The sequence below is a fragment of the Lottia gigantea genome (assembly GCF_000327385.1).
Source record: "Lottia gigantea unplaced genomic scaffold LOTGIsca_73, whole genome shotgun sequence".
NCBI lineage: Eukaryota > Metazoa > Mollusca > Gastropoda > Lottiidae > Lottia > Lottia gigantea.
Window position 1 is genome coordinate 1,090,372 of NW_008710453.1, and position 72,089 is coordinate 1,162,460.

Here is a 72,089-nt window from a genome sequence, read left to right on the forward strand (position 1 = left end):
AACCTCTGGGCGTGGTACAAGAGCTTGTCCCGTTGCTCTTGAGCAGGCCGTAGAAATCAAAATGCGCATATAGTACAAAAGTCATCTGCCAGCCCTACTGACAAACAGGCAGAGTAATGTTGTCTTCTGGTTTTAAAATAAATGATAATCAATTGATTGTGATTTCATAAATTGAACTTGGGGGAACTTGAAATAAAGAATAAATTTCCACATCTGTTCGAATTTTAAATAATGTTTCTTACTTACTGATTTCATAAACATGTAAAAATTTCAAATCAACAGTTTTTTTTTTATCAATGTTACATAATCCTCTTCACAGGGGGTGAATAGGGGGATACAAAGTATATTCTGATTATGTCATCACTTTGATGGGGAATCAATACACGTGATTTGTCATTCAGGTCGAACAATTTTAAAATTGTAAGAACAGAACTACAAAAGCAATGTTTTAAGGTTAACATTAAAATCAATAAAGCCACTATCAGCATCCCATTGATGGATTAGGTAGGTCAAGGTCATTCTAATGAGAGTTCAGAACCGTTGATGATGACCATCAAAATGTTGACATAATCAGAACATACGAGATGTAGACTTTAAAAATTTAAAAAAAAGTTCTCAAAAGAAATGATACAAATTGAATAAAAAATGGAGATTTTTTATATCCTGTAAATTTTTTAGACCAACCCTTAAATAATTAGCAGTCGAGTCGAAATTTTGGAATAATATTTTTGGACAAAATATTTTTTTTTTTCAATTTAATACACTTTGTTACAATGATGAAAACTTAATGTAAATCGGTCCACAGATATATCTACAGACATCAAAACAATGATTTTCAGGAATACTCTACGTAGATCGAAAAGGTTTTTACCAATATTCATATTAACTTTAGTTGGAACATATATACAGAAATCCAAGTGTTGATTTAGTGTTCTATTTAAGAAAAAACATAAGTTTCCTTTTTGGTTTAAAAAGAAAAAAAATCCACACCTTTTCCGTCCTTAGAATTTGATATTTTCATTGATTAACGTTAATATGGTAGTATTCTCATGCCAACATAACTCTGTGGCACACTACCTTTATCTGAAGGCCAATACATAGATTCCCGTGAGCCCATAAAAGAACTCTCACTGCACTCTGCAGTATTAACATACCACCAACCACCTTGATGTACAGTAGAACATTGGTGTGCGGTCAGGTCCTTACCACGAGCCGAAAAGGACGATCCTTCGATGCTGACACTGCCAGTTAATGAATCTCCACATTTGTTTGACACTAACATGTACTGTCCAAAATTTATTGGATACCAATTAGCTGCCGAACCGATAGAAAAATCATCGTAATAGTTTTCGCAGTAATCGTTATTCATAAGAATAACTGATAATTTGTGTCTTGCGTGGTTGCCTAAAATTTCCTTGATTTTTCTCAGTCCTAGCCAGTGATCGCCATAAACATCGCCAAAACCGTCAACATATTCTGTTATGTTTCTGTTGAAATTTATATCTTGGCATTTCCAGTTTCGTGCCATGAATAGAGTCATACCATTATATCTCAATTCACAAACAACCTCAAAGGCACTTGAGGATGTCAATGGTTTGATATAAGCACGAACCCACGTTGTAAAAAGATTATCCAAATCATGGACATGACCTTCACTACAATCTGTAAAAAATGGATTTAAATGACTTCTAGTAAAAGAATTTGTTAATGAAGTATAAGCTGATTGCAGTGGTGGCGCCAGTTTTTGGGGATTGTGGGAATCTCTTCCTCGAAAATGTCTAATTTTGAAAAAAGGTTATTATAATTCAAATAAGTCTTCAAACCAGATTTATATTTCGAGATCTTTTTAACCCGGTTTCCCCCTGTCAGTGATGCAGGTCAAACGACTGACATGGAAAAAAGCGAGGCCTCATGTGCTACAGGCTTTGTAGGTAAAGATTCCTCGACAGCTGGAAAAAGAGCAGGCTAATTCCGCTGTCCTGGCAATTTCACTCATTGCAACCTGCATGGAGTTGCCCGTCTTCATTAGCCCACATGGTGCAGAAAAGTAAGCAATAAACTCCATTCTTTTCATTTCAAAGCAAATCAAATCTACAGGTTTAGATAGAGCTATGACTTGAGGGCTTTGTTGAACTATTACAACCTTTAATCATGGAAAATCAAAATGGCTATGAACTATGTTCGTGTGTGTTATATCAAAGTAACATCCATACGTAGTTGGGGGTTGGTGTTACAAATATCGGGTTCAATTGTTATGTAAAATATCATAGTAAAATAAGATTTTATAAATATATATCAACCTACAAATTCATCTATATATACACGGACGTCACGGTTAATTTCAATAGAAAAATTTGATTGGAAATTAGTCACTCCAAATTTCAGTTTCGAGTGATCAATTTAAACTCTTATACAGATTACATAAAATTTCGGTTTCAGCAGTTCAAAACTTTCCGGTTGTAGACTCAAGATCGATCTCGCAAATGACGTCTAATGCCGAACGAAAGAATACTATATACATATATAAAGAATAATGAAATAGTCATATTGTAAAGTTAGCTATAATGAATTCAGTTATTTCTAGGCTAAGATTTCTATTGTTCTTCAAGTTTTACGAAGACCACTGGATTTACAGATCGTTCGTGATGAACTTTAATTTTGGCTAATTGGATTGTTATGGTCATTTTTGAAAACTACGATGACGTTTAAATTGAACCATGGAGAAGATTGGAAGGAAGAAAAGATAGGGGTGCAAGGGAGAAAAGAAATTGAGACTTAGATAAGTAAATGAATTTAGAAGTAGATAGAAAGAAAAGATGATGATGTAAGGGGGCATATTAGAGAACAAGGAAAGTTTGGTAAACAGAGGAGTGGAAGGTGGGAGAGACTGGGGATGTAGGGAGTGTGGTTTAAAAAGGGGCAAATACGCCGTAGAGTGGAAGGAAAAGAAGTGAGAGAAAGGGGAAGCACAGTGAACGGGAGAAGAGATTGGGAATCAGGAGCTACTACAAAGGGATGGGAAGATATGGGAGTACTGTCACTGGATTTAAAAGGGTGAGAGTAGAGTGACAGAAGGCACTGAAAATTAAGGGACACGGCGTATAGGGGAGAGTTGATGAGTAGTTTAAACGTACATGATTAGAAGAAAGTTAGTTATTGGAGTGGGAAGCTAACGAAGAGTGACATCGTTAGAGGGCTATCAAACTGCAGGGACAGAAACAGAGGGATCCATAGCTGGGGGTATTTTCTTATATTGAGAGGTACTTATTGTATCTCCGTGCAACGCTTCGAATTACAGTACTCCGAAGACTTATTAAGGGTGGTAATTTCTCTGAAGGATTAGAAACTATCTTTCAGTACCGACGAACATTGTATATAAATAATTATCATAAGTAGTCTCAGTGGTCAAACTGAATTGCGCAGAATTCCTTCCCTTGAATAAAACGTATATAAAACATTACTATTTCATTAAAAATTGGATTCGCACTTGATAAAAAATCGACAGACCTCGGTTGTAGATTATTAGATCGATCTCTTCAATGACGTATAAATTATATAATAAAAAAAGTAATCATTAAATTAGAAATAATGGATATTTATATGCTAAACGGTCTAGATGCCTAGATTTACAATTAGATTTGACAAAAATTCTCAAGAAAAATAAATCATTTTATTTTATTCGCAGATAAGTTTTAATTTTGGAAAATCATAAGAAATATTGGATCGCAAAAGGGGATATTTTGACTCGCATATTACGTTGTAATAACGCTTAAATTGAATCCTGGGACGAAATCGAAAAAGAAATATCTTACCTCTTATAGTGTTTTCACATTGAGAGCCATAAAAACCTAAAGGGCAAAAGGTTTTTCCAGCAACTGTACCGTATGTCTAAAAGGTAAAATGAAAACATGCATGGATGAAATTTCAAACGATATAATTTTCATAAAATCTAAAACCCTAATATAAACCAAGGATTAAAATTTTAAATGGATTATGTAGGCAATAGTTTCGAAAAGAAACGTCTCGAATAATTTTCTATCTTATAAGTGAATCCTATGGACTGTATAGAGATTTTATTCCCCTTCATAATGAAAAACTTACTCATTTATTATTGATATCCTTACTCATGTGAAAAGTTTAATAGCTGCTTCTAATGTTTCGCAAATATGTGGTATTGAATTCGGAATGCTGTATCACTTACCTTCGACATACAGGTGCAGTTTTCAGGTTGTTGACTAACGCAGTTTTCTCCCTCATAATATAGGTGGCATTGTACTACGTTCGTATCCACATTGCACGCCCGAACTCTTCTACAATTTTCATTCCCAGAACATTCTACGGTACATGAAATTAATGTTTTGAAAATGAAAGATGCAATTGGGTCAGTAAACTCACAATTGTCATCATCATAGAACACTTTAGTGGCTCTGTATCTAAAGTTGCCGAAAGATTTAATTCCAAATGCAATGAATCCGAGCAAAATAACAATTTCTGTACCCATGTACATTTTGACGTTCTGAGACAAAATCGAATTCGTTTATCTTGGTTTTTAGCATAATGATTGTATTGCTAGAGTCTATAACTATAAAAAAAAAGACTGTTGACAAGAAAATGGTCCCTCGAGATTTAAGAAAATTAAAGAAGGATTCTCCTAAACTTCAATGAAGTCTTCTACAATCTTATACAAAGATTCAAAAGAGATTTTCTATTTTCATCTGCGTTGGTGACAGTCCCTCTTTGACTAATCCGATTTCCCGACAAATTAGAAATTCTAATTAGATTGAATGGCATTTGCGACAGTCATATTATAATGTGCTCCATTTTATTTCTGGGAATTCTGGGAAGTTCAGGCATCGTGATGATGAAGCAAATAAACGTTTCAAGTGTCCCAACATCTACAAATGTTAGGAAGTCTCTTAAAATATCATACGGTATAATAACCATTGTGGTTGAAATACGTTTCAGTTCCGAAATGATATTAGCAATAAGGGTAACCATCTTTAAAGCTACCTGTAGTGCTTTTAGTTTTCATATAATAAAACAAAAAAGAAAAGTACTTATATCCGCCAAGTCTAAGTGTGTATTCATCAACATATCAATTAAACCTACTATTGATTCTCCAGCACAAAGGGAAACAGTCCGGTTGTTAACAGCAATTTTGTGTCTGATTCAAACGACTACCGGTACTCATATACTTTGAACAAATCAAAAGTGGTCACATTATTAAATTCAATGACATAAAGTTTCTCCAAGAAAAGCCTGTTGAAGCTTGTCTTCCGAATTCATGAATTCATGGTCGACCATTTTTGCTGGCATGACTGATATAAATGTATCTTTTAGATGAAAGTGAATGAATCTGGGTTTCTGAGGTCGTAATGGTGACTGATTTCAGACAGCTCTGCTTTAATGCAATTCATTGCTTATCGCGGAGCTTTTCTGAAACCTTAAGTTTGTGATACGAGGTTATACGTTCTGATACACGGCGTTGCGCTCGTATGCGATCTGTTCACGATTTGAAAATTCAAGGTGTTAAAAACTAAAAAGTAGTTCTGATACAACCATAGACGTTCTAATAGGATGGTTTCGATTGAGTTCAAGATATGGTCTCAATTTAACACGATCGGGTTACCCGATGATATGATATGATAAATGCACAGTTGTGATCTAGTCCCTAGATTCAGGGGTGATTGAGCTACAACTGTGCCCTAACGGAAACTAGAGCCACCTCTACCCATCAACAGCATAAACTAAAATAGATTTTGACAAAAAGTGACTTAGGACAGGATTTGAGTCTTTCTCTGAATATGTCTTATTTTGAACAATTTCGGATGGTTTCGACCTCAATCACCACGATTTGAAAGCTTGATTAAATGCAATCAGTCGCGCTTTGTTACGATGTAATACGATCTGATATGATGATCACATTTGGTCGTGTTGATAATAGACAATTTGTGAGCCGTTCAGATTTGTTTCTACGATTAAAATAATTGCTATTACTGACTTCATGATCTGATAATCGGATCAACCGGTGATCATGATCGTGAAAGACATCGCTTAGACAATCGTATCATATCGTAACGGAGCTCAATGGTTATTGGTGAACGCGTATCCGTACGTACAAGATAGTCCCTATTCGGGGAACCCGATCGTAGTGTCCGTGGCAGATCGAGATCCAATCTAGGAATCAAACGAAACATCCCTATCCAAACCGAAAATCAAAGCGTGACACTAATAATTGAAAATAATTTGAAAAGACCGTTTCAAAAAGCTTGAATTTCTCTATGGTCAATCGTGGCGTGACCTCACGATAGGGTGAACCTCACATTAATTGATATATTCATGTGTTTCATGTTGTGTTATGGATGGAATACAATGCATTTCCAAAGTTTGTATTATATTAATATCTCTAGACAATACTCATTTGATATTTGCAGAATTCATACATAACACCCATTATACATGGATAACCTTGATACAATTTATTGTTTAAAAAATTTTATTATCGTTCTGTGGAATGTAACTGTTTAGGTCTTGAATCATGTATATATAATGTAGTCTAAAAGAAGAGTTAGAACTGAATGTAATGGTGGGTATTTTTTTGGTAAATTGGAAAAATCAGTCACCGAACTTTGTCACAAACTTTCAATTTCAACATAGTCATCTCTTTGTTATAATTTTACCATGTTTTCTGAAATTTAACATTCTGCAATTATGTGGCTACGTGCATGGAATCGAGCGGTTCGTTGTCCATTATAAGCCGAGCTTCATAGTAATATTACAAACCATACTACTAATATTGTAGGATCGCTTCAGGAATAATTCTGATACCTATGCATTTCATGCTTTATTGTGTCTATTCAAATAAATCATTAAAACAAAGGGGAGATAACTCTTTTCTATGTTTTAAAATTACTCACCAATCCTTACCCCAAGGGAAAATAAACATAACTTTAATTCAACCCTTATTTGTATGTACAGTACAAGAACAATCTAAAAACACAACAATGGGTTTGATAATTAATTGAATAATGAATAGTGTCTAACGTTGAACATATCAAGTAACGGTTCCTCAACACAATATATATGACTCCATTATGTTTGAATCACCAAAGTTGATGTAACCTTTTACCAATGGGTACGAGTTAAAAAACAAAAACACCTAGAAAAAGTTTGATATCATTACCACCAGCTTACTATTACTAGAAATAACAATTACTAGTTATCTGGGTTTTTTTTTAATTCTTCATGGCTATCGTAGACCGTTGTTCAGTTTTTGGGTCACAAATATTTAAGCGTCATTTCGTAAAGGGATATTGCCTTTGATTCATTATGAATATCAGAAGTGTATTTCAAAGACGTTTCATATTTAACTATCGCCCCTAAACTTACCATACCATAATTTTTTCCAACAAATAAACCAAGTATTAACGGTCCAAACAGCAAAACGAAACCCTAAATCCAAAACAACATTTTGACGAAACATTGGTATAACAATCATAAGTGAGTAAGTATTTCGTAATAAAAAGTGGTACCAGGTGTCTAAGCATGAGTAAGTACACCATCCCTGGCGCCACACCTGCTATGAGGTGAACTACAGGAATATGAGTGATCATAACTTTTTACATCAAATTTTTTGTATTCTCAAAGAGACGCGATAGTGCTTTATGTTACCACGATCTAAAGGCCAATACATTGCATTTCGAGAACCCATCAAGTCACTTTCACTACATCTCGAATCATTGGCATACCACCAACCACCTTGACGAGTATCAGCACAGTTGAAGGAGGTTTGGTCAGAACCAGGAGCTGAGAAGGGAGATCCTTCAATATCCACGTCCCCTGTTAGCGAGTCGCCACATTCATGTAGTGCTGATGTCTGGTACCATCCGAGTCTTACTGGGTAGCCACTCGATGCTGCTCCGATGACAAAATCGTCATAATAATTTTCGCAATAAGTATCATGATTAAGAACAACTGATAACCTGCTTCGAAGATGGTTGTCTAAAATCTCCTTAATTCTTGTAAGTCCTAACCAATAATCCCCATAAGCGTTTCCAAAACCATCAATATATTCTGTCATGTTTCTATTGAAGGTAAAATCGTTGCACATAGTATCACGTAACATGAAATGAGTAAAACCTTCAAAACTAAACTGACATACTACCTCGAATGCACTAACCGATGTTGATGGTTTGATGTAAGAACGTACCCATGTGCTAAAAATATCCCATCCTCGATCACGACCTTCACAGCAATCTACAAATAACAAACAATTAAGTAAAATGAAACTATAAAATAAAATATAAATCTGCGGTTTGAAGAGAGTGATACAAATTATTTAGTTTAGCAGACAGTATGATACCACATTCGGAATTTTTGGAGTGTGTCCAGTCGTTCGGATAAGACAAAAATACGTAGGAACCAAGTGATCGGATGTGCACTCTACGGTCTTAAAAAAAATAATAATAAGTCCTGCTGATCTGTCAAAATTACCACACATTGCATTGTTTGGCCGTTTCACTATTTCAAGTAAATGAATAAATTTTGTTTTATTGTCAGTCGTGCTAGTACAACTTATACTGCAAAGGGAACAAGTTCACAATGTCATGCTATTACTAACTTGATGCAGTAGCATCCTTTGTTGTATCACGGAATGGATTGTATGCCAGTGAATACAGCCAATCAAAGCCCTCGACGGAAAGACTGGCAACATTATGGCGTATGTCTGGGACTGCATTCGCTTACGTACAAACTAACAAAATCGTTTATCATTAACAGACCTCTGTAATACAAGAAATATGGTTATTGTAGTCAAGGTATAGGACGAGGTTTGTAATAGCTGAACATTGTGATGATGCAGTAACAATATCTTACCTATAATGGTATTTTGACAGTTGTCACCATATAAACCTATGGGACAAATCGCTGTATTATTCACCTTACTGTATATCTATAGAAAAGAAAATAACATTCCAGCAACTCTACAAACTATACTATGTTTTATTGTTGTTATCAGTTCATGAATTTGTTATGCTGTTATTAATTTTAGGATCCGAAGAGTTATTATAGTTAAAGGGGCAGTATGCTATGTGTTATCTACATCTATGTATCTACTTGCGCAAACTAAATTGTTTTAAAATGTTAATTAAAAACGGAGCGTATTAATTGTTAATCAAGCAGTTTGATCTAATTGTTGTGTTTGGAATTTTAAAAGCTCGGTATTTTGAGTTGAATACTTCAGAAGGAGACATATATTGGGTAAAAATAGGTTTGGGAATTGGGAATATAAAAAGTTTACGAAAACTTAAAAAATTAACGGCTGGATTGTTTTTTAGTTAAAACTTTCAGATACGTCAGGGGACACATTTCTCTAGATGCCTCTAGATAATTTTTATAAATTTGAGAGAAAAAAGATGTTATGCTAGATTTGCACACGACGATGATCTCCGGTTCCGAACCTTGAAAACTCATTTCCCTGACTTTATACTCATATTCCTTGCCCATCAAAAGATTCAGGGTTCAGAAAAGCTTTATGATAAATAAGACTTAATGGTTTAGGATCATGAAATCTACCAAAATCAAGTTTGCATATTCGACAACAAAGCTTCAATATCCTATTACTTATTACAAAGCAATACAAATTCTCTAAGAAGCTGCACAGGTAATCCTGGAATTGCTCGCGGATTCCTACGGATTTCGTGGAACCCAAGGTTGAAATCCAAGTGCATAGTTGAGGTACCATAGACGCAAACACTATTCCAGTCCACAAACTGGGACTTTTCAGCAATTGCAAGTCGGTTACCCCTTTATCCATGGAAGCTATGTCAGATTTTATTTATTTCAATACATGTATCTTGTTTCGAATATTTGTATTAATATCGTTTACCTTCATAAAGCAGGAACATCCAGTAGGGTGTAGAGTCGCACAATTTTCTCCTTCATAATAGAAAGAACATTCAACTCCGTTTGGAAGAGTGCAAGTCATCATTCTTCTACAATTAGCGTTCAATGAACATTTCAGAGCACATAAAATAGGACTTTTATATATTAACACTGATATAACATTTGTACGAGCACACCTGTCTTCGAAAACTTTGGTGGCTCTAAATTCGGAAAAATCCACCAGACAGATCACGAATACCAAAAAATCTAATAAAATAACAACTGTAGATTCGAATTGCATCTTGGAATTCTTTGTCGAAAATAAAATTCGTCGGTTGAATTAGATCATGTATATATGCACGAGAACAAGTCATCAATGTGAAATAGGTAAAATGCTTTTAAGGTTTAAAAAGTTAAACGTGGATTTCCCCTAAGTTGAAAATATTAAAACTTGATGAAATATTCGCCTCTACCGTAGAATATTAATTACCCAGTGATCTTATAATACGTTGCTGAACCACGCGTTTAAATCCGGTCCATTATATACATCAATTGAAACGTCTTACAAAAGATTCTTTAAAATGAAATATGGAATCCATCTTTATGATCATCCGAAGCTCTTTAAGCCTAATGAAGTTTCCCCATAAAGGGATAAAGGCCTTTTAGTCGTTCATTAACACATCAATTAAAAACGCAACAGTCTTTAAATTTATAACAATGCTACGTCCTTGTACAATTTGTTGATTACAAATTTTTTTTTTTTAATGAGTTCAAAGTATAGTTTCCAAGATAGTAAATAGATACTCAACAGACAACCGATCCGTAGCTTTATTACATTATGTTCTTTGTAATAAACAGAGTTGGGCCTAATGTTAAAAGCACTTCTTCAAAGGCTGTGTAGATATACTGAAAGATGGGTTTCACTTATTTTCATTCATAAAAATGAAAATACTAATACTTAAATGAATAGAAAGTAGAGGTCACCTAATGACCTGGAAAAATACCAGTCTGTCTCACATGTCCATAATTAATTCATAATTAGCTAAATTCGAAGAGAATTAATAGCAGAATTTCAATGAGTGACCGATCAAGAAAGGTCAAAAAGTATTTTTTTGTTTATCCAGACTGTACATACATGGACATTTATGATTGGTTAAAACTCTTAATTATATACAACCACAACATAATGATATGATTAAGAATACATGATAATTCATTAGAAACACCAATTAGTTGGCTTAATTTGACACTAAAAAATAAGGAACCCCATCTTTAAACTTGTATTTGTGTTGAAAAGTCTGTTTTGAATAACAAGATTATCAGACTAAGTAAGTGCTTAATAGAACAAGTTGGCTGATCGAGTAAGAGACCTTTTCACAATCCAGGGACCGGGCCTTAGGTCACAATGATGCCTTCAGGATTTTAAGCTTACTGTTTTTTTTCCTTACTTATAACGATTCGATCAAAAAGAATAAGATTAAAACAAGGGGTGCAACTCATGACTATAAGTCTCAGTCAATTCGGCGACCAGTGTGTTAGACTTCTATATGTCTGTGTTGGGTACTCAGTTGATTTTATAGATTTATTGAGCGAAAAGGGCGCGACAGTTTAAAACGTTATTTTAATAAATGCCTACGTTATTATATTGGTAATATCCTTGACTAACCACCGAAGGATTGACTTCCGATGTGGAAAAATATCTTTGTTAGACTACAATAGATAATGTTTTACGCATGAAAAAAAATACATTAAAATCCAGATATTTGATGATCTTAGATACAATAGTGCTTACTTTATTTATTAAAGGTTCAACAGAATGCAAGCACCAGAAACAATTTCCATGCTTCCGATTTGTAAAATATTGAAATGAAATGAATGGAGTTTAACGTCCTGCTTTTCTGTAACCTAAAATATTTGTCAAATATTTAAGCGTTCCAATGTTCATAACCAACCAAAAACATCTGCCTCTATTCCAGTCTCTGATGGGTATTTTGACAGATGTCAGCTGGAGTAGTCAGAAATAAAATACCCTATCAAATTGGGATTTGATGCGCTTTATCTAACATGATATTGAGTTACATTTCAGATGATTGTAAATTAGTCTTTGGCATAGCCATAACTTTCGTTTGTATCACGTAACTCTGTAACCTTTGAACATTTGGCTGCGCACAGTTTTAAATTGCCGATGCTAGATGGTACGACTGAACTACAAAAATATTCATTTTTCCAAATATTCCATGTTTTTTGCAGATTCGAGGTATCTAAATAGGTTTAAAATCCCACACCTGTGGAGATGCGGAATGTCTCTACACCAGCTAACATCTGTCCATATAGCTACCATAGGCTACCATTCGGTATACAAAATTCCCATCGTCGGAAACAATCGATTTTTAAACTCCTTGATCAGTAATTGCGTTCGATTACTTGTCTCGCCATTTAGAATAAGTTGTACCCGTGAGGCTTTAATTCAGACTTATTTGTCATGTTTTATGAGATTGTATCACAGGTTGCAAAACAAATCATTGTATAGGATTAAAGTACGACCTTTGAATAAAAATATGATAAAGCACTACTGAACAGGAAAGTAGAACGTTTGTATAAAAGGAAATGATACCCTTCTTTCAAAGAAAAGGGACAGAATGATGAATTAGTTTAAAGATACAGTTCCACCATTTTGGGGTGTTGATTTTAGTCTTGAATATATGTAAATAGTCTAGAAATGTACAAAATTGCATACTCTCTTTAAAATATCTCAAACTATTTCTTATCCCATTTCTATAGATTTTTTTTATGGTTCTGTCTCCAGAAAAGACGACTCGTCTTTTTAACTTTCAAACGCGGATAATTCTGGGCACACAAATTCCCTTTTCGGATACTAAGGTACGATTGGTCAAAAAATGGCACACCTGACCCTTTAAGGAAAATATGACCATTGTATCTTTAAGGAAAGATCTTTTTAGCAACAGCGTGCGCTATAAGTATTTATTATTTCCATTTGTCTGGCAGAAATGAAAGAATAATCCATTATTGATATTTGGTAACGACATTTGGTATCATATTTTACTATTATATCTGAATAAAAAACACAAAGTGAAAGCAAAAGAAACTTTTTACACTTGAATAAAATTAGGAAACGATGAAAGTTTGAATAATAGAGTTGACAGTCTAATACCAATTTTGACTAACTGTCAGAAATCCATTACATTAATTCAGTATGATGACAGGATCGATAGTATAGAATATACTACTAATTCAAAGACTGACTTTATCAGAAATTATTTGTCAGTATAAATACATGATCCCATTCCTATAAGATTTGAACGACATATAGAAGCGAGGAGCACATATAACAAAAACACAAGACAATATTATGGAATATAACACACTTCTTTAATAAGGTTGGGCACCTAACGTTTCAACACAATATACACGTGTCGTCATCAGGTGTAATTATACTGACATTCCTATTTTCAAACCCAAAAATCCTTCTCAATTATTTGTACGATATTTAAAATATGATTTTTTTTTCAAAAAAAGTTTCCACCCACTTGTTCCTGTTTCTTCAAGCGGACTCAGAATCCTCGAAATATTAATTTGTTATCCTTACAAAAATGGATGTAACCTGCTTATTTAATCAGATTTTGTCCTTATTATCGTTGGCACTTAGTCATTACTAAGTGATAAATGACATTAGCAGGTCTCAATATGATTGCTTGAATCTTATTAAGAATATTGCTTGACCATCTAATGAGCAGAATTAAGAATCAGCCTTTATCAATTATAGATACTATAGTGAACTGTTTATCCACCGACATCATATTTTATTGTCATCATAATTGCTTTACGATGAGGCTGGAATATCAAAGATTACCGTCTCAGACTTAACGGTATTGGTTAAGGTCGGTTTCAACACTCAGATTCCCATACTGAGATACTAGTTTTATAATGGTTTTTCAGTGGTCGTGTAATACTGAAAGAGTATTTTTTGTTCAATTAATGAGCAAGTAAATGTTAAATAACAAATAAATAAATGGTAAAACTGAGGTTTTGAACAAAATGTTCGCATGACCGACATTTCATGCAAATGATAGTATTTTTGGTTTGGAATCAAAATTTGATATCTGAATTTGCATTTTCTTACAGATTTTGTGAAATGATGAGATATGCACGTGTGGAAGGATATTTCGACAAATATTCGTTTTGTGTGCAGTGACAGTCAAGCGGATGTTGTGATTTGGTCTATTTTCAGTTTGGCTAGCTCAAAATTTTCATGAGGCATAATAAACTGAATTTTTGTCTAGAAACTCAGTATTGACCAGGCTTTCATGTGACAAGATTTCTGAAAAAAGTTAGAAGGTTGAATTTCGAGATTTAACATGGAAACAGATGACAAATGAATTACCGGAATCGGTCAGTATTCATCTAGCAAATTGTGAACTCTGCTCGATATAATGGCAGTTTCCTATGGTCAAAATTGGACCGCACATTGCCTTCATTTTTATAATAATCATATCATACAGGTTATTGAAATATGGACAAATTATTTTTATACTACTAAGTTAAAGTTCAAACACTGACACTAATTGATCTAATTACCATTTGTTAGCACGTTTCCTAAATAATACATATTCCTTGGCCAAGAACTAGATAGTAGGCCTTCAGACGGTATCTTCGAGAAACTAATCTGTTATCCTAGTAAAATAGGATTTTCCTTGTTACCTTTCCCTTGTAGAAAGTAATTGTTCCGAAATAGTTCCTATCTCATATCATTCTCACAATGTCAAGCTATTACGAACTCCGTCTTATGCCTAGACTGCTAGAGCCATTTCCTTGTATTATGGAATGAAGTGATATGACTGGATTGCACATCAGCAAATACAGCTAATCAGAACCCTCGAAAAAGGCCTCTGATTGGTTGTATTCGCTAGCGTACAATTAAATAGCTACATTTACAACTTTCTGTGACACAAGAAAGGTAGCTATTGATGTCAAGGTATAAGACGAAATTCGTAATAGCTTATCATTGTGAAGATGGTCTCATATCGAACAATCTTTTTAAGACGGCCTTTAACAATGTTGAAATAGATCTAACCAAAATCTAACAGTATTTGATATATTGTTAATTGTATACTCAAAAAGGAATGGCGACCTTAACATTACTTCATTCAAGATTTGGTTTCGTTTACAGTTGGTTAAAGCGCCGTAACACTATTTTGAGTGTTACAATTGACTAATTATATGGTTATCTTTAATTGACCCGTTTAATTAAACACTTTAAATAGTTACAACGAGACTTGAGTAATACGAAAAAACTCCCCCTATAACTTCTTCATGGATTTAAAACAAGTGACGATTTTTCTTCTGGATTTAATGGCCATAGGTAAGTTTGTTTCAATTAATTTGGTATATCGAAAGATGTTTTCTAGCCCTTGTAAGTTATCAGAGACAAACAGGAGATTGTAAAAATTATGTGTATCGCGGACACTGGTAGAATCAATTTTCACCTTTCCAATTTTCAATCAGACATATGTCGTTCCTGCATTTTCTCTGAACTGTAAAAACGGTCTGTGATATATACATAGACTAGAAAATCAATTTTAAATTGCTATTATTCCACAAAAACTCATTGTGCTTTGGGAGTTTTGGAAGATTAATTTTGTATCCGCAACTCCCAAAGTGATTAGTGAGCCAATTGTATTTCTCTTTGTATTTACCGTCAAATGTCAAATTGCTATCTCGTTGTGTAGGAATTTTATCGTCAACAATTCCCATGGCTTCCAATTTTTATAGAAATTTACTTATCGATTTCTTTAAAAAAGAAAAAGCGAATCATTATATCCATTGTATATTTTTTAAAATATTTTCTAGAGATAACAGTAATAAATAGTTACTAAATAAATAACTTGGGACTAAAGTAGAATTATAGATCGGAAATAAACCCGTTTCACCCCTAGTCTTTGTAATCAGTTCAAGAGCATTATTTCCGAGTTTTTATCTGACCTAGGATGTCGATGAACGAGAGTGTTTGAAGTGATTTATATTCGCACTTATTATTTCAAAGTCCTATCTTGTACATATACAACTCTTTGTCATCAATCATCTCATCGGTTTTTAGGTTATACGAATTTTGTGCTATTCTAATCACATTTCGGAATTTAAATCCAATGTCAGGATCTTCTACACAACAGTCAGTCCAGCTTTGTCTCGTTGGGAAACAGTCGTAACTCAAACGGATAAATCTCAATCATGAACATGATAATTATCGCACCACAATCGTATCATAACGTAACGGAGCTCATCGGTTATTGAACGTACCAGAGTCACTCTTCAGCGGACCCAATCATAGGGATCTTATCAGATTCACGAAAAAACAATCCCAAGTTTGTATGGCACGGGGTTCACTCATTAGGAAACTCCCTTAATTTAGAGATTATAAATGGATGCTTTAAACAATTTTTCTTTTTCGCTTAGTTCAACTGTGAGAATGTGACCTTTATAATTTCAGCTAGTGCCATTAATTCAGACATCCAGGCTAGCAGACTTAGACTTTTTCGAGACTTATTTCTATCTTATGAGGCCAGTTTGATTCCAGCTGAACAAATCAATGTAACATTGGGATTGGAACTCATCAATATTGTGGAATTGGTAAATACCATTTCTTTTAAGTGTCTGTACCACGTCATCAATCGCAAAGATATAGAAGATATAAGAATTTGGACTAATTGTTGGTATACTGTAAGGCTCGTCAAGCAATGGTGTCGCCAGTAGGGGTATAGCCTACAGTGGGGTTGTGCACCCAACTGTAACCCCACTTTATTTTCAACAAATCTAAAAGACGTCCACCACAGTAAAATCATGGTGATCCAAAATTCAGTAAAGGTTTTGGACTTTGACTAAATCTAAAAGATTTTTAGGTTTACGGATCATTTCATTTTTATTTTCTAGAACGAAGTGAAGGAATACCTGGACATTCATTGCTTTCTTTACACGCAGTGGACAGATAAACGATTGCAATGGAACAGTACAGAATATGGTGTACCAGACCTGCGGGTTTTAATTGGTACCGTTTGGCAACCAGACATTTCTTTATATGACGGGTAATTTTTTTTACCTCGAGTGAGCTTCCGGTCTATCTTTCCCCTGGCAATATGGGGATTAGAAGTTTTGGAACTAAGAAAATCGCATTTGCCACCAATTGTTATCAGTTATTCATGACCCACTTTAAAGCAACTAATGAATATGTTAATCTGAGGGGTTAGAAACGTGCAAGCATTCCGTTGATCGCTGTTGCTTTATTTGTCTGGTATTTCATCGATTAAGTGTTCTGCTCATGTCGACAGCAACGGATATGATATGATGCATATAATAGATAATTGACCGGAGTACGGATGCCGTCTGAGTTCGGTGTTCGATAATGTAAATTTCAAGTTTTTCTTGAATAAACCTTTATTATCCACCCTGAGATAGATGGTTCTATAGTTGGTTTGCTCACCTTGATTTGTACTCTTTTAGGGTAGAGGAGCCGCAGATGTTTAATGATGGGCGAGGTTTTGTTTTGTCCAATGGTTTAGTCATGTGGATTCCAGCAGTGCGAATTAAAGCCAAATGTAATGTGGACGTCAAAAACTTCCCTTTCGACACCCAGACCTGTACGATGAAATTTGGATCGTGGATTCACAGTGGTAACTCATTAGATGTTCAAACACGGGAAAGCGAATCCCAATCAGCTTTCCAAAGTAATTTACCCGAATCAAGAAAAGGATGGCAACTGGTTAATTCATCCGTCAGACGCGATGTTACATATTATAAGTGTTGTCCCGAACCCTACCCATCTATAACTTTTACCTTAACTTTAAAGAGAAGTCCAGTATATTATGTTCATGTGTATATTCTTCCCGCCGTTTTATTATCATTATTGGTGCCTATTCAACTATTTTTACCTCCAAAGTCTAAAGAACGCATAACAATTGGTAAGCAAAGTGTTATTTCTTTGTTTTGTATTATTACACCAACCGTCCGTTTCCAAAACTGTTATTCAATCTTTTTGTTTCGGCGTTGGTAACTTTGAGACAAGCAACTCGCCTAATTAACATGATTTGGCTCAACTTCGAATAAATTCTCAATAAATTCAATGTTCAAATTCTTAAATATAGAAAATTACAGTTAGTTATGTACATCCGGGAACGACCAAAGCAGAACCCGTACTGTTTACTTTATTAGTTCGTATAGTTTTAGTGTCGGTAGCGTATCCAATCAACACTGCGTCACTTTTATGATCTCAAAGATCATAATTTTTTGACTGTACAATGCTCTAAATATTCATATTCATAATGATGACAACATATCTTATTTTGTATTTTATTATATTTTTGTAGGAACTGGACTCATTATTGCTAATATACTAATGGTATTAAGACTACAAGATGTTCTTCCTGATCAGCATCTAGAAATTCCTCGACTAGGTGAGCTTCATACACGGACAGCACGAATTCTCTGCTCACTTCATACAATCTGAAGAAATACGATAAAATGAAATGAAATGAATGGAGATTTACGTCCTACTTTTTCTGCACCATGTGGGCAAATAAAGACGGGCAACGACACGCAGGGTGCAATGAGGAAAATTTTGCCAGGACAGCGGCATTAGCCTGCTCTTTTTCGATTTCCAACTGTCGAGGGATCTTTAACGTGCACATCCTGTAGAAGAAATACGATAGGACATTAAACTGAAGGCCGGTGTTACAGGCTGTGCACATTAAAAATCGCTTGACAGTTGGAAAAAAATAACCTCTGCCCTTGCAAAATTTCCCTCATTGCACAACTCATGGCGTTGTTCTCTTTATTAGCTCAAAAGTTGCAGAAAAGTATTCATTTATTTCATTTTTTGATAAATGCTTTGATATTTCTTTGATTCGCTGATGACAATATTTTTCAGGAATGTTTTACAGTTTGAATTTAACATGGTCGGTTTTGTCAGTTCTGACGACGATATTGGTTTTAAACATTCATAATCGTGGTTCTAGACAAGGGCGAGTACCCGAATCTCTACGATCGGTAAGGTCGCAATATATCTATATTGTTAACGATACAGATGAATACTTCTTTCAATTACCAGGCAGCAGCATAACAAGAATTGTTTTACAATTCTTTTCCTTGGTTCCACCTCGGCATATAGGTCGAACATATATTTTGGTATTTGAATTGTAGGTATTTTTAAGAAGTTTAAAAAGTATTGTATGTTTGGGAGATGACAGTTACTACCCATTTACTTCTTCTGAAAGCGTGTCGATGAAAGGATTGGAAAATCCCTGTGTACCTGATAGTCCAGGTGGTAATAACCCATCCTTCAAAGGATCTGGAGCAAAAACAGGTTTGAACTGATCTGCACAAATTATTATTATTACTCGTGGCGGCGTCAGCCTCCTGGAACTGGAGAAGCGAATAGAGGGATTAAGTTGCACTGTGGAAGAATCTTCTTTCAATCCTCCCTCCCCTCCACCAAAAATAATATTGCAGAAATAGAATTAATTCGGTGCACTTTGACAATATTTGGGGGAGGGGGGATGGGTGCGGGTTTCTAGACCTCTTATATTCTATAACTATCAATAGTTGTAACTTTAGACTCATTCAATCTGATGTCCACTACAGTTGGACCATGAGACAGAGCATTGGCCGGGTGTTTGTGGGTTTAAATTCCAGAATTCCAAGTGTCGTCTGCTAGAATGTAGTCCAAAGAATGAAGTCACGTGATCAACTAGCGGATTCCGTGTCAGCAGAAAATCTCTATGGAACTCAAAGTGGACCATATTCTTATGTTGTTTCAGTGACTTTTAGCAATAAATCACGCTACGTATCTTATTTTGTCAGTCACTATTTTATTTTTAAATCGTGGTTCTTTGAAGGAATTGTCACTAGTTATAATGAATTGATATTAAAGATAAATACTAAGAGAAGTTAATTATACCATCCGGTATCTATAGAACGTGTTTTTCTAGACTTATTTATAGATCAAACATTGTATACGAAAATAGGTGACGCATTCTGCCGCCGTTGCCGAGTTGGTTGCTCATGAAATATGGGTCAAAGTGAAGGATTCATAAAGAAACTCGAAATAAACCAATTTTAATTATTTTGTAGAATATTTGAGGAAACATCTAAGACAAAAAAAAAAATTTCGTTTTTTTAACTTTGACGAAATTCAGGTGTTGAATCATATCCACGAAAATAGGTTACACCACTGTAATAATTGTCAAAGTATTTATACCGCAAGGGTGTAACCATGGAACAAAATGGTCATTTAAAAACACGTATTTCCATTAAGGGTTTAGCAAAATTTTGGAATCGACCCCTCTCTGACCCATCGCCTTTCCAAGCCACGCTTCGCCCGTAATTATGGTAAATACATATCTAAGATGGATTGATTTTTTATTGACTTACAACTTTTTCCATTGTGTTATTGTTTTCCAGAATCTTCTATGGTGAAAGAAGTCGAGTATATTGGTAAACAAGTCAATTTACTGACGTGTAGATCTAATCTTCAGGAAGGCCGAGATGATATACAGAATGAGTGGATGCAGTTAGCCTTAGTTTTAGACCGTGTTTTCTTTTTCTTTTTCTTTCTCTCTTATTTGATATATACAGTCGTCATCATGGCATAATACTTAAAGACCTGTCAATAAATCGTTTTCGATTTTCGATTTACTTCCATGTAGTTCCGGTTATATAAAATGACAAGTATGATTTATATCTTTTTTCTGTTCTACGAAGATCAAATATAATAATATATAAGATTTATACCTTTGCTGTTCTACGAAGAGCAATTTTAAGATTTATACCTTTACTATTCTACTAAGATCAAATATTATAATATTTATATTTTTTTCTGCTGCGAAGAGCAAAATTTATATATTTATTTCTGTTCTACGATGAGCAAGTGTAAGATTTGTGTAATTTTTCTGTTCTACGATGAGCAAGTGTAAGATTTATATATTTTTTCTGTTCTACGAAGAGCAAGTGTAAGATTTATGTAATTTTTCTGTTCTACGAAGAGCAAGTATAAGATTTATATATCTTTTCTGTTCTACGAAGAGCAAGTATAAGATTTATATATCTTTTCTGATCTACAAAGAGCAAGTATAAGATTTATATATCTTTTCTGTTCTACGAAGAGGAAGTATAAGTATGATATCTTTTTTTTTCTGTTCTTAGAAGAGCAAGTATGATAATATTTATATCTGTTTATAATCATTTATATCATTTATTATTTTTAATGATAATATTTATATTTTGTTACTGTTCTGAGAAGAGCAGGTATGATAAGATTGATATGTTATACTTTTCTACGGAGAGCATATATCATAAGATCTATATCTAAGATTTATGTCTTTTTACGGTTCTACGGAGAGAAAGTATGGTATTTATTTCTTGTTACTGTTATACTAAGCGCAAGTATGTCGGGATATATATTTTTTCAATTGTTAATCGTAGATGGCAAATTTGAATGCTTATTAATGATGAGCGTTTCTGAGATCAAGGTTGATATACTCCTGGAAATCCCACACCTGCCCATTTAACTGCGGTTTCTTCAGATGATTTATTTAACGCGTTGGCTACCATCATACAAATCTCTTCAGCTTGTGGCGAAAGGGAGATAATTGGCATTTTGTGTAGTCTATAGCCACAGTGAAGTTGTAGAAAGATAAAAGGAAGACGAACTCTCTGCAATCAATTGACCAAAATGTTATTCGATAAAACCTTTGGCGTCGTCCACTAATGCCTACATCCACTAATGCCTACAGTTACTAATGACTACAATAAAATAAAGCAGTGTGGAATAATACCTACATAGTGAAAACAACATACCCATGCTAGGAATAAACTCTTCCAATATTAGATTTCATTTCTTAACCTAGATATTATTAATTGGAGTCTAATAGAACTGAATAATGTCAATTTATTGTCAATCATTCCTTGTTGTGATATTAGCACAAGTTAATATTCGATTTCTTTTTTCAATACATGTATAATCAATTAACTGGATAATGTCATTTTATTGTTGAATATAAATATCACCACACCAACGTTGGTCCGCGAAGCAACAATCACCTTGAAGGATGGCATGCGCACCTTAATAAGACTGTTCAGCGAGCCCACCCCAACATCTACAGCCTCGTGAGAGTCCTACAGAAGCTTGAAAAGCAGAACGTAATAAGATTGCGCAGCTAATACACGGTGCACGTCCTCCACCCCGCAAGCGAGTATATGTTGAAATAGACCAGAGAATCCAACGCCTTAAAGATGACTTGTTCATACACAGAAAGACGCCTCTTCAGTTTTTGGATGCTGCAGGACATTTGTTAAAACTCTCGTGAAAAAAATTTTACGAACTGATATATAAAAAAGAGTGCTAATAGATAATGAAAAGAGTGCTAATATGACCCTTTTTCTACTTGTAGTGTTATTATGTCAATTATGTTATTATTATTATACTGATATATAAAAAAAAAGTGCTGAAATTCACTAGTGCATGTCTTTCTTTAATTTACACTGTAGGCATTAGTGGATGTAGGCATTAGTGGCCGGAGCCAAACCTTTACCAGTGGGTTCGGGGCAATAAAAAACATACTTACGGTTTCATTCTCACAAAAATAGCCATATGTACTACCAGAGCATTACCAAAAGCTTTACCTAATTGCTTATTATATGAAGCACAACTGTCTTTAATTACAGCAAGCTAGATCTAACGGTCATGTACAAGAAAACTGGAATACCAGTTCATCAAATGAACAAAATGAATTAACAGAATATATGGCGTGATCGACAAAATGACCAATTTCTGGAGTGTATGTCATATCAAGGTTATATGATTTTTTTTAGTTTCACCATCTAACCATCCTTTTTTCGAGGACAATCGACGATTTAATGGCATTAACGGCCATAAAATAGTTAAGGTCCATAAATTTTCTATAAGCCCCAAGCAATTTTTTTTTATTAATTTTCATCAAAATAAAGAAAATAAGCTTTTAAATAGTCTTTGTTTAGCAGGTTAAAAACACATTTTTATGAAAGCCATTAGTGGCTGTGGTACTTTCCCTGTGGTATCCTATAAAAAGCTAGCTTTGTGGTGGAGGCTAAGATGATGCGCACAAAGTTCAGAGAAAACAGGTCCGTCGTGAATTATTTTACCACATTACCCGTCAGTTTTTGTAAAGCTGAATCTGTCTCGAGAATAAATGGTAGATTTTGTTTTGTCTTCTTGGGAGAGACAAATATCATACTTTCGTAATATTACAATATTTATCAAGTGATAGTAATATTGCGACCTGAATATAGTCCCTAACTTTGAGCATTTAAGGATTTACTTATGCATTAAATGCTTTATTGTGACTATAGGTCTACAAATGAAACATTTTGGATCCATATCTTGCGAAGGTTTTGTTTTTATTTGCTTTGTTTATAAACGCTTATAGTTCTTTTTGACCAGTCTCTGAAGTTTAAACAACTGTAGAATCCATAGAAATATCACGTAATTACAGTGTCATTCAATACCGTGATATGTTGCAGATTCCTTCCAGAATTTTAACGGTAGGCCGTCGTACATTCACAAAAAGTACCTCAATGTATTATGTATGTATTTTGTATTATGGAAGCTCATCAATACCCATTTACCCATAATACCCATAATCATTATCAAATTTAGGCACCCACTACTACTAAAAGAATTTGCACGTGAAATCTGATAGTTAGACAGAACCAATGCCGATTTGGAGTAATTTTTAATTTCCCCCACAAAAATAGTATATTATTATCATTATTACTACTATTATTATTATTATTATTATTATTATTATTATTACTATTATTATTATCATCATTACTACTATTATTATTATTATTATTATTATCATTAGTCGAAAAATTAATTTTTGTATACATGTACCTTCAATAAAAAAAACTAATTCCATGTTGATTTTGTTTCTTTTACGATTTTTCAAGGTTTTTTCTTAACTGTAGATGTTTCATCCAATATACGCTCCACAACGGACCATATTTTTAAAAAACATAATATAAGTAGTCGAAGTCTATTAAGAAATAACGCCTTGTTAGACATGGAGCACATTCTACTCTTCCTCGTAGTTTTATTGTGTTTTTCATGGCAGTGTCAATGCCTTAGACAAGCAGAGTTTTTAAAAACCAAAGTTATCTCTGACACGTTTGAATCAACGAAAATGGGCGAGTTACAAACCACAAATTATAAAATGTGTCTCTTCCAATGTGTAGAAAGATCGGAGTGTAGAAGGGCACTATATTGTCAGAACATAAACCCGTCTAACTGTTTTCTTTATGACGAGGGTGAAAACTGTCTTACCTCATCTGGAAATGAGATCAACTGTAAATGTTACAACAAGGTACGTACATTATAATGTTTCCTTACAATAGAAAAGTGTAGCACAGCGTAAAATGCCAGTCTAATTAAAATTAGACTAAACTTTCGTTCCGTTTTTTTTATAAGCTTTTATTTTTTAATACAGCCACTTAACGACAGCCCTCTTGAACGTTCGTCAAATTAACCTTTTCGACCTAACTCGATGAGGCCTGCTTTAACCAATCAAATTTCTACCCTTTCCAGCGCTTTCATTTTGTGACGTGGTGTTTATCAGGTGAGGTCAAAAGATTTATTTGACAATCGTTCAAGAGAGCTGTCGTTGGACCCTAACAGACGTGGCTTTATTAAAATTAAGAGCTAATAACAAAAACGGAACGAAAGTTTGGTCGGATTTTTAAGATTTTAATCATGCTATATTCTCCTGCATGAAAAAGATTGCCACTGAATTTGGTATGATCTAAATGAGATGTGAATGTCCTAATATTTCAGGTATATAATTGTAATGAGACAGGATGTAGTTGTCCAAAAGGGTATTATGGTGACAAATGCAAATCAGTTGTTAAAGGTAAACATCATAGTTTAATGAGTCGATGCTTCTTTGTATTTTGTATACTTAAAGGGGTTGTAAATTTTTTTTTATTCTAAATTATCCCTGTGTATAGGGAACACTGATAGCATCAATTTGCACCATTCCAATATATTTAATCAGACGACTGTGATTCTTGCAATTCACTAAAACATAGTATTTGCTGACGCCACTAATCGCGAAGGGTCTTGTGTGAAACATGTCTATTTTGCAATTAGTGACGTCATTAAAGGCTTAGTTATAGAGGAATTGCAGGAACCACGGAGGTTTTCTGAAATTCGGAACTGTACAAATGGATGTTATCAGTGTCCCCGATACACATGCAAAATTTAGAAAAAGACTTTACAATCCTTTTAAATCACCAACTGTTATAGTTTATCCTAATTCGTCCTTGATGCTTTTACGCTTTGGTGCTTTGATTTTGATTATATTGTGTAAACTTTTACATTATTGTGTGTGCCGGAAATATTTGCACCATTGATCTGAGAGACTGAGACTGTCAGATCTGATATACCATTCGACTTAATCAACAGTAAAGATTAACGTTTCGCAGTCGATATTCATCATATAAAGTGGTAATCTAAAGATACAAATCGGGACACAGTTCAATTAGGATAAGCAATTCATCACAACAAATTTTAAGTAAAACAAGTTTCATAAAACGTCGATAGCAATATAAAATGTTTCAGTTGTAAACTCCAGATTTATCTTGTCAATGACGTGTGTTCCTTAATTATAAAGATCACCGCGAGTTGAAGTATATTTCTAGATTTGACACAAAATCCCTACGGAAATACAATTTTAACAGATCGTCGAGTTACTTTTGGCTAATCATAGAAAATATTGGATCGTAAAAGGATCATTATGATTCGTAAACTGTGGTGCATTGTCTCGCAAAGACGGTCAGTGCCTCAACAGCAAAATCCAATAAAGGCACACACGTTAGCCAATTCTGTTGCACGTTTTCTGATATTTTAAATGTGTTATGTGTCCATGAATATTATTGACACTTTAGATATGATCATATTATTTTGTATGAAAAATTTTCCAGATTGTATTGAAGCAAGCGACAAAGGATTTGACACTGGTAAATATAAATTGGTCTTTATTCAACCAACGACTTCAATTCTTCCTTTTGAAGTTCAATGTCGCAGTGGAGGTGCCAGAATATTATCACGTCAAATTTATTCTGGTTTGCCAGTTAACTTCAACCGCACATTGAATGAGTATGAAGAGGGCTTTGGGAACAGAGAAACAGAATATTGGATCGGACTAAAAAAAATTCGAGAGATACTAAGAATCGGCGAATATGACAAACTGAAAATTGGCTTTTTTAACGGAAGCTATTCTAATTCAAAACAGGCGCATTACAAACATGTTTCTTTTGGAAACAAAACCACGGGGTATGCTTTCAGTTCCAGTGCGTATATTGGAGACAGAAGCACTGCACCAGATATAATGCTTGGTAGTGTAAATGCTTTGGATCAACCTTTCTCTACCTTTGATAATGACTCGACTGGACATGCATGTGCTGCTAATTTTGGAGGCGGTTGGTGGTTTGATAATGATCCTTATTGCTCTTTAGCTAACATAAATGGCCCCCGCTTTGCCTTATCGTATGGTCCATATGGTAAAATCATTGACCTTCAAATAGAGATATATAAGTAATGCCAATTTCATTCATATATAAATAGAAGGGTAAGATTTTATCCAAAATGTATATTCTTCAGCTACCGGTATCACTTTTTGAAAGGAAATCCATCCGACGTACGGTTTCAGTGCAATTTATAACAGTTGCTAAAAAGGCCACACACAGCAGAACATTTCATGGTAACTTTAAACCTTTAAACTATGAAAGCTTTTGAATATTTTATACAATGTTGTTAAACACTTTTAAGTAAAAAAAAAAATAAACGTTTATACATTAATGGTCATGCATGGTTCGACATTTTTGGAGGTTGATTTGGGTCTTGAATATATGTAAATAATCTTCAGAAGTACAAGAAACGTACGAAAATCTAACGAGTCCTTCAAAAATACCTCAAGCTATGAATTTAACTGTCTATTTCTATATAATATGGCAAATGTGCAAAAAAGCCGAGTCGTCTTTTTAACTTTGAAAAGCAGATAATTTTGGACTTGTAAAAACACCAGTTTGGCTCACATGTCCATAATTAATTCAAAATTAGCTAAATAAGAAGAGCAAAATTCAGCAAAATTTCAATGAGTGATTATCAAAAAAGGTCAAAAAGTTTTTTTTTTGTTTATCCAGACTGTACATACACGAACATTTATAAAAATAAAATTATATGCAATAACATCATAATGATATAATTAAGAATATTATGAATAATTCTTTAAAACACCAATTTATCAAATAGCTTAATTTGACACTAAAAAATATGGAAAATCATCTTTAACTCCCCCAGTAATTTTTTTTTTAATTATTATTATTTATTTTCATCAGAATAGAAAAATAAGCTTTTAAATAGTCTTTGTTTCATTGTAATTTCATCCCTACGTGTGTAATTGATTTAGCTTCAGACACTATAACCAGGTTAATACAAATTTTTTATGAAACCCATTAGTAGTTGTGGCACATTCCCTTTGGCAAAATTTGAATAGCCAGGTTTGCGTTGAAGGCCAAGATACAGCGCATAGAAACAGAATGGAGCTCATAGAAACAAGGGCCGTATTGAATTATCAAAATACGTGTCGAAAACCATGTCAAACGGGTCGGCCAGTAGTTTGCCGACATCAGGAAGAAGACATCATAACCCAGGTAAAAAATTGCTTCCTGCAAATTTTTCAATTAATCTTGGAGATGTTTCTGCCATCCATGAGCAACCTACACCGTCCTATGAACGATTAATGTGGTGTTGTGTTAATCAGATCGTTAGTTTCTAAAGATTGCTCACTGGAGATTCGAGGGAGGCAGAAATGTCGCTAGTTTAGTTATATAGAGTCCGGATTTCTGGCTTGAAGGCGACCATTAGGAGTTTTGAGAAAGGAGGAAGAAGATTTTTAAAAATAGTCTGGACTACATTCGTATACATAAAATGTTTTAGTTGAGTGAGTCCTGATGTTACATGATACGTTACTCTTTTAAGAGTGATTTCCCTTTACAAACTGCCCCATACATTAAAATAAGACCGAAACTTCTTCCTTTATTCCAGCCTCTGTTAGCTATTTTTTTTTTAGTTGTAGAAAAGTACTTCAGGCGATAACGGTACAAATAGCTGCAAGGGATGGAATAGGGAGAGATGTTTCGGATTAACATAAAATGTTCATCCCGTTATAAATAGAGCGGTTAAGAGGGATACACAGGGCCAAGACGATCAGGCTTCGTTGTCTGTTACTCAAGGTTTTTTTTATACAAATTATCGATTTTTACGACATAATTCTCACATTCACAAAGAGTGCCTCAAGGTTTGTCTAAATGTTTTCATTATGTCTGTTGTTGAGCTAAGACTACCTAAATATTGCATTACACTATTACATAATTATGCTATATTATAGAAGCTCATCATTATCCATAAAACCCAAATATTGGTACTTACTGCACCCATTTGCAGTTAAAGGGTATTAATAAGATGTATGGGCCGTTACTTAGGTGTAATGGTCATAATAGACCCTAACTCAAGTTGTTTCATCCAATATACGCTCCACAACGGACCATATTTTTTAAAAACATAAACGCTTAAATAATTCTTTTTCATAAGTAGTCGAAGTCTATTAAGACATAACACCTTGTTAGACATGGAGCACATTATACCCTTCCTCGTAGGTTTGTTGTGTTTTCCATGGCAGTGTCAATGCCTTAGACAAGCAGAGTTTTTGAAAACCAAAGTTATCCCTGACACGTTTGAATCAAAGAAAATGGGCGAGTTACAAACCCCAAATTATAAAACTTGTCTCTTTCAATGTGTAGAAAGATCGGAGTGTAGAAGGGCACTATATTGTCAGAACATAAACCCGTCTAACTGTTTTCTTTATGACGAGGGTGAAAACTGTCTTACCTCATCTGGAATCAACTGTAAATGCTACAACAAGGTACGTACATTATAATATTTCCTCACTAACATTTCCTCACAATAAAGTTTAGCACAGTAGGAAATGCATACGTTTATGTATATTTTTTTCTGATATTTTTCTAACCTTTCTTGTAATCTGACAAGTTTTCTACTGCAGTCCTGTTCTAATGGCGTTTCTCGGTTCAGACAAATCAAAGCATGTTATGTAGCATGATACCAATGTCGAATACGGGGCAGTGCAAACTAAAGTAGACAACCTCTTTGGCTTTAGCTTTAGTTATAAAGAAATGGCTCCCACCTACGTGACAAGAACAGATATAACGTCGTTAAATCCATACTGCGATAGAAAACTTAAAAAAAATGAAATTTAATTTAATGGGATTGATATTCGTTATAAACTAAATGAGATCAGTTTCTTGATCTTTTCAGGTATATAACTGTAATGAGACAGGATGTAGTTGTCCAAAAGGGTATTACGGTGACAAATGCAAATCAGTTGTTAAAGGTAGGCTTAACCTCAAGAATTGTTCATTCGATTTTTATACACAATACACCACTACGGTTTACCATTCTTCCTTGTTAATTCGTAGACCACGTTAATCATATGAAATGGAAATCTAAAGATATAATTCAGATTCCATATATAATATTCCCGTAAGCTTTTAAAGACATGCCCCAACCTGTACTGTCTAAACTTACCAAAACATACCTAAAATATGGTAGTTCTTCGAATGACAATTCTCAAATATTTTGAGTTGTATCATTTTCATATTTTACAGAAGTTTTGCGGGATTTTTTTCTGTTAAAACCTACCGATACGTTAAAGGACACTTTTCCCTAGATTTTGGTGTATAGTTTTCACAACTTTGAGTAAAAAAAATTTCCGATCTACAAAGAAAGCGGAATGTCCCTTTAAATTTGTCAATTAGTACCAAGAATATATTGAATTTTGTTGTATTTATCCAGATTGTATTGAAGCAAGCGACAAAGGATTTGACACTGGTAAATATAAATTGGTCTTTATTCAACCAACGACTTCAATTCCTCCTTTTGAAGTTCAATGTCGCAGTGGAGATGCAAGAATATTATCACGTATATTTAATGGTGGTTTGCCAGTTAACTTTAACCGCACATTGCATGAGTATGAAGAGGGCTTTGGAAACAGAGAAACAGAATATTGGATTGGACTGAAAAAAATGCGAAAGATACTAAGAATCGGCGAATATGATACGATGAAAATTGCCTTTTATAACAATGATTATTCTAATCGGAAACAAGCTTATTACAAACATGTTTCTATTGGAAACAAAACCACTGGGTATGCTTTCAGTTCCAGTGCGTATATTGGAGACAGAAGCACTGCACCAGATATAATGCTTGGTAGTGTAAATGCTTTGGATCAACCTTTCTCTACCTTTGATAATGACTCGACTGGACATGCATGTGCTGCTAATTTTGGAGGCGGTTGGTGGTTTGATAATGATCCTAATTGCTCTTTAGCTAACATAAATGGTCTCCGTAATGCCCTATCGTATGGTCAGTATGCAAACATCCTTGAGATTCAAATACAAATATCCAATGACAATATATAACTTATATAGTAAGATAACACATTAAATGTTACATGTACTGTTTCGCCAAAACGTATATTAACTTCAGCTACCGGTATCACTTTTTAAAATGTAATCCGACATTCGGTTCGAGTTGACAAAAAGACCATTCACAACAGAAAGTTTCGTGATAGCTTTAACTTTTACTATTATTTAATAACAAATATGTATGTATTGGTATGGACATTTAATACTAATCGTGAGATTTCATCAATGTACATAAGAATGGCAAGTTTCTAGTCTATATCATGCCAACTCGATTACTGTCAACAATTGGCAAACAAACAACACGTGTTCTGTGGTTAGTGACGTCACAAAACACGTCTTTTTGTGGAATTGCAAGAATCACAGACAGAAAATTCCAATGGTGCAAGTGATGCTATCAGTATCAGATACACATAAAAAAAATTGAGAAAACCTCTTTATTACAATTCCTCTAAGACTATGACCACGATGATAATAACGCGTTTTATGCCATAAACATCAATTTCTTTATGGAAGCCCTTGATAAAGAAATAGCAAAGGGTGGGGGTTAGTCTTGTTAATAGGAAGTTCAAGTATGGAAAAATATTTGAATATTATGAATATTTTTGAATAAATCTTTTTAATAGTAATTTATAACAGACTTACAAAGTGGTGTGGGTATAATATCATAAGCTCAATTGGGATTCAGAAGCACTATTGACGCATTATGTTTTATAAATGGAATGATTTGACACATTAAACAACCGTTATAACAGATGCCTTTGTCAATTTAAGCAAGGCTTTTGATTATGTGAATATTCTTTTGGCTAAAATCAACTCCCATTCGGTAAGCAGAAAAATAATAAATATAAACAAATCAGTCCATCAACAAGTGTGATTATGTTTTTGCCAGAGAAGTTTTTCGGCAGTAAATCAGGGTGAACCACTTTCACCTCAACTCTTTCTTCATTATATAAATTGCTATGAAGATGTTTTGCCAGTATTGTCCGTGATTTATTTCACCTTTCTGGCTTTATTTGTTGGCTTTTATCTATGTATCTTTGTTATGATTTGTTATACTATTCAAATATATACAGAAGGGGATGGGATATGAAGAAAAATATATAATAAATGGGATGGTAGAAGGGTTGGGGATTGTCAATTGTCATGTCAATTTCAATTCCACCACCCTGGGTATCGTTATCTACGTATCCTATGATGAGGCAGAAACTTAGATAAATCAATTATAGTATTAGGCTTTTAAGCACTGCACACGTCAGACAAACGGTACTAACACTATCTGTATGTATATATGAGTTTTGTGTATATTATAATCATGTTAATCCAGTAGTTATTATTAAACAATGCTTTGTGAAAACCCTTTAATGTTATTCTATTGTACTAAGAAGTATTAGTATCCCAGGCTGACAATCAGCGCTGAGGATTAAGTTTTCCATATATAAAATACATATATACACCAAGTCATTATTTTAATAGCCATGTTATTCAAGTCGATATTTACACTTATGTACACATTTACTCAGCATTTTCTTTTGTTGATATTTTTATTATCTTTATTCGTCAAATGCATTCAATTTATAATGTCTCCATCCGCTCACATTTCCTCTCAAAGGCTCTAGAATATAGTTTATAATTGATTTTGGTGAAATCAATGATTAAAAGTAGAGTTATCGCATTTTGCACTGAATAATGAAACAGCTATTATAATCACCGATCGTTTCTTTGGAAACTTTGTATGAATACTTCTAAATCAAGAACTAAAATCGTGGTTAAATTTTGATAGTTTTGCAACAATAATGGAAAAGTATTGAAATTATATTTAAAGTTATTTCTTGATCTTTAATACCAGCTCTTTAAGAGGCCCTCTAGGCCAGTGGTTCCCAACCCTGCTCAGCCTTCACACCACTGGAGCAATCACCTAGACCTTTCACACCGCCAAAAATTTGTTTAATCCACATTTCCAGCATATGATGATGTGAGGTGCTCTCTCAATTCCAAATAGATTCTTCTACTACAGTAGTTGGCTACATCCCTGACACCCTAGTCCCACACTTCTAGGGGGTGAAAACACCCCAGGTTGGGAACCGGGTCTCTAGGCATAGTATAGTGATCATAAGTTGAGTATGGTTGCGAATAAGAACAACAGTCGTTTTGAACTCTAATGCAAAAACCGAGATGACCACTTTCATTATTCACAACCATACGCAAATGGTAATCACTTTGGTGTGAAGACACCTTAAAGCTATTATGCACTAACTATAGGCTAAAATTAATTACTAAAAAAATATTAAGACTGCCTGTCCGCCATATTTAATACTATCAGTCGCCATATTTGTTTAAGAAATATGGCAGCCACACACACACAGTATAAAAGTTATGTAAGACACGCCAATCAATTAACCAAACCAAATCAACGACTATACCATTCGACTACCAATCAACAAGAAATAACATGATCAGAACGTGTTTGGAAGAATGAAGGAGATCGAGTAACTCACGCCATACTATCCAGGGCCGAGTTTCACCGGCATGTCATTCGACCCGACCGGATCTAACGAAAATATCAACAACCATAACGGTAATAAAGGTAAAAGCTAATTTCGCGATAGTAAACAAAATGATGTTTTAATGAAAAAATTCTTATGGATTACAATTACTGACTTCATTTGAGCGACGTTTCGACCAGTGTTCTCTGGTCTTTCAAAGATCAAAATGAGTGTTATTCTTGCTAGATTGGGCATTTTTATAAATCATATTCTTGTTCATGAAAATTTACCAATTGTCTTTCATGATACATTGCGACCATAGACTTTACACAAGGTCACGCATACGTTTCTTTTCTTTATTTGGAAAAATGTTAAAAAATAATCATTTCTACTTCTCTCTCCTTGAACATACTGATCAGAATATAATCCAATTTCATACACATCATAAAAATATTTCAAACGAAGAATTTTGCTTGAGTAATAAAAAGAGTGTAAAACAGTTCAAATTTCTACTAGAATAACTTTGTGAAAAATAGTCATTTCCCTTATATACCATACAGACTACAAAGAGAGTAAGTAATTGTTCAAAATATTTAGCAATTTGCATCCAATAATTTCCAATATGAAGGCCTAATTATGGCAATAGTTCTAAAATATTGGAAACACTTTATCATGTGAATAATGAGAATGTGTATCTTGTAAGGAAAAGGCGAACGTGGACACATTTCATACCATTTTCCAAGTTGTCATTCGATGCCATTGGTATAATAACACTGAAGGAAAATTAAGATAAGAATTTTTTTTTGTTATTGCAAGAAGTAGATATCTGCAGATGCAGTTATAAAATAATGTTCGGAGATATTGCTTAGTTAGAAGGAGTAATATATGTGTTTTCTGATATAGCGCATCCAGTTTGATCCGGTTTTTAAGATGTCAGGTATATGTCTTTTCGGATATGACGCATTTCACTTCTGCGCAGCTTTTTCAATGCGTCATATCCGAAAAGACACAACTGTTAAAATGTATTATAACAGAATTCCCCAAACTGTTAAAAAATGTATTAAAACAGACTTCCCAAACTGTTAAAAAAATATATCATAACAGATTCCTCCAAACTGTATTATAAATTACCCAAAACCACAGACAAGAATCACTAATAATAATACAGTATAAAATAACCGCATTAAAAATGTCTTTAATTTTAAAACACGAAAAATAAAAATTCGAAGGAGACGGTTTCTTCTCTGCGCTAACATCTCTCATCCCCAAAGTGGCCAATTTTGTCTCAAACAACGAATTTCCTCCTTGTATTAAATCTTTCGTATTAAAAATATATGGTGTTTATTGAACAAATATGTCTTTAATAAATGTCCATCCTCCTAAAACGTATTTCGGTGCGGGAGACATTCAAAAGTCATTGGGTTCTCTTCCTCGATTCCCATGGGCAAAATATCCCGGAGAAAAACATCTCCCAGGGCACAATTATACAGGTCCAGGCACGAGATTAGATCTGCGTTTAGACGAAAATGATAATCCCAAACCAGGGGAAGAACCCGTTAATAGAGTTGACGCAGCAGCGCTCAAACACGACATACTGTACAGAAACAAAGACATAACATTCAGACACCAAGCAGACAAACAAATGATAGACGAACTCGAAAATATTCCCTATCCCACTTTCAAAGAGAAATTACAAAGGGCTCTTATCATAAAACTCTTGAAGGCAAAATTGAAATTGGGTATGGGCATAGCAGACGAGATTCACAAAGAATTTCGAAAAAAACAAACATTACCTCAAAGTCAAAGTTTTTGATAAAGATGAAATTTGGTCAGCCGATTTAATCAACATGCCAGTCGAGAGACAAGTATTGTTTGACGGTGATCGACATATACACGAGATACGCTTGGGTCTTTCCCTTGAAAAACAAATCGGGTCTGACTGTCAAACAAGCATTCGAAACCATAATGAAACAATCCGACAGACGACCCCTAAAGTTGTGGGTTGATAAAGGAAGCGAATTCTACAACAGAAATGTGAAATCTCTGGGGTTTGAAATTTACAGCACGCATAAGGCCGTAGTGATAGAAAGATTCAACAGGACTCTTAAAAGCAAATTATTTAAGAAATTCACGGAATTGAAATCTCAAAAATGGCTTAAAATATTACCAGTTGTTGTCGACGAATACAATAACAAAATACATTCGTCTATAGGTGTGACGCCATCGCAAGCCTCTAATAACCCGAATATCATAAAGTCCGTCAACACTCGAAACAACTTTGAAAACGAGATTAGCAATTTGAATATTAAACCCAAATTCAAAGTTGGAGATCGAGTTCGTATTTTTAAATATAAATCATTGTTTCAGAAAGGTTACGTCGGCTATTGACTAACGAGATATTCATCGTTGATAAGGTAAACAACACATCACCTCCCACGTATGAATTGATCGATCAAGACAAAGAACAAATCATAGGAAGGTTTTATCAAAATGAACTTCAAAAAACTGACTTTTAAAAATGAATCTCGAAAATGAAGATTTAGATGAAAGGTTAAGAAATTTAGATGTCGACAAGCATTTACGCTCTCTTAAATTAAGATTTTTTAAATTTAAATGTAAATTTATCTTCAAAATATTATTGAATGTGTTTTATCAGAATGTTATACAAGTTTTTTCAAACACAAACTACGTATATATTTCGTCAATTGGGTCTTCAGCAATACTTACCGCCTACTTCGAAAAACACCTAAAAAAAATCAACTTAAAAAATGAATGCGTTTCTCGATAAATACGGAAAAGACACGACCACAAACTTTCAACTTGTGAAATGGGCCAAGGAGTTGAACGTCTCGCCGTTTTATTATTGCATGCGAGATGAAATTGATGAACTGAAATACAAGAAAGGTAAATTTTACGCCATCACAAACATTCACACGTCGGATCAAAAAGGAGTTCACCACTCTGCTCTACACAAAGATTCTTCGAATAACTTTTATTTCTTTGATTCTTTCGGTCTAGAACCGACAGAAGAGATTACGAAATTGACTAGAACAAAATGTTCTACGTTTCAAATTCAAATGCCAGGACAAAAGCTGTGTGGACAGCTGTAGCTTTGGGTTTTATATCGGTTGAGTTTGGGAGAAAAGTTTGAAGAAATTATTATAAATTTAACTCAATAAAAATGGCAAACATGTTTGGATTAGGGTCTTTACCTCTAGAATCTAAAAATCCCATGACGACGTTTATAAACAAAGCGAAACCTTTTTTCGTGGATCAAATCGGAGACACCTTACAAGGGGATATCGATATGAACAATTTCAAAATAACTAATTCAAAGTTTCCAGGAAACGATAACGATGCCGTGAACAAGAAATATTTACTGGATCAAATAAACGCAATTCAAATAAACGCAATTCAAATAGATAAGGACCATGTTGAAAATAGAATAAATGACGTGAAAAAATACTTCAGACGAAATATTAAAAATCTTGTGAACGAACCCAAACTACAACAAGAGTTAACGAGTTTGAAACGTCTTATTCAAGTGGATAAAACAAGTCAGTTGCAAAATTTAATATCTAAATTAGACGATAAGATTACGAAGGTGAAAATAGACGTCCAACGTTTAATAGATAACCCAAATGTAAACGAGGATAGATTGAAACGAAAACTAACCGCTTTGGAAAGAAAACTTGGCGAATTGCTAGCAGAACTAGACAAGGCCGCGGACAAAACCGAGTTACAAAATTCGATATCCAATTTGAACGAAAAGATCGCGAAGCAAAAATCAGATGTTCAAGATATAATTAACACACTTCCCATTGACAAAGATACGTTGAAACAACAATTGATTGCTTTGGATACTAAAATCACGGACGAATTAGAAAAAGAAGTGGGTGTGATTAAAAACTTTCTTCAAAATAAATTTCGAGATGATATGAAAAATTATATTAAAGAACAGGTCAATCTTTTGGTATCTAGAATTCATGACGATTTTTTGAGACAAGAGAAAAAGTTGAGCAAATTAGAAGCTATTGTCACGGACAAATCGTATTATTTCAATCTTCCATTCAAAAGTGACACTGTCTTCGATAGAAAAGACCGAAGTTATAAATCAAACAAATACGGATTCAAAGCAGAAATAAAAGTGGGTGCTCTCATAGACAGAGAACCTAAAAACGTACTCGATATCGGCGAAACGCAATGGTTTACTTTTCGAGGTAATTGTCTGATTCAAATAGAGTTTCCCATGAAGGTTGAAGTCAATAAAGTAGTCTTCAAACAAACCGGTAATGCCGTCAAACATATTTCATTATTCAATGATGGTAATTTGGAAGAGAATATACGTTTGATTGATAAAAGGGATCAGGAAATTGAAACGAAAAATGGTACATATGTAGACCTTTAAAATGGAAGTAGAAAATTTTAAGGATATCATTGGAATCAAAGATTTGGATATGATATTGGAGACGGAAAATCCACCATCAAGCAACATTGTCAAAATTCCACTTTTTATTAGAATAAACAAACACCCACCAATAGAATCGAGCAGTCACGAGTTTTTACGAACAACAGACTTTGAATACGTAAAACTGTTTTTTGTTTTACGTATTGGTGAAAAATACACCTCGATCGATGTTCATAAAAGTCAACAAGAACAAGAGTTTATAGTACATTTAACGTTTGTCGAAGGTACCGACTACATCCTTCGTGGTGGTGGTTATATTTGTAGAACCAGATTAACATCAAAAAAGAAAAAAGAAAATATTCCTATCATCTTAAAGAGGACCATACGAAAAAAGAAATGTCGTTAGTATGCGTAAATGTTTTTACTTTAAATACCCGCGAATATAATAATGATAAGCCAACCAAGGCCCTTCCATACGATATTCCGTGGTTCTATTTATCGGAAATTCACTTAATTTAACGACTTAAAAAATGGAACTCGAAAGCAGACAACAATACATGATAGACAATCAAGAAGAGTTGAAAATAAAGTTGAGACAGTGTTTTAGACGAAGACTACACGAGAGAATTTCAAGAATACATCAACGGATTTTCAAAAGCAAATAGAAAATGAGTGATGACTTGTGCTAGAATGAAGGAATTCAACAAGAAATTCAACACTTCGTTTCAAATTTATAATCCCAAAAACAGACATTTTCACCCCAGAGACATTCACGATGAATTAGATTGGGTTTTTTACTTACGCAACTCGCATTTCTGTCTGATTAGAAGAAGCCAAAAAAGTTTGGGAATTCAAGAAATAGAAGACAATTACGAACAGGTGTGGAAAACGTGTAGAGACGATAACGCAGTAACACAGGTTTCACCCCTTAAACTAAACGTGCTTTCGAGTATGAGTGATGATGCGTTATTCGCTTGGGATTGCGAAACGTATTCAGAAAGAGACACGCGAAGAGCAATTCCTTATGCCTGCACTTTAATTAATTTAGAAAAACTAAGAAAAAAGTTAGAAACGATAAAAAATATCTTTCCAAATATAAATCCTACTGATAATGTTCCAGAAGAATTTTATGAAAAACTAATGAATGTAGTAGAACTATTTGTAGGTACAGATTGTATAGATCAAATGTAGAAATATTTAGGTCAATATGATAGAAAGAGATTAATATTAATTTCTCATAACGGTAGTGGATTCGACAACTGGATCGTGCTTAAAAATGCAAAAAAACTAACGCATTGCCCTTTAAAAACACCCAGAGGAATTATATCTTTTCCTTTATCTAATCCATACACGGATGAAGATTTACAGAAAAAATGGAAAAGACAGAAAGAAATAAAGGGTAATTATTTACAACATATTAATTTCACGTGTTCCTATCAACACGAATCCTCTAGTTTGGCTGCATGGGGAAATTCTTCCAATCTTTCCGCGAATTTGAGAAAGATTGCCGACGTAGATATCGCTAAATACACGCGAGACAACTGGGAGGAATTGAGACACGAATGGGAACCTTACGCCAAGAGAGACGAACCTTACGCAAAGAGAGACACTCTCTGTTTGGGAGCTTGTTTGATAAAATACAACCAAGTCACGAAAGAAGTTGTAAACCAGAATATGTCCAATAATCTAACGGCTCCATCTTTATCTTTAAAGGGTTGGTATTATTTATATCATTACGATAAAGAAATGGTGGAAGAAGAATGGTATGAAACTACTAGAATGGTTGCGAAACATACCGAAAAAGAAAACGTAGAAAAAGTTTATTCGCACACTAATCCTTTTATAAGAAATTTTATCAGACGATCTATTAAAGGAGGAAGAGTTTCGGCAAATAGAAAATCATTTGAAACGAACAAAATGGATGAAATTTGTAACGTATTAAAGGAATATATTTCACAAAGTGAAACACGAAGCGACACAGAAAGTAATAACATAATTGATTTATTCAAAGAATACAGTGCAAGCACAAAAGACAAAACGGAGGTTCATTCGAGACTTAAAAAAATAGAATGTACTAAACTAATGGCATTTGATGCTAACGGTTTATACGCTTCCGCCATGTCGGATTTAGACAGTGAATATCCGAGAGCGGAAAGTGGAAGACCGTTTCTACCAGAAGAAGAAAAAGAATTTGTAAAACTCTTCAATAAACAAAAATTCAGACCTAGAACAGCTATTTTAACAGTGTGGTTTGACTATCCCAAAAACATGTTCTTCCAACCGATACCAGCTAAAGATAAAATCACTTTCACGAATAAAGAAGGTAAAAAGGAAACTGGCACTAAAATCAGGTTCAGAAATGCTTTTTGTCACGACGTTTTAACATCGGTCGATATTCAAGAAATAGTGAAAGCCGATGGACGAATAATTAGAATATTAGATGGTATAGTTTAAGAAGAAAATTTTAAAACTCCACCCTATAGAGATTATATTTTAATTTTGAGAGATCTAAGAAATAAATATAAACGAGAAGGTAATATCGTGGGTAGTAATTGCATGAAATTATTAGGTAATTCCTTGTATGGTAAATCAATTCAGAAAGATATATTCACAACTAGACATTTATGGAATGAAGCAACTTTACAGGCCAACTTTGATTCACGTGTTAAAACCTATGAGAAAATTAATGATACTCAATATATTGTTGAAACAGAAATTGAAGAAAAAGAGATTACTACCGAAGACAGTAAATCTACACGACTAACACCTAATCATTTGGGATCATCCGTTTTATCTCACAGTAAAAAAATAATGAACAATTTTTATCACGTCATAAATGGATTTTATAAACCCGAAATATACTATACCGACACCGATAGTTTGTACATTTCATCCAAAAATTGGAAAAAACTAAACAGAGCTGGTTTGGTCTCCGAAAAAGACTATTGCAAAGGTAAAAACGATTACGGTGACGGTGGAATTATATTTGGTTTATATTTAGCACCAAAAGTCAAATACAACATCGTTTTGACTTCTGATGGTGTTTTAAAAGACAAGAAAACGTTTAAAGGTTATTCTAATGATAAGATAAGTGTAGAAGATTACGTTCAGTTAGCAAGCGGACATGATGTGTCGAACGAATTTAATAAACCATGGGAAAAAAGTTTCACCAATGGATTGTTATTCCAAATGATAAACAAACTAATGTTTTTAGAAGTTATTTGAATAATGTTAAAAGAAAACCACCAAACAGTGAAGGAATTGTGTATCCTTACAACGACAAAGATAAGTATAGTTTTGATGAAAACTATGAATTTGATGATTTCGGTTATCTTACTATTCAAGAAGAAAATGAAGATTGTTTTAAATGAAGTTGAATGACAATTTCTTCGTTGCCAAAGTCTATGAACCTGTTTTTACCGTCTTTGATTTCCAGATCTATATCTTTGATCATGAAAGAATTGACTGGTAAATAGGTCGTTTGAAACGGTTTCTCTATAATTCTGTATCCGATCGGCACCGTAAAAGTCGGTATGCTGTATATGATTTGGCGTTTGTGCTTGTTGAAAAATCCACCGTTGATCAAATTACAGTGAATGTTGATCACGTCGATGTCGTTCTCGATGTTGGCCTTGTGCGGCGCCAATGGCGATTGCGCGTATATTCGTTTATCGAACCCTAGTAACGCATTCAACGAATTTTCTACGTTGAAATCGACTTGACTGTTATTTCTCAAGATCAGTTTTAATTTGTTCAGATTCAAATTACCTTCGAATTCGATATTGTTTTTGCCGTTCACGCTTCCTGCGTATTCGGATAGGTAATCGTTGATGGCTACGTATTCGTAGCTTCCCGCTAGTAAGCTTATGGTTTTGAACGTAACTCCGTTATCCGTCGATATTTTTAGTTGATTGTTTTTTTCGTTGATGTTTCTAATGGAATTGTAAACGGAGAAATACTTTAATCCCAGTTCGTACTGTTTATTGCGATCGAGTTCATACTCGTAGTCTAGAGACAATTTGATGTCTGATTTATTCGAGGTGATAACGAACAATTGTTCTTTATTGGACATTTTTAATGACGTTTTTATAGTCTTTTTTAGTGATGATTTTTTTCTCCAAAAGTCGTTTTAATATGCCATTGACTTCGTTGTATTGTCTGTCCGATCGATGACCTTCCTTCATGGCCGCTAATATTATTTCTAATCTATTAAGCAATTCTTTATTGTTGTCGGATAAAAACGTTATACCTTGTCCAGATGCCACCATATCATATCTATTTCTTGTATGATTGGTGGATAATCTTCTGCATAATCATCTACCTCCTCTTGCTCAATAACTTTTGTTATATATAAATCAACTTCTTTCAATCTTCTTGTTTCGGGTCCTGACTTTCTGATCGCATGTAGAAATTTTGAGTATGCTACTAAATCCTTGTAATCGGCAATTTCAACATCCTCGCCATTCATTAAATCTATTAACGTTAATGTAAATATAAAGTCTTTTGTGCCGATTTTGAATTGTGGTGAATTTCCGCTAAATCTTATTCTAAAACCATTAAACAACAAACCCTCATCATCAATGATTGGTGAAATCTTTAGTAAATAAGGGTCAGGGTTTGAAAAAAGACGTTTTATATCATTTAATGTCCTAATTATAATACCATTATATTCAATCGGTTTGGGTTCTATACGAGGCGTGGGTTCTATAGCGAGTCTCTTTTTAATATCTTCTTGACTTTTTAATATGGGTTGAAATAGAGTCTGTAGATTTTCCGTTAATCCGAGTTGTTGTAATCTGTTATTTTCAACTTGGGTCTTTATTTTATTCTTAGCTTTGATATATTCTCTATTTCTTTTTAAAAAATTATTCCAATCCGTCATTTTTAAAAAAATAAAATTAACATATATCGATCATAACTCTTTCTCCCGCAGGTTTTCTAGTATTTACAAATACATATCCATGATCATCTGGGTTTCTCCATCGAGCTTTACAAACCTTTTTAAAATGTATCTCTATCCATTCCGTGATTTATAGACTGAATGATTTGAGATAAATCTTTATCATTTAATTCAAATAATAAAAAACAATTTGCATTTTTTCTAATGAACATAGAATCCATCCCGTAAAAAGATTGGGATTGGTATATGCAGTGACAGTTGTGATGTCTTCCTTTGGTGAAGAATTCTTGTTCAACAAGTCTAGATCATTAACATTTTTCGTAAGAAAAACTTTTATATCCGTTGGATTGAAAGATGGATTCTTTGATTTAATGAAGTTTTCTATGATATCTTTTATTTCCACTTCTTCTTCGTTTTCCTCGTAATATTGAAATATGTCTTGAACGTCTTTCTTTGGTAAATATTCTAAAGCTTTGAGGAATTGATAATACGATTGCTCTGGTGTTGTTGTGTAGATATACAGAGAATCGAAATCTAAAAGGTTTGGTGTTGTCAACATGTTAAAAGTGAGATGAGTTTTCCCAGAACCTGAACTACCGCAAATGCACATGAGCATTGGGTTACTAGGAAATATGACCGAATGTTTGAATTTCTTGCCCATTTTTATTTATTACATTTTCGTATCAAAAATCACCCCGTTGCCTTTATACTTTAAAGGAAGATTCCCTCGCCCGAACGTATGTTTTTAAAAAATATGGCGTTGCCCTTGTGTTTGACCTTCATTTCTCCAGTGTCGATTCTATCTATTAACTTGCTTAATCCCTCTTTAACGGTTTTCTTGGTTTCTTCGCCAAATCTTTGTCCGAATTCTTTAACCGTCCCTAATATATCTCCTACTCCCGAACCTCCTCGTGCTTCTCTTTCCATTGCCAAATTGTGTCTACGTGCTTCGGCGTTTGCAGCGGCTTCAGCTTTCTTATCGTTGACAGCTTTGGCTATCCCAGCAGCTCCACCAGCAGTTGCACCAGCTGCAGCTAAACCAGCAAAGATTAAAGGTAAGAAAGGTAAAAATCCACCTTTTTTAGTTAAATTCTCATCAATTCTTTCCAAGTCTATATCGTCTCTGACTTTGCAATGTTTGTATTTATCGATAATCTTTTGGGTTATATGCACTTTTTTACCGTTGTAAGTTATTAGAGACGGCGAATTCGTTTCCATAGCTTCTATTATTTTCATAACTAAAGTTTCTGGTTTCATTTTTAAAGGGTGTTTTTTTATTCAATTCTTATCATTCTTCTACCTGATATTTTAATCAAATGTTTTGCTTCTTCCAGCAATAAACAGTAGCCGGTTACATTTCCTTGTGTTTTATCGATGTGAATATTTATGTTTACTCCTGTTTTGAGAAGATCTTCTTGATGAGCTGACAGATCGAAACAAAAGATTGGATGATTGATTGAAAAATCTGTGTATTCAAACTGAGGCGTATTTCCAAACAATTCGCACATGTTTTTATAGTTTCTGTACAATTCGTTGTAATCTTTTTTGGAAGGATCAATTGTCAAAGGTTGATTGGGATAATTATCGTGGTTCAATCTGACGGGATCTTGAGTATGGTTCAATGCCACTCTGAAAATGTTGTTGTTGTTTGTCTGAGAATCTGGCAAGTTTTTGAAACCGATCATTAGATATCTCGCTGGTTTGACGGTGTTGGTGATTGGCCACATGGTGGATTCTCCCGTTAAAGTCATGCTACCTACCGTGTTACAACGAAGAAAAGCAATTTCGATGTCTTTGGTTAAAGAGTTGAATATTCTCGTTTCCACTTCTACGAAAGGAGTGATTAACGGTATGTAAAGTTGGATATTCGTTATTTCCAATTTTGCGTCAGAGTTGTTTTCACCAAAGAATATCTTGTTGTCGTTGATTTCTCTTTGCAAATGAATTTTATACGGTAAACCTAAGGAAACCTTTCTGTGTTCCAAGAGACCAAATAAAGGATACAACTTCCAATTTACGTAATTACCCCATCTGTTGTTCTCGACAACATTGTTGTATTGAAGCGCTCGTTTTTCAAATCCGTGATTTACTCCGCGAGTCACTCTTTCCAGTGTGTTTCTAGCAACTACCCTTATCCTAGCAAGGTCTGCGTCATTTGCTACAGTTCTGACCGGTTCTTTTAAAACTTCTCCGTCACCGACATCGGGAATCCATCCCGAAACTGAATCGTAGTTTTTGGGATACAGAACCGTTTTCAACATTGTGTCAAACTCGCCGGGGTGTTTTATGGTCTCTATCGGATTTGAACCAGCTTCCAAAACCATTTCGCTGAATAAAGACGGAAAGAAGTTGTTTTCTAAAGTCGTGTTGGTTTGTGGAATTCGATTCTGGGCGGCGTCTTTGATTTTGAAATCGCATCGGAAATGGGCATGGGAAAGCAGCAACCAATTGGATAACGAATTAATTTCAAAGGTAACTCTTCCTCCGTCGTTTATTTGGGTCTTTGTTCCTACCGATGGTGAGATGATTACGTAATCCTCTTTCTTCTTGTTGAACGAATATTGAATCGGATCATACAATTGAAAGATTGGATGCCTTTTTTATCCAATGATTTTAAACCCTTTTCCTTGTTTTTCTAGGGCTTGTCGTTCTAGTCTCTTGTTTCTTAGTTCTCTTATTAGCTGCAGTTCTTTAAGTTCGTCAGATTTTTTCACTGCATCGCTAATATTTACTCCTGCTTTTGCCACAGATCCAAGAGCTTGCGCTTCTGAGGAAATGAGGGATTTGTTGTTTGAGACAAAATTGGCCACTTTGGGGATGAGAGATGTTAGCGCAGAGAAGAAACCGTCTCCTTCGAATTTTTATTTTTCGTGTTTTAAAATTAAAGACATTTTTAATGCGGTTATTTTATACTGTATTATTATTAGTGATTCTTGTCTGTGGTTTTGGGTAATTTATAAAACAGTTTGGAGGAATCTGTTATGATATATTTTTTTAACAGTTTGGGAAGTCTGTTATAATACATTTTTTAACAGTTTGGGGAAGTCTGTTATAATACATTTTAACAGTTGTGTCTTTTCGGATATTGAAAAAGCTGCGCAGAAGTGAAATGCGTCATATCCGAAAAGACATATACCTGACATCTTAAAAACCGGATCAAACTGGATGCGCTATATCAGAAAACACATATACTACTAGAAGGAAAGTGGAATTGTGCATTTTCTTACCTCTGTCTTCATTTTTATTGTTTTTAAAGACAAGGTTGGCTAATTTCAAGGTTAATTGGATTCACAATAAGTTGTGATTATCGATGTTGACAGTCCTAGGTCTAATATCAAGTGCCTGATGGGCGTGTCTTTTATATTGGGTGGGAGACGGCCATATTTGTACAACGAATACGGCGACTGCTGGTAGTAAATTGGCGGACAAGCGGTCTTATTTTAAAAAAACAATTTTTTTTATTTTAGTGTAATTAAAGCATGATAGCTTAAAGATATGATCGGGAAATGAAAAAGTTAGCTGTTGCGACTGAAATTCAAAACACAGTTGTCTCCCATGACATCGAATACTAAAATGCTATATTATCTCTTTCAGTTTTCATTCAAATTTTATTAGACTTGGTATAAAATATGTATAAACCCAAAGGGTATCTTATAATTAAAATTGAACTGTATGTAATGTTTGTAATTAGAGTGTTTGTTCGTTTTTCATTTAATTGAAAGACGCTAATTAAACGTTACCCTCCGAAAATCTCACAAATTGGCTGTAAGATTTGATGAAGCATTGCTGCGAACAACAATGTCGCCAGATCAATTCTTGATAAGCTCTTTTGTTGATATTAAGGTTGTTAAGTTTAAAAGTCTCAAAAGCACTTAAATGAAAGAAATAGAAATTGGAGTCTTTAAACAATTATGATGTATCTTGGTGTGATCAATAGAATTGATAGATCTTACACGAGTTCGATTCTGACGATTTTGAGATCAATGTTGTTGGAGTTATTGCCCTTGACTTTTTTTAAAACGCAATCTGTTGGTTCACACGATAGAATGTGTCGTTTTCCATTCATTTAACGGATCTTGGTGTGTGATAAGGTATCGAAATCGAAAAAGTTTAAATCGGACAAATTGAATATGAAGGTTTTTTGAGTTTTTGAGATGTCACTCAACATCTATGTCGAAGTAAAGATAATTCAGTTCGTAAATTTTTTTTTTGTGATTTATTGTAGTATGGATAGATAAAACAAATACAGCCGGTTAAGATCTTAAGATTCAAAGAGTACATCTAGATCGCAGGGCGATTCATGAGTCATTGCTATCAACTCGGCCTGGAAACATCAGGTGAGGGGAGACGAGCAGCCGTCAAAAAATTTTCCAGGGGGCTTGGCCCCATTCTTTCACTATGTAAAATGATAAAAATTTGGCGAGGGTAAAGCCGGACCAGCACCTTATCAGTGGGGCATGGCCATGATTATAACATAAAGCATATTTGAAAGAAAACTCAATGAGATAAGTTTTGGTTCCATAACAACTCTTCAGTAAACAACTATTTTTAAAAATTCATTTAGCTTAGGGGTAAATTGTATGATGCTGAAATTTTAATCGATTTTTAATGCGCAGATTTTCTATTCTTCTTTCACACTAAAAGCCTTTCTTACTAACCGAATATTGCTGAAGAGTTGTTCTGTCAACATTGGGTTTGATTACTTTGCATTTGAATGGGTTGGCTACATAGACTAATTCTTATCAAAACTTTCTTACAATTCAAGAAAATATTGAATGTTCCAAATCAAAAGGATTTTTTAAAAAAGAGAGTCAGTGTAAAATCCCAGACGATCAACCGGAAGTAAAATATGGCGCAAAAATTGATATCACTAATATTTTTGATTATTGATTTTCATAGAAAGAGATGAAACTATTGAAACAAGAAGGATATGGATGTTGTGAATTTTTCAAATACAAAAATTAAATTTATGTTTCGTTTCATTTAAAAAAAATGAGTTGTTCTTCATAAGATAGATTTTAAGCTGGTAAACCTTCAAGGGGGCATTGTATTTTGGATGGATTTGAACGGAATTTTTCATTGTCACTGAAGAATGAACCATATTGAAAATTCAGTAATTCCAGAGATTCCAAATGTCCTAATTTAAAGGGATTGTAAAGAGGTTTTTAATTTTGTATGTGTATCTGGGACACTGATAGCACCATTTTGAACGTCTGTGATTCATACAATTCCACTAAAACTAAGTGTTAGATGGTGTCAGCAATCGCAAAACATGCTTTATCACGTGTGACTCGCTGCGATTATAGTGACGTCATAAAACAATTAGTTTTATTGTAATAGCAGGAACCACAGACGTGCAAATTGATGTTATCAAACTTACTTTTAGAAAACCTTCAATCCCTTTAAACAAAGGGAGTGTGTAGTATTGTGGACAAATTTGACCCGAATGTCGTGTGACACCATATACAACATGACAACATGACAACATAACTCCTTAAATCATATTTAGTCCGTAATATTTAATGATGATATTCATCTACTTATTTATAACTTTTATATACATCTGACCTAACCGAGAAAATTGTGTCACCTGAAATAAAAATCCCGTCTCATTAAGCCTTTCGACCCAATTGGGTCAAGAATTAGGACAAGAATTTTTAAAACCCAATTTGTTACTCTTGTGAAAAGAAAGTAAGTGTTTATTACTTTACGATGACACTCAAACATTTTTGATATAAAAGTCTTAAGGTGGCCCGATTCGCATAAAGAAATCAGATAACGGGCTCCAATTAGAATTGTTAAGCCATGTTATACCATTAGGAGAAGCATCAAATATCCCATTCAAGTTGGCATTGGTACATCTTGCATCTTCAGCATACCACCATCCGCCACCGAAGTTTATTGGACAGTTGTGGCCACCTGTATGGTCATTATCATACGTCGAGAAAGGTCGATCACCAATACTTGGTGGAGATAGTAGAGCGTCATCGGTATCTCCATACCAAAATCTCGAAGAATAGAAAACATAGTCCGTGGTGGCATTTCCTAGTTTGAAATCTTTGTATGCTGAATTTTGAAAATTACCGTTCGCATCAAACCACCCTACATCCAATCTTGAATTTGGCTCATTTTCTAAAATGGCGTAGATTTTTTCCAACCCCAGCCAATAGTCAACACGACAGTTTCCAAAACCTTTCACATATTCGGAATAAGATCTGTTGAAATTCAGGTGAGTGCAAGACGACTTTCGATGGTGGAAAAACGTTAAACTAGAAGAAAAATCACATTGAACTTCAAATGGCTGTGGATATGTTGTTGGTTTGATGTAGGCTAAACCGCTGCCAGACAAAGACAGTACAGACGAGTCGCTACAATCTGAAAAATATGAATGAAAGCAAGCGTCTTTAAAGCCATAGTTACAAATACCATATCTGCAACAAACTGATAACAATGTCCATCGAACTGTAAATTGGTTTTCTAGCCTTTTTATGTGTATCGGGGACTATTCTATTTGGAACATTCCAATTCTTCGGTCGATGACTGTGGTTCCTGCAAGTCCAGAAAGAGGATTCGCAACCATTATACCACCAGACCACAATAACATAATTATATATGGTATCTCCCCTTACAAGAATTTATAACTCATTCGCCTTATATAACTCTTTATTTATATTGCTTAGTTTAAACAGAATTTGGGAACAATTGGTAGAAAGCATGGATATAAACATGCAACATTAAAATAACTAAATCGATAATCTCTCACTGCACGAGTTCCGAATTTCGTCTATTCGCACCTGTCTAATTAACAGAAAACCACATCAATTTGTATATTCACGTAAAGTGTAACTTTGATAATGATCTGAAAGTCAAGATGCTTACATCCTATGGGAATCTCAATGACGTTCTAGACAAATTTACAAAATTGCAAAATTAAAAAAAAACATTCACCTTTGATAGCCTCTTGACATTTAACTCCATACTTTCCTGCAGGACATTCACATTGGCCGCTTTCACAGTTAGAGTACATCTGAAAAATAGTGATACAATTATTAATAAAATAACTAATATTTTCACTGTCAGAAATACTGCTATAAACATCAATTGTAGAGCAATACATAAATATTAAAACAGAACCTGAAACATGTAACAACATGTTTTAGGTCCTGTTTCTTTATTTCAATTATAATAGAAATAAATAGGTGGCTTCAGAACACCATACTCGTAATCTGCATCAACTATCCGAGAGCATAACCGTGTTCAGGGGGTCAGCAGTAGCCTTTCTAGGAAGCAATATTGTAGATGGCCGAGCGGGGGGGGCATAGGTCATACTTTCACTATGTAAGATGATCTAGCTGTAAACGGGTTTGATAACCCGGGAAAGATATTTTTTTAGTGGAATTGCAGAGAATGATGCTAATTGATGTCCCTGATACACATAAACAATTTAGAACACCTCTTTACATTCCCTTTAAGAAAAATTTTCAATATTAATGTGCTTACTTGTACAAAACATTTACAGTCTGTTCCAGTCCCTTCGTTTACGACACAATCATTCCCATTTTCAAAAAAGAAGCAAGAATTTGCTGAAGAAGCTGAGGAACCACAATGCATGAAACGTTTACAGCGAGAATCCCGAGAACAAAATGCAGAACAGCGCATTTGAGATTTAACATACGGTATCATTTTAAAATGTAGATTGAAACATTTGTCTTTGATGACTAATGTTTGAGTATAACCGGATGTTCTCAGAGATGTGATTTCATTCCAGAAAGTGATGAACAAAACGATGATTACGACCATTTTGATGGCAAGAATCCAATTTAATCTTTTATCCGATTAGTACCAAGAGCAAGCCGCAGTAGAATTTATATCCGTAGTAAGAAAGGAATTAAAATGCTTTTGTTCGTGGTCGATAGTTAAAATTCACCATAAAATTTTGATTGCATAATTAATTGAAGCAAGATCACTTGCTAAGTAGAATTATCATGCATAGACCAACACGAACGTCTGACTCATCTATCATTGGAGATGTATAGCAAAACAATATAGAAAATAACATAGAACATGTTACATACGACCTTGTTTTCTTGTTAATTTTTACAGTATGAATGATAAATCCAATATGTAATTTAGAAACATTGATTTTTTATAATAATTCTAATAAATCAATTTCGACAAGAAATTTTGTCTTGAAAACATATAATGTTACTTTAACACGCTCAATGATCCTCAATGATCCGATTTGACAGAAACTAGGCCTAGCATACAGCGGTACATTCCTTTATTTAAAAAGAAAACCTCAACTGTACCAATCTTCATCAAACAAAGGCGTCCATTGGAACAGTTAATCGAACTTTAGATATTCAAGTGGTTACTTTCCTTCGGAAATATTTTTAAACCTCAAGATCTTAATGTTCAAACAATATAAAAACATCCGCATTATTAAAACAAAAAAGGTGTTTCCTGACCTGAGAAATTTCCACAGACTTGTCCATTATTGATATACTTATAAACAAAAGAAGTAAATCACATCAATATAACTTGATTATGCTTTTGATATAAGAAATCAATTCTAGGGAAAAAGCAGATTTTAATGTCGTCACAAAAGTAAATGATACTGATGAATTTAAAACTTAAGATTAAAAAAGAAGTGTGACGCCATAACTGGCTTAGCATTAGTGGGCTTGCAAGAACATAGATGTCTGAAAATTGTAATGGCGAAAACCGATGTTATCAGTTTCCCTGATACACAAAAAAACGTTTTACAGATCCTATTAGCATGGGAGTACGTAAAACTTGTTTTTTTTTCGGTATGAAACGCTCTATTGTAATGTAACTGCTATTTTCAATAGTTGAATTTGAGATAAACTGATCTGTAAATGTGGACAGCAGGCTTATACAAATAGAGCACTCCCTTACCACCTCCAAAAAAATGAAATAGAACCCTAATATATGATATACGACAATAATGCACGGTCGTTACTTATAAACTTACTTTTATTTATTAACTGTCTTCATGTTACGTTTATCTCGAAAACTGTATAAAAATTGACCTACAAGAGGGTTATAGTATATACCATAGTATATATCTGTATATTTTTAAAGACATTTGACACACCTAGATATTTACATCATCACCGAAACTTGGGTGATTTTTGAAATTAGCAGAGATGAAATTCGACGAGATAATAGGCATACTAGGAGATTTTGGAACTTACCAAAAGAAGTTATATTACATAGTATGCACACCAGCTATTTCAAATGGAATGATAATTCTGACTACAGTATTCATTTTAACAATACCCGACCACAGGTAAGACTATAATTTCGAACCCAAAAAAATATATTTTGCATCATTCTGAACTGATACGTCTTCTGAGTCTACTGACAGCAGATGTTCATGAGTTTATAAGGTATGGTGTGCTATGTACTGATGAGTTATTAAGATATGAGATGTTATGTACCGATGAGCTATTAAGATAATGGTATATTGGGTACTGATGAGTTTTTAAGATATGAGATGTTATGTACCGATGAGCTATTAAGATAATGGTATATTATGTACTGATGAGTTTTTAAGATATGAGATGTTATGAACTGATGAGTTTATAAGATATGAGATTTTATGTACTGGGGAGTTTTTAATATATGGCATGTTATGTACTGGTGAGTTTTTAAGACTTTATAAGAGTTTATATGATAATGTAATGTACTGATGAGTTTATAAGATATGAGATGTTATGTACCGAGGAGTTTATACGATATGGGATGTTATGTACTGATGAGCTTATCAGATATGAGATGTTATGTACTGATGAGTTTATAAGATATGAGATGTTATGTACTGATGAGTTTATAAGATATGAGATGTTATGTACTGATGAGTTTATAAGATAAGAGATGTTATGTACTGATGAGTTTATAAGATATGGGATGTTATGTACTGATGAGCTTATCAGATATGAGATGTTATGTACTGATGAGCTTATAAGATATTAGATGTTATGTACTGATGAGCTTATAAGATATTAGATGTTATGTACTGATGAGTTTATAAGATATGAGATGTTATGTACTGATGAGTTTATAAGATATGAGATGTTATGTACTGATGAGCTTATAAGATATGAGATGTTATGTACTGATGAGTTTATAAGATATGAGATGTTATGTACTGATGAGTTTATAAGATATGAGATGTTATGTACTGATGAGTTTATAAGATATGAGATGTTATGTACTGATGAGTTTATAAGATATTAGATGTTATGTACTGATGAGCTTATAAGATATTAGATGTTATGTACTGATGAGCTTATAAGATATTAGATGTTATGTACTGATGAGTTTATAAGATATGAGATGTTATGTACTGATGAGCTTATAAGATATTAGATGTTATGTACTGATGAGCTTATAAGATATTAGATGATATGTACTGAGAAGTTTATAAGATATTAGATGTTATGTACTGATGAGCTTATAAGATATTAGATTTTATGTACTGAGAAGTTTATAAGATATGAGATGTTATGTACTGATGAGCTTATAAGATATGAGATGTTATGTACTGATGAGCTTATAAGATATTAGATGTTATGTACTGATGAGCTTATAAGATATTAGATGTTATGTACTGAGAAGTTTATAAGATATGAGATGTTATGTACTGATGAGTACTGATGAGTTTATAAGATATGAGATGTTATGTACTGATGAGCTTATAAGATATTAGATGTTATGTACTGATGAGCTTATAAGATATTAGATGTTATGTACTGATGAGTTTACAAGATATGAGATGTTATGTACTGATGAGCTTATAAGATATTAGATGTTATGTACTGATGAGCTTATAAGATATTAGATGTTATGTACTGATGAGCTTATAAGATATTAGATGTTATGTACTGATGAGCTTATAAGATATGAGATGTTATGTACTGAGAAGTTTATAAGATATGAGATGTTATGTACTGATGAGCTTATAAGATATTAGATGTTATATACTGATGAGTTTATAAGATATGAGATGTTATGTACTGATGAGCTTATAAGATATTAGATGTTATGTACTGATGAGCTTATAAGATATGAGATGTTATGTACTGATGAGTTTATAAGATATGGGATGTTACGTACTGAGAAGTTTATAAAACATTGGATGTAATGTATACATCTGATGTGTTTATAAGATACGGGTTGCTATAAACAGCATTAGCTATACATTTATAAAATATGCTATATAAATTGAAGAGTTTATCAGATAATTATAAAATTTTAAGTGCTATGCATTGAGAAATTAATTACATATTGGGTGCTATTTTTGAAATAATTATGATTTATTATATTAGATGCTATGTTGCGAGGTGTTAAAAAGGTGTGGGGCGTTTTTTTACCTAGAAGTCTATAAGTTATGGAATGCTATGTGCTGAGGTATTTTTGGGTTTTAAAAGACGTGGAACGCGATATTCTGATTATAGAAGTATATAAGTTATGGGACGCTGTATAACGAGAAATCTACAAGTTATAGGATATTATGTACTGAAGAATTTATGAGATATAAGATGCTATGTACTGAGGGATATTAATGTATTAAGAAATTTGATTATAGATTTGCCTACTAAGGTATAAAATGAGGTTTATTAGATTTTTAAATCTTTTTGTTATAAATCTGAACATATAAACACAACGAACTTGATGTTATGAATAATAAATGAAGAGAAAGTCTATGTCATGTTTAACTATACATAAAAATACGAGTAAACATTTGTTTTTATATTTCTAATTTTGAACAATGCTGACATTGTATTTGGGATGTTAAATATCCTTGGTTAAAATTGAAAATTAATTTAATTTGCATATTTATTGTGATTTCAGAGCAGAAATTTTCTTTCCGGATTTTTTCTGTCTTTTGCATGAGAATCGAGGAGACTTAAAAATTATTTACATAATTCTGATTTCCCTTCAACGTGGTGGAAAAACTTGAGCAGGTTATGACATCACTATTGAAAATGCCACATTAGTCAAATACGATATTCTCGTCTTCATTCAAATCAAATGGTATTTGCGTCACCATCTGGACATACTTTTCAGTAATCTGCTACCAAAGGCGTAAAACGGGAAATACAAGCTACGAGGGTCTAATGTACGCATATAAAAACCGTCCCATTCATTTTTATTACCAATCTTTGCATTATAGATGCCGCTTACCAACAGAATACAATGATACAGTATTCAAACCGTTAGAGGATAAAACTCTCTTCTATGTCAACCATTCAATACCAGAAGATAATGGTAAATGGTCACAATGTGAGAGATATGACGTGAATTTAACCAATTTAAAGCCAGATTCCCCTGTCTTTACAAATACTAGCAAAGTTGACTTTGATGACTGGATTTATGATACATCCACCTTTCGAAATACGTTCATTACAGAAGTAAGCTTTAGATAAATGTATTGGGTATATAGGAGACATATATTTGGCGTTCAATCTATACATTAATTGTCCAACACCAGCCAAAAAACAGAACGATTTTAAAAAGGTTTACGTAAACATTATAAACACTTTTTTGCGTTCTCATAATTATTTTCAGGTAAGGTAAGCTAAACATATTTCTATATTTCGGTCTGTAGTTTTCGTTAACTTTCCCAACCTAATAAGAAAAATCAATCAGACTTCACCTTTAAGCAATTACCATTATGAGACGGTATTTTTCAGCAAAATTTGGTATGTGAATACGAGAGCTATAGATCACATGGTAATATGGCAGTATTTGCTGGTAGATTAATTGGTTCCATTGGCTGTGGTATCATATCAGATGTGTAAGATTCCCTTGAAACGTTCCTTGATGATATAAACCAGAGTTTGCACTTTCTGTAGACATGTCAAATGAAATATCAAATGTTTTTCTGCTTCGTTGGAGTTGACATGAAGGACACAATGATACAATGGAGGAAATTTAACAAGAACAAAGGCATTATTCGATCTTTGCCAAATGGTCGTGTACAGCGCGTAGAACACAAAGTATATGGTTACTATCCAGTAAAAACACGAAGTCATTGGCGGAGCCAAAAGGAGAGGTGGGCGAGTGTGCAGCCCCGAATACAATTTTTTCGGGCAACTAGGTTAGAAATTGGCTTCGCCAATGACTTCCTGTTTTTACTGGATAATAACCGTATACTCTGTGTTCTATCTTTTCTGTTTTATCTTTTCTAAGATTTGGTCGAAAGATTACTCTTGTACTGTCACTATTTATCAACATTATTGGTGCGTTTGGTACAGCTTTTGCGCCTAATTTTATAATTTTTGCTGCATTTCGATTTATGATTGGTCTTGGCAACACTTTCATGGCAGCTTTTGTAATAAGTAAGTATTTATTTTTATCTTATCGGAGGCAACGTAAGTGACTTGCCGAAAATTAGTCTTACTGCTCTGCTCTGGGTGGGATTTTGTTCTGACATTTCGTCTACAATACCAATGTGACTCATGCAAAGAAAGTTATGTACCGTACTTCAGGTAATAACTCCCATCTTCCAGCTGTTGTCTGGTACTTGATACCTTTAATAATTCTGCTTCAACGTTCATCGTGGTACCAAAACTATGCTGATCATCACTTATATTTAAACTGAATCAAATAATATCTTCAAGAAAATGACAATCTTGGTTATTTTAGGTATGGAATTTGTAGGACCATTTAAAAGAACATTTACTGGAATTATCATAGAACTGTACTGGTGTATCGGACTGTTTATTTTGGCCCTTCTTGCTTATCTTATACGAGATTGGTTTTATCTACAATTAGTATGTGCTATTCCCACAGCTTTTCTTCTTGGGATAATTTGGTAAGAATTGTCTCAATAATATATAATCTATCTCTCAATAATATATAGTATAATATTTATTTGTAACACCTCTGCATTTGGTGTTTGTTCAAAACAAAATACCAATTGTTTTATAGGTGTAATGCATAACCTGTGTTTATGCAAAATTCATACTTAATGTAATTAGACACTCTTTAGATATACTAGAAATATAAGACCTCTTCCTTAATTTTGTTTGTAACATTGAAATCGATAGAAAATAACGATCGGCGTATCCAACCATAAAGCGATCCAATACTTTCAATGTTGTTAAAGTGGACAATCTTGTTGCATTATTCTTTTCCCGGTTGTGGACTTTAATCTCGTCAGCGACTGAAATGTGGCCATCGTTCCTCATTATGCCTGTCGACCAAACAACAAATGGGTACGGTTAATCGGGGAAAGTTCAATGGCATGACCAATTGCTAGATCGTAAAGAGTTCCGGTAAATACAATTCTTTGGAGTAGAAATTAGTCATTCCAAAGTTGTATAATATATAAAACGATCGTTCTTAAGAGAAAATATTTCTTCTGTTTTGTTTTTGTTTTTAAAGGTTTGTACCAGAATCACCAAGATGGTTACTATCACGTGGTAAGACAGATAAAGCTGAGAAAATTCTGAGAGAAGCTGCTCGAGTAAATAAAGTGGAACTACCGACCAAATTATTTGATGAAAATACGTTAGATAATGGACCAAAATCTTCAGTATGGGAATTGTTAACTTCACCAGTCCTACTGATCAGAACACTGGTCATTCTTTATAACTGGTAAATATATTCTAGATTCCACAAAACTCAGAGCAAACCATTTAGGATTCATTTCATTTTGGGAATATGACTTAAATTCTAAAATGTTAAAGTGATCTTTCTTAAAGGGACAGTTGCGCCATTTTTAGGGGTTGATTTGAGTCTTGAATATAATTATGAAATAGTCTGCAGAAGTGCTAGAAATGTACGAAAATCGCATAATTCCTGCAAAAATATCCCAGACTGGGAATTTCATTTCCTTTTTCTATAGATGTGTTTTCTATAAATGGCAGTGTTTCAGGAAAAGTTGACTCGTCTTTTTAAACTTCAAACGCGGATAATTCTGGACACACATGGATTGAAGACTCAAATGTGAAAACTTTAAAAAAAATTCTCTTTTCTGAGACTAAGGTACGATTGGTAAAAAAAATGGCGCATCTGTCCCTTTAAAACCAATTATCCATGCGACCCATTTCGACAGGAAACGAAAAGCCATGTCCTCATTCATGCCATGACCTTTGAGGATCAGCATTTCTTTACCCTCTGTTTGTATTACCGGGGACATTGATAGCCTTACAAATATTTATCTTCAGCCGATATTCTAGCTGAAACGTATAATACAGTAGTATTATATATTTCTCAACTTTCTATTAAAATAAACAGTGTTAAATATGTGTAATGTGTTACAGGGCCGTTGTTAGTATGATATATTATGGGTTGGGCCTGAATGTTGGTAACCTTGGCGGTAATATATATCTGAACTTCACAGTTGCAAGTCTTGTGGAGTTCCTTGGCTACTTTTCCAACATACTTCTCTTAGACAGAATAGGACGTAAAGCGTTTCATTGCTCAAGTATGATATTAGGCGGCGTGGCCTGTCTCTGCACCATATTTACTGTTTTATATGGAGATAAGTGTAAGTATAACCAATAAAAGAAATAAACGAATGAAGGAAACAAGCCAGACAATTGTTTGAATGGGACAATGTAATCGAATCAAATGTTTTGAATTTTTTATCATCTTTGCAGTCGACAGTGGAAGATCCTTGAAGTCTTGTAGGAAAGGTCGCGTTGCAGATTCTTATATCACCCTGACACACGCACGATTGTCAATGCCACTCAATTGATGTCGGAATGCGTGTCACACGACTTGATATTGAATTCTAACTTAACATTCAACGTCCGTAGTATTTGTGCAGAGTTTGCACAAGGTTCAGAAGTGGTTTACGCAAGTGGCACGTACATGTTACGGAAATTTATGGATGCCAATTTTTTGATAATTTTAAATCTTCTACCTTCGACAAGGCACCCCGAACCCTTCGTCGAAATTCGTATACAGCGGACAGAAATAGTTCAAGTGACGGGATGGCATTACTGGTAAACAAGGGCTGCTGATCGTTAAGTTGAACGTTCTTATATAAAAATGTGCACAAAAAAAGGTTTATCGACCAAAATGCTTGAGTGATCAAGAAACACACCAAGTAAAAGGTTAGCTATATAACCACTCACTAAATTGTAATAAACATGCGCAAAAAGTCGTTTAAGCAGCAAATAATGTTCAATTTCAGCTCATGAATGGATAACAATCACACTATCTATGGTAGGAAAATTTGGAGTTTCTGCAGCTTTTGGATCCGTTTATATATTCTCAGCTGAACTATACCCTACTGTAGTAAGAAACTCTGGTATGGGAGCTAGTTCTATGGCAGCCCGTATTGGAGGTATTATATGTCCATATATTGCAGATTTGGTAACTACAACAATTACATTCTCAATGTCAAAGGCAGCAATTGTGATTTACATAGATCAGAAAGAGATTTTGAAGTTCTTTCTGTGTGCAAGTAGATTGTAATCCGGACATTTTGGATCCGGCTAATTTTTCAATTTCGAAAAATAAGAATAATGCAAATAGAGACATTCGGTGCTCTAATCTAAAATGCTACATACAATTTATTTTTTATTGACTTTAATTCAATAACTTAAACAGATAGTAAAGAGGTTTCGGGGACTCTAATAGCATCACTTTGAACCATTCCAATTTTCAGTCAGACGTTCGTGGTTCCTACAATGCAACATAGATAGTGTTTGACGACGTCTTGTATCACTTAAGGCCTTCGCAATTAGTGACGTCATGAAACACCAATTTTAGTGGAATTGCAGGAACCACAGACGTCTGATTGAAGATATTGGAATGGTGCAATTTAAGCTATCATTATCCATGAAACACAATACAAATTTAGTCTGCAATGAATGACCCTTAAGAAATTCGCCGAGTTAGTCGACCAAACCTTTAGCAGTGTGTGCAGGGTAACATATTTGTATAAACACTGATTCAAACAAGTATCTCTTCGTGCAATAGGTAACACAAATCGAATAATGTGTCAAATTTCGTCTCAATCTACCTTGAAATTATTACGAAACATGGACAACTTCAGAATCTACATGAAAACCTATATTTGTGTTCTTTTTTTTTCTTTTTTGGCTCTTTGAATTTGTTTAAAATATTTCAATACTATTTTATTGATTATTATTCAAGTCATGTTTCAATATTTATAGAATGTATTTTTTAAAAGTTTATTGTGTTAAAAATTTGTGAATTTTTTCTCTATTGATTTTGTTACAAGATGCATTTTATTGTGTCCTTTTTTATTTTCTTTAGGGTTCATATTTTAAAGGCGATATTGGTAAAGCCCTACCATTGATCGTATTTGGTTGTGCAGCATTATCAGCAGGGTTGCTTTCCTTGCTTCTACCAGAGACGCTCAACAAAAATCTTCCGGAAACCATTGATGATGCTAAATCATTTGGAAGGTAACAATATTTGTTATGAATTACGCTTGGAAGCACACGGATCGGTGATATATCATCTTCACAATATCATGCTATTACGAAATTCGTCTTATACTTTTACAGAAAGCAATGGCCACCTTTCTTGTATCAAGGAATGCAGAGATTTGACTGGATTGAACGCAAGCGAACATAGCCAATCAAACAGTATTACTGTTTACAGGCTTTCTGTCAAGAACTCTGATTAGCTGTATTCTATTGCATACAATCAAATCAAGGATATGCATTGCGATCACAGTTGATCAGAGCCATCGACAGTAAGATTGTATACATTATTGCTTACAGCTATCCGTCAAGGACTCTGATTGGCTGTAACCATTTGCATAAAATCCAATCAAATATTTGCATTCCGTGATACAAGAAAAGTAGGCAGTTAGCTTGAAGTTTGTGAGATATTTGCTCGATCTCTAGTCGAATTTTGATTCATCGCGTTCACAATTATTAACGGCAATAAGAATACATGGAGGAAAAGCATAGGCATCTACATTATAATCTGAGCGCATTAAAATATCAAAAAAGAACAAAATTTTCTTTCTGCATGATAGATCCCGCCTTCATCAGCCCATTTTGTAGAACTGTTTTGCCGTTACCATTTGTATAATTTATCAAAAATTTGTCGAATGGTTCTCTTAAAAATGGGTTTCCTTATGTTTTAGTGTCAAATTAAGCAAACAATTTGATTAATTGGTTTTTCTGGTGAATTATCATGTGTTTTTAATCATATCATTATGTTCTTATTGCATACAATTAAGAATTTGAACCAATCACAAATGTCCATGTTAGTACAGTCTGGATAAACAAAAAAATACTTTTTGACCTTTCTTGATCGGTCACTCTCATGGTAATACTTTTCTAATTTAGCTACTTATGAATTAATTATGGGCATGTGAGACAAACTGGTATTTTTCAAAGTCTTTAGAATTTCCATTTTCATAAATAAAAATAAGGGAACCCATCTTTAACACTTACAGTAGTAATCCATGAATAATCTTCAGTAAAACATATTCTGTTTGAATTGAAATCCATAGTCTCTACTTGTGACCTAGGCCAGTGCTGCTATAGGAGAGTATCTTCTATAATACCTATAACTAATATAAAATGAACTTTAAAAATAACCTAGATCTATTCAAATATCTTGATAAACATAAGAAGAAATCAATTTGATACTGTATAAGACAATGTCATATTTTGCTTCTAGGAAAAACCAAAAAGATAAATATTATTTGACAGAAGGATGTGGATCTCGAGAAGGAAACCACAAAGAATCATTTGAAATGAAAGAAGACAAGCGGACTTAAGCGGATTCGAGTTATTATCATTTTTATCTTGACTTATTTTATCATTTGCTTACATAGCTGATGGCTCTCAGTTTAAGTTAATTTAGCTTTCATCGGATTTTATATTCATCTTTAAGTTGGTTGGAAATAAATGTTAAAAGCCGTCAGTGGTAGTTGACCTTCTAGCATGATCGAGTATTTTAAACTATATTGCATTTAAATGAAAATAAAACATTTAAGTTAATTTGTTTAACAAAATATTTCAAATGTATATTAGTGCTCAATTTATCACTTGTAGAGCGATATAGAAATAGTAACAACATATTTCAGGTTCTATATAATACAACGAATCAAAAGATATTTTCTGACCTTAGTATGTATATTAGGAACATTTATAAAATACTTGTAAATATTTCTGATTTTGACTTAAAGGGATAGATGCGGCATTTCCGGAAGTAATTAATCAAAAGTAAAATTTCTTATTTGAGGTCTTTTTGAAAGAATTATGCCACATTCGTTCAGTTCTATTTAAGGTCCAGACCAACCATTGAAAATGGCTAATCTGTCCTTTTAAAACTCATGTCTAGTTTTATGGACTGACGATAACCACAAGCTTCGGGCTGGAAATCGGAATGATAGAAGCTACAAGTGCCCCGATAAATATATAAACCTTTGAAATCTTTTGTTTAGTGATCAGTCATTTTAAAATCCGTGGATTCATCAACATTGAATTTACAAAGGCACTGAAGCTCAAGGAAGAAACTTTAAATACAGACAGGAATACCGAGCTTCATTTATGAAACACGGGTAGCTCATTTTTTTAACGTTGAATGTTCTGATATAAAAATGAGCACCAAAAAAAGCTGTACCAAAATGCTTGAGTGATCAATAAACTCGAATAGAAAGAGGTGGGCATTATTAACACCCACAAAAATTATAAGAAACGTGAGCAAAAATTGTTTTTCTTAATATTATTTATCATGTCTTTGTTTGGACAAAACAAAAAATTTAATCGATTACATCAACTTTTAAACCTACTTAGTTCTTACCATAAATCTATATATTGGATAAATATAAAAAGTCCAAATCGCTTTTGCTTCTTTCACTTTTTATTTAATGAGGCAAATTTTCACATAAAATACATGAAATACGAAAAGAAATTAAAAACAGAATAGAAAAAAAAACACAATATGAGTCAAATTACGAGTGAAAAAGACGCAATAACAAATCCTGATATCTATAATAATGAATAATAAGGCTAATGAATTACCAGGATGAACAAAAAGAAGAAATAATAGAACAAATAAGCATATTATGAGCTCATTAGAAATCTATATATTGATATACAATTGAGATTTCGAAATTACATGATTCCTTAAAACCTTAAACTAGGGATTTCTCTTTTTATTTCTATTGAGCCTATATGTCTTTTCTATACATGGTAAAGTCTCAAGGAAAGACGAATCGTCTTTTTAACACAAATGGACACAAATGGATTTGAAGGCTAAAATTTCGACGGTCAATATATTGAACAATATATTAATAACAAATATTGTAGTCAGTTACCTCCCTTTAAATTGGATTTCGGGTAAGGGAGGGTTTGATTCTCCCAAATGTACAGGCCTAGGGCGGAGCAGACACTTTATTTAGAAATTAGGATTAAGAGTCTTGATATTGGGTTTTCTTCTGATTCTGATCTGAAATTAGAAAAATTAGAAGTATAGTATCTATTATGTACTGACTGTTTTTAGTTTACTATGAACAGTAATAACATTTTTAAAAGTTCTTTTTTTTTTTTGAATATGCAACTATCATTTTCTGTTTATAGACATGGGGGAATTTCTCTTGAAGGCTCTTATAGTGGGCATGAACTATCTTGCTTGCTCGATTGCTGGTTGTATTGAACGGGACAACAAAGGGTGCTATGCCTACATTATGGTGAATATTTAGTCCTATAGGTCTTGCTGTATTCAATGTCTCAATCCAATGGGCTTCCTTAGATTGACGGAATTTGGCAGTTTCATCTTCGGGCAAGTCAATTTCTATGCGCTCAATTGGATATATGGACTCACTCCACTAATTCATTTGCCATCTCTTCCCATGTTAAAACATGAAATTCAACCTTCTACAACTTTTTCCAGAAATCAAACCCTCCCTTCCCCGAAATCTAAAAATAGTTGTTTTGTGAAGTGCCAAACTCTAGCGGATGAGTAGAACCGGTAGTAGTCTACTTTCAATTTTAGTAGCTCAAAATTTTCATGGTAATCTTCATTCGACAAATGTCTTCAATTTTCAACCCCTCTCAACCGAACAACGCGCGCAGATTGCTTACACACTCACTGGAAGCGAGCCTCCATCGGGCGTTTGGGTTGTACCTTCGTACTTTTGCGTTCCGGGAACGTCCATGATTCACACCCCCCATGCCATGGTCCATTGGTCGGTATTCAATCGGGTAAAAAAGAGTCGATTTAGGATGATTAGAAAGGATTCATGACGATGAGATGTGATTTGGAACGATGAGAGGCGTTTAAGGACGACAATCGGGACGTTTCAAAAGTTTAATTCATCGTGGAATTTTCGGGCAAACTTAAAACAGAATCAATCAGCTGTATATGTCTGTTGTGAATCCTTGAGGTATGACAAGCTGACTTTTTTGATCTTTGTAGCGGTCCTGCGTATGTAGTTGGTAAAGATGGCGATCTTGACGAACCGTTGTAAGGTGAATAAATCCATTATCATATAAACATCACTAATGAAATTAATGATCTTAAACAGTGTTTTCTGTCGTGTTTCGATATATAAACATAATGAAACAAATATAAACAGGTTGGCAAGTTCTAAGTTATTGTTTCTATCGATCTTAAATTAATGCACAATGACAATCATTTAAAGCGTTTCACTGGTGTGAGTTAGATTGTCACCAATTTACGTTGGTGAGTTGTCTATGACACGACCTATTTGATCTCAATAACGACTCTAAAATGCTTCATAAGTACAGTTGTGATTATTAAGTAAGAAATCTTACCATTACTGTTACATGTATCTAATGGTTACGAATGATGTTTTTATCATTTCCTCTTACACAATTGAATCAAACTATACTACTCCTTAGGATGACCAAAAATGTGAAATATTTAAACTTGGCCAAAATGATTAATGGTGTCAAGACTATACGACAGATTTCCTCTTAAATCCTACGCTTTGAAGCTACCCTTTTTGTTGTGGCCTAACATAATAGAACCAACAGTGGAAGAGACACACCTGACCGATAATACTTGGCATTAGCTACCCCTATTTTATGACTTTTCGGAATCTGTCGTGACCTTCAACCAGCGATGAAATTTCAAAACAGAGTGTCCGAGTAATTATTCGTATGGGGTATCAACTAAGTTATTGTCTGTACAGGCTTCCATGGTTATATGGTGGGGAGAGTGGGGGATACAAATAAAATCTTGGTTTCAAATTAAATTGACTAATAGGATTGATCAACATCGGTTAAAGTAAAAAGATTACGCTGCAACGTTACAGTTTAACTGTTTGTATAGGCGATAATAGTTATAGTATGTCGCTAATGTAAAGAATGGCGTAAAGCGGGGACAAATTCATAATATTTGTGTATGTAATTTTCGACAATGAAAAATACAATCACTTTTATGAAAGCACAGAATATAATAGAAACTATTGTATTATAATTTTCACTCGACTGATCCGAAACTATTTGAGGGTGTAATATACTCTTGGTCTACTGCACAAGAATTTACTCTGCAGTAGACTTTGTTCAAATAGAGCAAACTGCTTGACGTTGGACTGATAAATGCTTGGTAAAGGTAATTATCAAATCGCTTTTCTACATCTCAACACGTTCTGAGACTGGAGGTACAGATAGGGGACGGATTATTGAGGTTGAAATCTCCTATGGTTCTTCCTCAAGAATTTTGTTTAGATGAAGAACTGAATGGCGCATTCTGTTACATATTCTGGGCGAAAAAATGTATTATAATAATACTTTTACAATTGTTAGAAATGATGTAAAGGCAAATTGGGGTACGTACCATTTTTCTAGGAGGTCAAATGCCATACAATCGCGTATCAAACTTGTCCAGCTTGTCATAGCAAAGGTTCATCTCGTCCGTGAGGTCCTCTGGTGAAATAAACTGTACAGACGTGAGACTAATGTATATCAATCTAACAAATTATCTAATTAAAATTAGACGAAACTTCCGTTTCATCTTTAGCTTTTATATGCAATGTAGCCACTTCAGTTAAGGTCTTATTGAACGTTCATCAAATTAACCTTTTGACAAAATACATTGTAGGGTTGTAGAAAAAAGACCAACATACATAAAGCAAGTTGTTGCACCCATACGCGATACAGAATGAAGTTTGACAAAGTTGTGGACATATTGGGAGGATTTGGTACCTATCAGAAACGTTTGTTTCTCATGTCGTGTATACCTTCATTTTTAGATGCTCTATTAATATTATCGTCGATTTTCATATTGGCTATACCAAATTATAGGTAACGTATTATTCAATGTAAGGATTGCTACTAAGTTCATACCAGCGTAACCAATGCAAAACCATGAACAAGGGTTTTCACTAGAACACTTGAGCAAGATAGGCTGGTCGGAGAAGTTCATAATCGCTGGAGCTGGAGCCCCAAAAACAAAAAAACAAAAAAAACCTAAAACCATTTTTTTTTTATTTATTGAATTACCAAATCTGCTTTTATTGATTTAATTTCTGTGCAAATTATTTCACAGCCCAAATGCTCTCCTATCAGTCTCAGATGATATTTTGACCCTGTACTCACAGACTTTGCAATTAACAACACGTTGTTGGCTATTCTTTGTGTTTCGTTAGAAATATGCCCAGGAATTCAGTTAATATATAATGTCCGAAAGGTGTCCAAAATGCTCAAATGGAAAATATATCATTTCTGCACAAGGGGTAACAAAAGTTACAAGCCTTTGTATAAGTATTGACATAAGTGGAAATAGCCAGACGGAAAAGCGGCATGGTGTAAGAGAATCTGCCTCTGAATACACATATGAAAACTTATAAGCCTTTTTCCTACTTGATATAGTATAAAATATCTGAAACTTTTTATTGGTAGATGTCGACTTCCTAAAGAGTTTAATGATACCAATTATTACCCAAACGATGATGTCACGGAGTATTATGTAAACCTAACGATACCGCGGATAGAAGACAAATGGTCTGGTTGTCAGAGATATATCAACCTCAGTACCATTGACGATTATCCAGTGTCGAGCCAAAATTATTCTACTACATCTTGTAATGAATGGGTGTACGACACATCAACATTTGTAGACACCTTCATAACGCAGGTAAGTGGATCCTCATTCTCTTCATCGCCTCGATTAGAAACATATACAGATGCTTTGTTTGACTATCACAATCATCATCAATACCATCACCACCATCATCGCCATCAGTAACCCACAGTTACTTTGTTTCACTATCACAATTATCATCATTATCACCATCAGACACCTACAGGTACTTTGTTTCTGATATCACCATCAACTTCACCATCAGTAGCCTACAGTTGCTTTGTTTCTGATATCATCATCAACACCATTCTCAGTAGCATACAGTTGCTTGTTTCTGGTATCACCATCAACATCATCATCAGTAGCATACAGTTGCTAGTTTCTGATATAGCTAATTAGATATTATAATATCATAATTACCATCAGTAGCCTGCAGTTGTTTTGTTTCTTTTATCACCATCAAGACCATCATCAGTAGCCTACAGTTGCTTTGTTTCTGATATCAGCATCAATATCATAATTACCATCAGTAGCCTACAGTTGTTTTGTTTCTGATATCAACATCATTATCACCATCAGTAACCCACAGTTGCTTTGTTTCTGATATCAGAATCAATATCATAATTACCTCAGTAGCCTCATTTGAATCTGGAAAATATGTAAATAGTCTTCAGAATTACTCAACATTCTTTTCTATATACCACAGAGTAAGTTAAAATGACGAGTCGTCATTTTCACATTCAAAAGCGGGTAATTCTGGACACACGTGGCGTTGAATTGGCTTAGATAAAAAAAATATTCACGTCAAAAATTTAAATTAATTAACAACCTTATATTCAATATAAAAATATAAGAGATGATAATACATGATCCTCCAAATAAATAAAAATAGTGAAATAAAATTCACATTTAAACATAGAAATTAAGTGATAAAAAGGCACAGAAAATAGTAATGCAAAACAATGAATAATATTGTGCTCATTTAGCCTAGTTATATGTACATAGATATAGTCTGACAGTATATATAGATCTAAAAGTTTGAAAAACGATATGATAGACGAGATTTACTAGTTTATATTTTAGACTTGATCTGCCAGTCACATTAATAAAAAAAAACAGACCTACAGACTACAAATATATCGTTGACACATAAAACGTACAAAACAAAAACATTGACGTTATTGTCAGAAGGCTAAATTTTTATATTACTCTATCAATGATCAATCATCATTTCGGTGACAATGATTCGCAGATGTCGCGGACCCGTAAAATACTAACCAAAATTCTCTATGTCTTTTTCCTGAACTGTACTGTTGCTTTGCTTTGAACTTAGTAAATGGTTGTGTATAGGTTTAATTATTCTATTTTAGCTAATACATGTACTATTACATACCAAGCACTATCCAAATGAAAGATGTTCCTTTGTAGTTTGATTTTTCAATTAAATATTTTAGACCAACATGGTGTGTGACAAAGCAGTATACAGGTCCCATGCCAATATGGTTTTAATGGCTGGCATCATGGTTGGCTCGTTGGCGTTTGGACTTTATTCCGACATGTAATATGTTTTATTTCATACTTTGTTTTACTCAGTTCTTGTAAAAGACGTGAGTCCTAGTTATTTCACACAAACACACACAAACCCATATAACCTTATGTGCTGCTCAAGTTAATGATCCCCAGACAAATCAACAAGATTAGGCATGTGTCTTTGTCCTAGCAGCATTTCTATCCTTGTACACTGCATTATAGTGTCGTACTTCATCAATTCAACGACAGATGCTTCACTGGGAGAATGAACGTTATCGGACTTTTCCACGACGACCGAGATTAGAGTCCACGACAAAGATTTATTCGATACAACCAAGAAAATGACGCCATGTAAAGAACCATCGCTGAAAACGACTATGGAATGGGATCCCACAGTGTTAGGTATTGCGTTGGATTTCCTTGCCCTTTCATACAACCCTAATGAGGGCTTCACTCTACCCCATCCATAAAATGTATTAATTATTTTTCAATCTAGGTTTGGAAGAAGGATAGCTGCTATTACTTCTGGAGTGTTGTGTATTGCAAGTTCTTTTGGATTGGCATTTGCTTCTTCATTTTGGAGTTTTGTGGTAATACGGTTTATCAATGGTATGGCAACAATTGGTTCGCATATGGCCTGCTTTGTGTTAGGTAATTATGCAAATTTTGTATAATATGTATTTATTAGCTATAAATATGCATGTTATGCCCTCCTCCCTTTCCCACCCTCAAAGAACTGAGACTGGTTCAACTCAACACCCAAATTATTTATCTGTTACAGAAGGAAAGACATGCCTTGGATCTCCAAGACCTATTTTGTGGCCGCTACTCTGCCTCTTCTAGATTCATTCAAAGAAACACCACTGTTACTTAGTAGAAATTTTGTCTAAATAGGTTGTTTTATAGTAATTTTCATTATATGTTTTTTTCTGGTTTTAGTAATGGAGTTGGTGCCTTCATCAAAGAGAACCTTTGTTGGAGTGGTACAACTATTTTTTTGGTCTTTTGGATTATTTACGTTATCATTTCTAGCGTATTTCATAAGGACTTGGCAATATCTGCAGATAGCTATATCAGTACCATGTCTACTGTATATCTTCATATTCTGGTAAGATCACATCAATCTATTTTTAAAGTAAACATGGGGGCCGCTCGATTGGTGAGTTCTGTACGTTCTAGATTAATGGAATTTAACAAGTTGAAACAGAATTCAGAATGCGTTCCAAGTGTGCCGAAAAAAAAGCTTTTGTAGACAGAATTCAAAATGGTGGAGAAGGAAATAGATTGTGACAGAATTTTCCACCCTATATAGTGTTATCTACAATAGGTTAAACTATCGGCAACGTTCACATTGTTGACTGAGACTGCAAGAAAATGGTCAAATCTTCCCCCTCCCCCGAAGAAAAAATAGGATATCTACCCAATTCCATGACAGCAACTGAACATCAAACATTGCCTCTCTAGATATATTTTGCCCTTACGAACAATCAAGGCTACGGGCCTGGTATGTAGCCGTTTCAATTATTACTTTAGTTTCATGCCAGAATCACCAAGATGGTTGTTGACTTGTGGTAAACGTAAAAAGGCAGAAGATATTTTACGAAAGGCAGCCAAAGTAAATAAAATAGAACTTACTGCTCAACTAGATGAAGTTTTAGACATTAAAGATAACGACCAACCACAGTTACAGATATGGGAAATGTTTACATCACCTATTTTAATAATAAGATCCTTAATTATTTTCTTAAATTGGTAAGACTGTTCCTTCTAGAGATTTCTTTTATCAATCTGATTCCGTTTTTCTTTTACTTTTTTCCTGATATTTTTCGTCTCCATTGCAATCTGACAATTTCCTTCAGCAGTCCCATTCTAATGACGTTATCATAACCAATCAAAGCGTGTCATGTAAAATCTGTTTCTTCATTTTAGAAATTTTACGTTCAGAAATATAATACTGACGACAAAATTTAAATTTTTGTGAAACGGGACCCTGGCACCGAATTTAAGGCAGGGCTATTCCTGTTTCTGGTTTCTCTGGTATGGCACCGTTGTAGCCAATTGACATGTGCTATATGCATACGTTTGTACAGAAGATTTGTCTACCTATCAGTTTGTCGACTGGGGTTTTTAACACTGCACAATATCAATTTTTCATCGAAGTTGCTTAATCTTCATTTTGTTTAAAAGCGTTGAGAAGTTTGTATCAAGAATAATACTTAGTGACGTCATCAAACTCTTCTTTTTAGTGGAATTGCAGTAACGATCCAAAATGGAAAGGTGCAAATAGATGCTATTAATGTCCCTCGATACACATAAAAAATTTAGAAACCTCTTAACAATCCCTTCAAGTTGTATATTTTATTGACAGGATTGTTGTGAATATGGTTTTCTATGGGCTAGGACTAAACGTGGGTAATCTTGGTGGAAATATCTATTTGAACTTTACTATAAGCAATGTTGTAGAAACTATAGCATATGTGTTGTGTCTGTTGTTATTGGATAGAATGGGACGAAAAACTTTACTTTGTACCAGTATGTTGGTCGGTGGAATTGCCTGTTTATGTACCATATTTCCTGTTTTATACGGAAGCAAAGGTAATTTTGTAATCATTGTGGGCGTGAGGAGGTTCCTTAATTTCACTTTTAGACACCTCCAGCCGAAAATATGTACCACCGTAGAAGCAACAGATGCATAAAAATGTGTGAAAACAGTATGTACCACATATTAAAATGGCGGAAATCCAAGATGGCGGCCTTTTTTTTTTTTAGTGTTTTCCAGGACAGTTGAAATTTTCTTGAATGGTATCGTGTGATTTGTCCAGACAGATGTTTTAGGGTCGTTTCTTTGACGAAACTTTTTGACTCGATTTTATTAATGCAATTTTATGAAAAATGCGCTAGTAAACGTGACAATAGTAAGTTGTTGACAATTTATCGGATAACGTATTTCATTCAAAAATGATTATATCTAATTTCCTGTCTGAGAAGAACTGACAAATTTATGAATAATATTTTTCAGAATATGAGTGGATGATAATTGCCTTATCTATGGTGGGGAAATTAGGAGCATCTGCAGCATTTGTCATTATATATATTTTTACTATTGAACTATTTCCAACTGTTGTTCGTAATTCTAGTCTGGGTGTCTGTTCCTTTCTAGCAAGAATTGGTGGACTGGCATCACCGTATATTGCAGATTTGGTAAGACTAATTTTCACATGATTTGGATTAAAATTCTGTTACCTTATTCCAATAAAAAGAAATCCACGATCTTGTATGGTTCAATTTAGCGGAGCTAAAGTTTTATTATAAACCCAGTGACAATTTAAGTTTTCAAAACGATTTTAAGTTGAAATTGTAATTTATACAAAATTCATTGCATCGAGTTTAGCAGTAGTAGTCGTCAGACAAGAACAGCAATAAGACTTTACGAGAAGGAATAAAGAAATGCACATTGCCTGATAGTCCAGCCGATCGATTTAAAGTTTGAGATAAATAAATTAACTAGGTGTTGACATTTATGGACTGTGGATATATTGTTCTATGCATGAAGTTCAAATTTGGTCGATTTCAATGCACTGTTAGTTCAAAATGTGACCAAAATCTATTTTACACTGGACAGAATAGCTACAAACATATCGTTAGGGCCAAAGTATAGACGGTAGCGTTAGTGTTGGTACTGTCTGCGCATTTGACTAAATGCCTGGCGATTACGCTAAAATGATTGATATTACTATACAATACAGCCTACCATTGCTTTCAGGGAACACTCATCTCCGGTGACATAGGTACAGCTTTACCATTGATAGTATTTGGTTGTTCATCAGTTGTGGCCGGTATACTCTCACTTTATTTACCAGAAACATTACGTAAAACTCTCCCGGAAACCATTCAGGATGCCAAATATTTTGGAAGGTAGCTTTTACAAATTATATATTTCGTATTGTGTTTAACCTAATGTTCAAATCGAAAGTGGCTTATCTGGCTGATGGAGATTTACAAAACCTGATTCTATGAACCTCATAGTTGAAATTGTAGAAAGAGCTAACCACATTACGATGTCAACTATCATAGGGACTTTTTGAATCAAATCTGCGAGTCCCCCATGTCCCATTAGCAACGGTATGATGATAATGATTATTATATGAATATCGTACACCCCCCCCCCCCCTTTTGTGCCATTTTACAGAATACATATTTCAAAATTCTTAAATCATGGCCACAATAATGAGTTTATCATTTACAATCAAAT

At 34.0% G+C, this 72,089-nt stretch overlaps 10 protein-coding genes across 10 annotated transcripts; 7 read left to right on the plus strand and 3 right to left on the minus strand.

Moving 5' to 3' along the window:
• Positions 1 to 1,150: 1,150 nt before the first annotated feature.
• Positions 1,151 to 1,504, minus strand: LOTGIDRAFT_57836 (hypothetical protein; the record flags this gene model as incomplete). Its single annotated transcript, XM_009066038.1, has 1 exon — positions 1,151 to 1,504. A coding segment is annotated over one exon (354 nt), but the record flags the coding sequence as incomplete, so codon positions are not given.
• Positions 1,505 to 15,213: 13,709 nt separating this feature from the next.
• LOTGIDRAFT_168269 (hypothetical protein) lies at positions 15,214 to 20,540 on the plus strand (the record flags this gene model as incomplete). Its single annotated transcript, XM_009066141.1, has 8 exons — positions 15,214 to 15,262; positions 16,388 to 16,527; positions 16,828 to 16,979; positions 17,395 to 17,852; positions 18,258 to 18,344; positions 18,818 to 18,936; positions 19,090 to 19,252; positions 20,350 to 20,540. 8 exons carry the CDS (start codon positions 15,214 to 15,216, stop codon positions 20,538 to 20,540), a joined length of 1,359 nt encoding a protein of 452 aa, XP_009064389.1.
• A 3,450-nt stretch (positions 20,541 to 23,990) lies between these two features.
• Positions 23,991 to 26,522, plus strand: LOTGIDRAFT_168270 (hypothetical protein; the record flags this gene model as incomplete). The annotated part of the gene is made up of 3 exons (XM_009066142.1): positions 23,991 to 24,290; positions 24,758 to 24,833; positions 25,906 to 26,522. 3 exons carry the CDS (start codon positions 23,991 to 23,993, stop codon positions 26,520 to 26,522), a joined length of 993 nt encoding a protein of 330 aa, XP_009064390.1.
• Positions 26,523 to 30,003: 3,481 nt separating this feature from the next.
• On the plus strand, positions 30,004 to 30,480 carry LOTGIDRAFT_131310 (hypothetical protein; the record flags this gene model as incomplete). Its single annotated transcript, XM_009066143.1, has 1 exon — positions 30,004 to 30,480. A coding segment is annotated over one exon (477 nt), but the record flags the coding sequence as incomplete, so codon positions are not given.
• A 5,670-nt stretch (positions 30,481 to 36,150) lies between these two features.
• On the plus strand, positions 36,151 to 37,377 carry LOTGIDRAFT_168272 (hypothetical protein; the record flags this gene model as incomplete). Its single annotated transcript, XM_009066144.1, has 1 exon — positions 36,151 to 37,377. The coding sequence occupies one exon, from the start codon at positions 36,151 to 36,153 to the stop codon at positions 37,375 to 37,377; it is 1,227 nt and encodes a 408-aa protein (XP_009064392.1).
• Positions 37,378 to 38,052: 675 nt separating this feature from the next.
• Positions 38,053 to 39,831, plus strand: LOTGIDRAFT_168273 (hypothetical protein; the record flags this gene model as incomplete). Its single annotated transcript, XM_009066145.1, has 2 exons — positions 38,053 to 38,542; positions 38,579 to 39,831. 2 exons carry the CDS (start codon positions 38,053 to 38,055, stop codon positions 39,829 to 39,831), a joined length of 1,743 nt encoding a protein of 580 aa, XP_009064393.1.
• A 3,157-nt stretch (positions 39,832 to 42,988) lies between these two features.
• Positions 42,989 to 44,601, minus strand: LOTGIDRAFT_168274 (hypothetical protein; the record flags this gene model as incomplete). The annotated part of the gene is made up of 2 exons (XM_009066146.1): positions 42,989 to 43,524; positions 43,578 to 44,601. The coding sequence occupies 2 exons, from the start codon at positions 44,599 to 44,601 to the stop codon at positions 42,989 to 42,991; spliced, it is 1,560 nt and encodes a 519-aa protein (XP_009064394.1).
• A 3,419-nt stretch (positions 44,602 to 48,020) lies between these two features.
• On the minus strand, positions 48,021 to 48,506 carry LOTGIDRAFT_131239 (hypothetical protein; the record flags this gene model as incomplete). The annotated part of the gene is made up of 1 exon (XM_009066147.1): positions 48,021 to 48,506. A coding segment is annotated over one exon (486 nt), but the record flags the coding sequence as incomplete, so codon positions are not given.
• A 2,941-nt stretch (positions 48,507 to 51,447) lies between these two features.
• LOTGIDRAFT_131176 (hypothetical protein) lies at positions 51,448 to 59,701 on the plus strand (the record flags this gene model as incomplete). Its single annotated transcript, XM_009066148.1, has 9 exons — positions 51,448 to 51,590; positions 54,480 to 54,717; positions 55,000 to 55,103; positions 55,499 to 55,647; positions 55,955 to 56,123; positions 56,696 to 56,908; positions 57,577 to 57,803; positions 58,455 to 58,636; positions 59,546 to 59,701. 9 exons carry the CDS (start codon positions 51,448 to 51,450, stop codon positions 59,699 to 59,701), a joined length of 1,581 nt encoding a protein of 526 aa, XP_009064396.1.
• Positions 59,702 to 65,386: 5,685 nt separating this feature from the next.
• On the plus strand, positions 65,387 to 71,756 carry LOTGIDRAFT_131162 (hypothetical protein; the record flags this gene model as incomplete). The annotated part of the gene is made up of 9 exons (XM_009066149.1): positions 65,387 to 65,529; positions 66,127 to 66,361; positions 67,762 to 67,865; positions 68,334 to 68,488; positions 68,777 to 68,945; positions 69,371 to 69,589; positions 70,206 to 70,440; positions 70,865 to 71,038; positions 71,601 to 71,756. The coding sequence occupies 9 exons, from the start codon at positions 65,387 to 65,389 to the stop codon at positions 71,754 to 71,756; spliced, it is 1,590 nt and encodes a 529-aa protein (XP_009064397.1).
• Positions 71,757 to 72,089: the final 333 nt, after the last annotated feature.